General features: G+C 42.3%; 1 protein-coding gene and 1 pseudogene across 7 annotated transcripts; both read right to left on the reverse strand.

The window, feature by feature from the left end:
* Positions 1-446: 446 nt before the first annotated feature.
* On the reverse strand, positions 447-1,942 carry LOC129559044 (transcription factor BTF3 pseudogene; annotated as a pseudogene).
* Positions 1,943-3,480: 1,538 nt separating this feature from the next.
* C8H5orf63 (chromosome 8 C5orf63 homolog) lies at positions 3,481-29,479 on the reverse strand. Of its 7 annotated transcripts, none has more exons than XM_055430638.2 (6): positions 29,422-29,477; positions 27,850-27,898; positions 16,545-16,717; positions 9,113-9,233; positions 4,786-4,842; positions 3,481-4,120 (listed from the first exon to the last, which is right to left on the reverse strand). In XM_055430638.2, exons 4-6 carry the CDS (start codon positions 9,224-9,226, stop codon positions 3,944-3,946), a joined length of 348 nt encoding a protein of 115 aa, XP_055286613.1. In that variant the 5' UTR covers positions 9,227-9,233; positions 16,545-16,717; positions 27,850-27,898; positions 29,422-29,477; the 3' UTR covers positions 3,481-3,943. The 7 variants fall into 7 exon arrangements, with proteins under 7 accessions (XP_055286613.1, XP_088694940.1, XP_055286614.1 ...); XM_088838814.1 differs by lacking the exon at positions 29,422-29,477 and adding an exon at positions 29,231-29,415; XM_055430639.2 differs by lacking the exon at positions 29,422-29,477 and adding an exon at positions 29,225-29,415.
* Positions 29,480-72,089: the final 42,610 nt, after the last annotated feature.

Consider the following 72,089-nt stretch of genomic DNA (forward strand, 5'->3'; position numbering starts at 1 on the left):
ATCAGCTTTCTTCACAGTCCAACTCTCACATCCATACATGACCACTGGAAAAACCATAGCCTTGACTAGACAGACCTTTGTTGGCAAAGTAATGTCTCTGCTTTCTAATATACTATCTAGGTTGGTCATAACTTTCCTTCCAAGGATTAAGTGTCTTTTAATTTCTTGGCTGCAATCAGCATCTGCAGTGATTTTGGAGCCCAAAAAAATAAAGTCTGACACTGTTTCCACTGTTTTCCCATCTTCAGCTTAATTAGCTTCAAAGAATGAATTGTATATAAGCAAAAACTGAAAAAAGCTACAGTGTCCAGGGACTTAGGATTAAAAATATTAAAGGAGATAGATTTTATCAGATCCATAAATAAAATTTTAAAAAGCAGTCATAATAAAAATAGCAGCTCACAGTAACTTCTTCAAGATTTATTTTCTTCAGAAGTTAACTCAGTTCAGTTTGTTTCATTTTTGGAAGCCTCATCAAAATGCTCCACAAGATCTGGAACTTCATCATCATCATCCTCTCCAGTGGCAAGTGGGGCTTTTCCATCCACAGATTGTTTGGGCAGAGCTTCAGCCAGTCTTTAAACTGATCAGACTGTCCACGCCAAGTTGGTTTAAGATGCTGAGGAGAATTTCTGCCAGTTGCTTTGACTCAGCATGGCCTGAAATGGTGAAGGTGTTCGCTGCCAGAAATGCCTGAACTTTAGGGTTGTTAAAGTGGATCACTGTTTCTTGATTTGTGAACATATTCACCTCTTCAATACCAGAGATATTGTTTACCCCTAACTTCTTTAAAGATAACTGAAATTTTTTGTCATCTGCTGTGGCTGTTCTATGAACCACCTTCTTTCTGCGAGCAGTTCCTTTCCCACCAATGCATACTTGTGCCTGCAGTTTGGTGAGTTTCTCTTGGTTCATGATAGTTTCTTTCATCTTGTTGGAGTGGAAATGGGGGTGTGCGGGGGACTAGGCTTGGCGCTCAGGGGGCCTCGGGCAGACCAGCTGAGGTTAGGCACACACACGTGGGGACGCAAGATGGCAGCTAGAGAGGGAGCACATCTCTTTGATTTCATTTTCTGCAATCAGTCAGAAAGAACCAGTCTGCTTTTAATGGGCTCACCTGATTAGACCACGCCCACCTTAGATCATCTTCCTTTTGCCCTGTAATGTAACATAATCACAGTGGGGATATTTCATCATATCCGTAAGTTTCACCCATATTCAAAGAGGAGAGAATACAAGGGTAATGGTTCATTGGGGTCCTCCTAGAATTTTGCCTACCATAGGGCTCAATGAATATTTATAAAATCAAATGACATATGTTCCAAAATTTATAAATTAGAAACACTGACATTCAACTGTAAGATTTTTTTTTTCCTGTTACTTTGTAAGGTTTCTAAAGTTGTTTCTTAATTTGTATTGGTCCAGAATGGTTAAGAACGCTTTATGTGAGATAACACAAGGCCCCCACCCAGGTGGTACTAGAGATGCGGGGTACGTGGCAAGACCTAATCTAACATCTGACTGGCTGTGTGACTTAGTTAACTTCCTGAAACTCTGAATGCCAGTCCTTTACATGTATAAAATGAGGGGAGTGGATCTAAACAATGTCTAAGATTGGCTAGCTTTAAAATTCTCTAATTTCTAAGACTAACTCATACTGATAAAAACCAGCTGAAAGGCAATGCCAAAGAATGCTCCAACTACCGCACAATTGCACTCATCTCACAAGCTAGTAAAGTCATGCTCAAAATTCTCCAAGCCAGGCTTCAGCAATATGTGAACCGTGAACTCCCAGATGTTCAAGCAGGTTTTAGAAAAGGCAGAGGCACCAGAGATCAAATTGCCAACATCCGCTGGATCATGGAGAAAGCAAGAGAGTTCCAGAAAAACATCTATTTCTGCTTCATTGACTATGCCAAAGCCTTTGACTGTGTGGATCACAATAAACTGTGGAACATTCTTCAAGAGATGGGAATACCAGACCACCTGACCTGCCTCTTGAGAAACCTGTATGCAGGTCAGGAAGCAACAGTCAGAACTGTACGTGGAACAACAGACTGGTTCCAAATAAGAAAAGGTGTACGTCAAGGTTGTATATTGTCACCTTGCTTATTTAACTTATATGCAGAGTACATCATGAGGAACGCTGGGCTGGAAGAAGCACAAGCTGGAATCAAGATTGCTGGGAGAAATATCAATAACCTCAGATATGCAGATGACACTACCCTTATGGCAGAAAGTGAAGAGGAACTCAAAGGCCTCTTGATGAAAGTGAAAGAGGAGAGTGAAAAGGTTGGCTTGAAGCTCAGCATTCAGAAAATAAAGATCATGGCATCTGGTCCCATCACTTCATGGGAAATAGATGGGGAAACAGTGGAAACAGTGTCAGACTTTGCTTTTTTGGGCTCCAAAAATCACTGCAGATGCTGATTGCAGCCAGGAAATTAAAAGATGCTTACTCCTTGGAAGGAAAGTTATGACCAACCTTGATAGTATATTAAAAAGCAGAGACATTACTTTGCCAACCAAGGTCCGTCTAGTCAAGGCAATGGTTTTTCCCGTGGTCATGTATGGATGTGAGAGTTGGACCGTGAAGAAAGCTGATCACCAAAGAATTGATGCTTTTGAACTGTGGAGTTGGAGAAGACTCTTGAGAGTCCCTTGGACTGCAAGGAGATCCAACCAGTCCATTCTAAAGGAGATCAATCCTGGGTGTTCATTGGAAGGACTTATGCTAAAGCTGAAACTCCAATACTTTGGCCACCTCATGCGACGAGGTGACTCACTGGAAAAGACTCTGATGCTGGGAAAGGTTGGGGGCGGGAGGAGAAGGGGATGACAGAGAATGAGATGGCTGGATGGCATCACCGACTCTGTGGACATGAGTTTGAGTGAACTCCGGGAGTTGGTGATGGACAGGGAGGCCTGGTGTGCTGTGATTCATGGGGTTGCAAAGAGTTGGACACGACTGAGCGACTGAACTGAACTGAAGTGACTCACAATATCCAAATTCATTGAAATAGTTCACAAAAGAATTTCATTATAGATGAAATTGATTCCTCTATTGGCTGAACCTGACTATAAATTAAGAGAACACAACTACACTTTTAATACTTTACATGAGGTGGTAAAGAGTATTTTGTCTTTAGATGACATATCTGTTCAGTTATGGTCCAAAATGAATTTTCCCCAAGGTATTAAAACCTGATAAAACCACTGTCTTAAAATATGATCAATTAACTCAATAGATAATAACTGAAAAACTATGAAAGGCAGTACTAAAATATTACAAATCAGTTCACTGACTATGTATAAAATATGTTGAGATTCTTACATACATTTTGGGGTTCAAGTCTTTTGTTTTTCTCAAATGAAATGTCTTTGGCTAGGATAGTTTATTCTCTTCTGTACAAAAAAAATGAGCTCTAATTTTAAACAGGTATTATTAAATTCCTCTGAAGTAGACTTCATGCAGATATATTTGTTAAAACATCCTTTTATTGACTGTGTACAGTTCTTAGCAATTCACATTTCACTTTATCTACCAAGTGGAAGAACATTTATTCTTTCATTAAAAAGTTAAGCCCTTAGGGCAGCAGCAGGGACACAGAGCTGCCTTCTTATAAACAGCTCCTTCCAGTGAATGTGAGGTGCTTCCATATTAATACAAAAGAGTAAAATAAATAAAACAAGTGAATTTCTCCTGCCTTCCATCATCCCCTCCCTGCCAATACACTCCACTTATTTTATAAAATGCCAGCATGTAAACAGTTCCCACACTGGTACTTCCATTAATCACAAAAGGAATATCACTATTTGGCACCACCAAGTTCAGAACATCTGGAGAGCTGTGAGAAAGTGACAAAAGGAGTTTGAAACCACGGTCATTTCCTCAGGAAAACACATTCTGGGCAGAGAAGGTAGAAAATCACGAGGGTGTCTGTCAGCCTCCTGCACCTTGCTGCTCAAGTTTCTGGAGCTGTTTTTCAAGTTTTGAGAGGTTTACTCGATGCATCATCAGAAACTGGCCGTTCAAATGAAAGACGGGGATGTCAAATTTATACCTGTCGTACCAAGCAGAGTTTTCTGGAAGTGTGATGTCCACCTCCTGTAAAATAAACTGAAACAGAGACAGGCTAAAGCTCTATTTTTCAGCAACATGGAACAATGCAATGGTTGTAGTGACAAACTGATCCCCAGACCGGTTCTAACACTCAGAGATTTTTTTTACTGTTGTTGTCTGTTTGAGGTCCACAGTCATCTAATGACCTTGATTTCCCTAACCTGATTGATTTCTTTATATTCCTTAATTTTCCAGTTCACTACTTTTCTGTTATATCTGTTAGGTTCAGCGTTACTACTCAGTTGAAATGAAATAAACTATGTCCCCAACTGGGAGGCTGCCTGAGACTCAAGAAAGACATGTTTGGACTGGAAGACTGAGAAAGGTGTCACAGTTTGCAACTGGAAAACGCTTCCATGGAAATGACAAAATAACATAAAAGGAATAGGGACAAAAGCTTAAAGCATGAATACTGTACCTGCTAGTTAACTGTGACTCATTTTAACAGTCAGAGTAAGAAAACCAGTGCTGCTCAGAGAAAAACACTTAGGTGTAATGACTTTTATGGAAATCAGCACTAAAATCTCTCTGAAGAACAGAAAGACAATTTAAATGAAAAATCATTCAATGTCTTTTCCTAAAGAAAGGATCCAGGCAGATGCTTTGTCTTATACTACATATACTATCCATTCCATATACATAACTATAGTGTATCATATTACCCGGTTTCTGTAAGGCTCCAGTACTTCCTTGGCTTCATCACAAAGGGGACATGGATCCTATAGGAAGAAAAAAGCCATTAATCCCAAAGAAATGGCATTCATCCTGACAAAAGCCACAAGAAGCAGATTATACCTAATTTAAAGGACTATTTTCTCCCAGGTTAATTATACTGCTTTATTTCCAAAGCAAAACACTGCTATAGAATCTTATAAATAGCTAGTATTTCATGGTAAATGGGCTTTTGGCAATTTTTAATTGTTTTGATTTTTTTCTCTACAAGCATATTTATCTAATAAATGTTGATGCTTACATATATGTGTGTGCATATATGTACACACAATACATTTAGATGTTTATATGTTCTTATTACTGGCTTAGTATAATTGATACCTGGGAAGATCATTTTCCAAACATCTATAGTTTTAGGGCTTTGTCCTTCCAAGATGAGGAGCACCTTCTAGGCCTGGCTGACATTGCCAGAATGTCTTAAAATCTGTTTTGACTGGAGGGCACTGAGCTTTGCCAGCCTGTTTTCCCATTTATTTTATCTTTGTTTTTCTTGGGCCATGCCATGCAGCTTGAGGGATCTTAGTTCCCCGACCAGGGATTGAACCTGGACCCATAGCAGTAAAACCATGGAGTCCTAACCCCTGGGCTTCCAGGGAAGTCCCCAGCCTGTTTTTCCTAATAATCCACTGGAATGGAGTTAGTTACTGCCCTGTCTTTAGAAGGAAAAATCTCTTTACTTTGGGTGCTGATTTTACCAACTCTTTAGTGTTTTGTCAGTTTTCTCATTGTAAGTGTCAGCAGTAGGTCTCCCAAAGTAACTCCACCGTAGGAGCACACAAGTTTTAGTGGCTTGTTGTTTGCACTCTGTCTAGAGGAGAAGTCTGCCGAGAATGCTATGGATGGCCGGCAGATTTTAAAGGCTTGTGAGGCCCTGACTCAGTGAACAAGGACTGCTTTAGGTTCTCTTGTATGAGCTAAAAACAGATTCAGCATTACTGATTAAAACCTGCTTTTTAATAGGACAGAAAACGATGAGCTGTTATGGAGGCCCTTCCTCCAGTTTAACTCCATATTTTGAAATAAGGGCCCAGATCATCAAAAGACATTTTCCTTCAGAAAGGTCTTTCTGGCCCTATTTTACTGCTTCAGAGAATTGGGCTCATTATGCTATTATTAGCATTATAATAAACAGATTATGGATAATCTGTGATTTTTAAGATAACCACAATAAAATTTTCTGAAAAAGTTCAAAAAAGTCAAGAGAGGATCTTAAAAGCAAAATCAAAACAAAAACCAGTGAAATTGCAGAAGTACTTGCTTTTATAATAAAGAACTTTAGTAGATCTAGGATCACTTTTTTCTGTTTTTTTAAGCCCAGGGACCATGGAAGTCTCGGCAAATTTTCACACGTGTACGTATTTTTATGAGGAAAGGTTCATCAAATTTTAAAGAAATCTATGAACTGAAAAGTGACAAGATGGTAAAGAATGCAGGAGACCTGGGTCTGATCCCTGGGTCAGGAAGATCCCCTGGAGAAGGGAATGGCTGTGCACTCCAGTCTTCTTACCTGGAGAATTGCATGGACAGAGAAGCCTGGCAGGAGTCCATAGGGTTGCAAAAAGTTGGACACAACTGAGCAACTAACACACACACACCCTAGCTCTTCGAGTATAGATGACTCAGGGACTGGCCAGTCATAGACAATGGATAGTGTGAGGCTTTTGCTGGGGTTTCTGTAGATACCTGAAATGTGAGATCTGGGATTGGGATTGCTGCAGTTATCCATCTGAAGAGCCAGAGTGTGCAATGATTTAACTCAGAGAATGTGGAGCTGAAGAGATTGGTAATATGCTTAAGTTGCAGAATCAAGCTACTTCTGAAACCAGACTAACCCATAAAATCCCTTTTTCGTTTAAGCCACTCTGGGAAGTACTTACTATTATTTGTAACTGGAAGAGACCTGATATGTACTTTTTCTTTCAGAGAACTGGGAACTCCTGGGGGTGACAGTAATATCTTGTATGTCTAATGACACAAATGAAGGGGGTTCAGTACAAGTTTTAAGCTGAATGGAAGATTAGTGGAATTTTTTTGAGGGGGCACATGTGTTGGCTTACTTAGGCTTCCCTGGTGGCTCAGATGGTAAAGAGTCTGCCTGCAATGTGGGAGACTCGGGTTCGATCCCTGAGTCAGGAAGATATCCTAGAGGAGCAAATGGCAACCCACTCCAGTATTCTTGGCTGGAAAATCCCATGGACAGAAGAGCCTGGCAGGCTACAGTCCATGGGGTCACAAAGAGTCGAACACAATTGAGCGACTTCACTTTATTTTTTGGCTTACTTGGCTGTTGTTCAAACTGAACAATAGTGCAGAATAGTTAGGCCGAATGAGCACCATTAACCTTAAGGGATTATTTTATTTTTGTGGTTAATTTTCACATGCATTTCTCATATGTAGACACAGATTATGAAATATTTTTGTTCCATAACAGTGCAATATATTATTATGAATATGAAAAGTAGTTAAGATTATTTTCAGTAAGAAATTAATTTTGAAATTTTATTAGATAATTGTCAGATATATTCAAATTGCTAAAATACCTGAAATCTGAGTAAATCTATTAAACAAGAGACCTTTTTTGCTTGAATTGCAGTATTTTTCACTAAAGATAATTCTGTTACCCAGCACTTTCTTTTTTGACTATAAATCACACAAAGTAATGTTAATTAGCAAAAGGAAATCCATAATGTTTGTCTTAAAAAGTTTTACAGGAAAAATCTCTTAAAAAACTTACACTTGTTTTATGGCTTAAAACTAGTGTTAAGGATAAGAAAATAAGTAGTCAGTCCTCATTATTTGTGGATTCTGTATTTGCGAATTCATCTATTCACTAAAACTTATTTGTAACCCTAAAATTAACACCCAAGCTTTTGCAGTCATTCATGGATGTGCAGTTGCATAGAGCAGTGAAAAATCTGTGTTGCCCAAAGTGTACATTTCCAGCTGAGTTGCGACAAGATGATCCTTTTTCTAGCTCTCATACTGTAAACAAGTGTCCTTTTCATGATCTACTTCAGTTCAGTCTCTCAGTCATGTCTGACTCTTTGCTACTCCATGGACTGCAGCATGCCAGGCTTCCCTGTATATCACCAACTCCCAGAGCTTGCTCAAACTCATGTCCATCGAGTCCAGGATGCCATCCAACCACCTCATCCTCTGTTGTCCCCTTCTCCTCCTGCCTTCAATCTTTCCCAGCATCAGGATCTTTTCCAATGAGTTAGTTCATTGCATCAGGTGGCCAAATCATGATCTACTCAGTGCCATGCTTCTTGCATTTTTGTGTTTTTCTGCCATTTAAAATAGCCCAAGTGTAATGCTGAAGTGCTGTCCAGTGTTTCTAAGCATAAGAAGGCTGTGATGTGCCTTAGGGAGAAAGTACTGTTAGATAAGCTTTGTTCAGGCATATGTTATGGTGCTGCTGGCCCTGAGTTCAGTGTTAATGAATCAACAGTATTATATTAAATAAGATGCCTTTAAACAGAAACACACATAAACAAGCTTATGCAGTTTTTCCCCTCTTATGCTTTCTTGACCAGCTCCCTAGAGCTTTCTCCTCATCATTTCTCTGAAAATGCTCATAATGACCTTCATGTTGCCAAATCCATTGGTCAATTTTCAGACTTCATTCTTTCAAACTACCAGCAGTATTTGGCAAAGCCAACCATCCTCCTTAAAACAAAGGTTATGTATTGATCAGCTGACAAAAACATTGTGACCAGATGCTCAAAGGACTCGAACCCTATATTCACCCTAGGAGCAGTGCTTTGGTACTTGCTAATTCAGTATTTGTAGCGACTTTAAGTGGAGAAGGAAATGGCAACCCACTCCAGTGTTCTTGCCTGGAGAATCCCAGGGAAGGGGGAGCCTGGTGGGCTTCTGTCTATGGGGTCACACAGAGTCAGTCACGACTGAAGTGACTTAGCAGCAGCAGCAGCAGCGACTTTAAGACTATCACAAATAACAAGAACTGACTGTATTTCTAAATGATACACTTGTAAACGTCAGTTCTTTTCTTTCAATGTAATGATTAGATGATAAATATATTAATTTACTCTCTGAAAACAGTGAGACAATGAAGTAGCTGGGTAGGGTAGGAGCTACCCTTGTTGGAAACTGATGAGTGGGCCTGAAGAAAATTTATACCACTGCTTGCTCTACTTCCAACATTTCCCCCCTTTCTTAAATGTACAACTTTCTTCCCCCAACATTTGAATACTGTATGTTTTTAAAGTAGTAATTTTACTTTTTCCTCTGTACCTTTGTGAATAAGGTCAGCACAGGCAGAGCAGTCTTTGAGGCAGAGAGATTTCTCAAGAGCAGTTGAAAGGAGTGTTTGGCAAGTTGCATGCTATTTCCTTGAAACCAGAGCATCTTAATTCTGCCAAAAGAAAAACAGAGCAGTAAACTTATGTGCCCTAGACCTTGCTCTTTATAATAGGAACAGTAAGCTGCAAGTCTGTAATGGAATTTGAAGACTTCAGATGTGTTTCTTGGAGTCCAGGAGTGGCAGAGAGGCCAAGATGTTTGGCAAGTCTCCAGGATGCCTCAATATGCACTGTATTCCAAAGAAAACAGAACTTAGGAGGAGAAAAATCCAAATGTATGGATTAACTATGTCTCTAAGCACTTGGTTTCTATAAGCAAATTGCATGCATGTGTTAATTAGAATAAAAAATTAAATTTCACCTGTAGGTTTTGCTAGCATCCTGATGATTTTCTCAAATGTGGAAGTTTCCTGAGATGGTTTTTATTTGCAGAGGTAGCTTATCTTATTGGTAGGCATTCAACAGTGCCCAGCCACCTTCACGGTAAAGGACCAGTAAGTAAGCAGCAGAAGTCTCCAGCTGAAGGTTAAGGCTATTACTTATGAGATCTGTACTCTGCTGCAAGAGGTGGGGAAACACAGCGAGGTACTTAGAGGAACTTACAGGGAGAATTAGGCTGAGCTAACTTGTCAAATGGAGAAGGCAATGGCAAGCCACTCCAGTACTCTTGCCTAGACAATCCCATGGATGGAGGAGCCTGGTAGGTTGCAGTCCGTGGGGTCACTAAGAGTTGGACACGACTGAGCAACTTCACTTTCACACATTGGAGAAGGAAATGGCAACCCACTCCAGTGTTCTTGCCTGGAGAATCCCAGGGACGGGGGAGCCTAGTGGGCTTCCGTCTATGGGGTCACACAGAGTCGGACACGACTGAAGTGACTTAGCAGCAGCAGCAGCAACTTGTCAAAAACAAAGAGCTACTCTACTCTTTTAAGAAGTATTTTAAAAGGAGTGTGCCATCACTTTTGAAAACATCCACAAATGTACTAGTGTTTCTGCTGGAGATATTCCAATAAGAACAGCTTGGTAACAGCAGCATGTCAAACACTAGGCTTTGAAGTTCTCTCATACTGCTACTTTACACAACATAAGACACCCTACTTATTTCGTTATTCTACTGAGCCTCCAGATTTGTCCTTTAAACTACATATATGATCATTTTACTTTTAAAACATATGCAGTTGACTTTATTACTTATCAATATTCCTAGCATGAATTCATTCCTGGTGTCTTCATTTCTTAACTTCTCTTTACTCCATCTCTCCAACTTCATCTATCAGTTTTCCCCTCCCTTATCTTGGCGAGTTGCAGAGCAAAGATTTTTCTGTTCCTTGAATAACCAAAAATTATTTGTTCATCAGGATTTCTGCACTTCCTGTCTCCTTCTGTGAAAAACCCTTAAGCAGCTTCGCATTTGGCCTGGGCACATGCCACCTCTTTAGAGATGCCTTAGTGACTACCTTAACCCACTCCAGGACTCTCGCCTGGAAAATCCCATGGGCAGAGGAGCCTGATGGGCTGCAGTCCACAGGGTCGCGAAGAGTAGGACACGACTGAGTGACTTCACTTTTACTTTTCACTTTCATGCCTTGGAGAAGAAAATGGCAGCCCACACCAGTGTTCTTGCCTGGAGAATCCCAGGGACGGGGGAGCCTGGTGGGCCGCCATCTATGGGGTCACACAGAGTCAGACACGACTGAAGTGACTTAGCAGGAGCAGCAGCAGCAGTGACTACCTTATCGACATGGGCCAGTCCATCACTCTCCTTCCTTGTATCTTGCTATAGTTTTCTATTATCCTTCACTATCTAAAATTGTTTCTTTACCTATATGTTCCCTTTACTACAACATGAGTTCCACAGGAGCAGATACTTATTCACTCCAGTATCCTGAGTGTCTGCAGTTAACCTGGTATATAGCAGCTGTTTAAATAATTGTTTGAATGTTGACAGTATTAGAGTGAGCCTTTCTCCTCCTCTCCAGTTTCACCTGTAACCCTCATCAGACACTCAGTGTGCACAACTGTCACTATTTGGGCTTCCCTGGTGGATCAGATGGTAAAGAATCTGCCCACATGCAGGAGACTTGGGTGTGATCCCTGAGTCAGGAAGATCCCCTGAAGAAGGGAATGGCTACCTACCCACTCCAGTACTCTTGCCTGGAGAATTCCTTAGGCGGAGGAGCCTGGTAGGCTGCAGTCCATGGGGTTGCAAAGAGTTGGATACAACTGAACGACTAACACTTTTTATCCCTCTTTCCAGTTTCAGATCTACCCCTCATCAGACACTCAGGGTGCAGAGCAGTCACTGTTTGGGTAGATCTCATACCATAACTAAAGGTAAGCGCTCCTCTGCGTGTCCACAAGAAGCAGGGCACTGCAGCTGGTCCCAGCCCTTGCCCACCGTCTCGAGTCTCATTCTGCTCTGCTCCACAGAGCATGCCTGTATTAACTGTGCACTGGTCTCTACTGGTGACCAGGCTTCTCAGTGTAAGATTAGCTTCAAACTCATTTCAAACAGAATGATATGACTTTAAAAGAAATGAACCCATATCAAACTAGAGTAAAGACAGACAAAAGGACCAAATTCTGACCTGTGGAAACAATAATCTTTCCTTCTTTCTTAAACCCTTAGTCTTCCAGTTCTTCCTGGATCTCCCTGCTAACTAAATGATCCTGACAATGCATAAAAAAGAATGTGATAAGAATTCTGCAAGGACTCAGCACTATTTTAAGGTAGAAAGTAGATCTAAACAGCTTCACAATATGCTGTGCTACTCTCAACTAAGCGATAAGCCCTGGTGTATATATTTTCCATAAATTCAGCAGAATCAGCACTCCAATAGGTGAATGTGGTTGGAGACAGTAGCTTCAAAGCATGTCTCTGTCTACAGAGGATATAAATGAAGGGGGAAAGTAGAATGCTAGCCATGTTTACACTAGGTACAAATTTCTGCATTGTTGGTTTGGCGAAGGCATTATGCTAATAGTGACACGCCCTCCTAGGGTATGAAGGTAAAGAAGCTGTATTAAATGAAGAAAGAAAATTCTGAAGATCAGTTTTGTGAGAGTAAAAACAGAAAGGCAGCCCTGGAAATGAGAAGGAGCAGGCCATGTAAGGCAGTGACCTAAGATGACAGCCAGGATAGTGAACGGCAGATGTGTGCTTTGGGTGGAAGGATTTAAGATTTATTGATGTCTGCCTGGTAAGAAATAGAAAACTTATTGCTTTTAGCTAGCTGAGACTGAGGTGCTAAGGCTTTTGTAAAAAAAAATCACAATCACAGTGGAAATCTGCTTTAGTATTTCCAACATGACAAAACACAGCAAGCGGTCTTGGTTGCACCCAAGACAAATAAAACCTGTCATAGTAAACAGAGTTGCTATTCATTCCAGATTTGGAAGAATACTTGTTCAACTAACCCAGAAAGCTAAATAGTCTTCAGAGATGCCACTCCCATTCTGCCTAAACTAGTTCTCTTCTCCATGTTAGTCTCCATGTCTCTTTTTTTCTCCCATGTGAATTTAATCACTTAGACATGGAACATTTGTTTATTGAGAAATGCATTAGCATTATGCAGTTTTACTACCTGCATATTTTCCAAATGCCTTGAGGCACATGCATTTTACCACACTGTTAAATTAACTTATTTCTTTGTAAGCACTGTATTATAAAATTATATTGGAGTCTGATATATATATTAAAAAAAATTCCCTATACCTCTCCGAGGCAGAAATAAGATATTAAGACTAAAGTTCTGACCACTGGAGTTCACTTAGTTTTAGAAATAAAAAGTAAAAGGAAAAATGGTACACTCCAATTGGAATCCTGTAATATTCTTCTTAGAATATTTTATTAACTCTGTAAACCCCAATGCCATTGCTGTCAATGTCATATTCACCCAATCATGCCTTCTTGAAGTAAAATCTTAATATGGACTACTCTGTCAATGTGATGTTTTCATAGAACATAATTCTATTATTTTAGAACAGTATCTCAGCACAGTAAGAAATATTCCGAAAGGCGGTCTGTACCTGTTGGCTCATGACTAGGAGGACAACACCTTTTTGATTATGTCATTGAATTCTGTCATGAAATGTGTGTCTTTACTACACACACACAATTTTATTCTTTGTATTCTGTTACATGCCTCTGTAATATAAGCAAAAAGAGCTGTGTGCATAATATCAAAAAAGCACAATTGGGTCACCTTTGTCACAGCCAAAAAAAAAGTATAAGACTGGATTTAGAATGTGTCTAAAACAAATTCCACAGCCTAACAATAAAGATGGTGACTCCTGCTGTTTCAAGTACACGGCTGCTCAAAGGCATGGATCACCCCAAAAGAGAGAGGGAATGCTGGCTTTTCAACAAAACTGAGGCCGACTTCAGTGGGCTTATGGCCAAATCAAATACAGCATGGGGGAGGGCTGACTGGACCTAATTCCATCCTCCTTGAAGCAATATAAGAGAGGTAACTTTATAGCGTTTTCCCTGCGAAACATTGAAGGGCACACCATTAAAGCAACTGATCACAGGACAGAAAGAAGCCAGGGTCATTTGTGCCTTTATTAAGCATTATTCATTTCTTGCATGAGGAGCTGCCCATCCTCTGGCTGCACATCACCTTTGTGGGGCTCCTGGATTGTTCAAATGCTGTGTGTGTCTGATTAGAAGGCAAACAACATTATTCTCACTTGAGCAGAGAAACTGACCTTCACAGATCAGAATTTTTATTCATTCAAAGAATCCTTTGGCACACCGAATCTCCAAGATCACAGGATCTCTCATCAGCAAGCTGCAGTGTTGTTAGTTCATGTGAAAAATCAAAAAGTCTATATAAGCTCAGGTACCACCTTCATTCAGAGATCAAATTGCCAACATCCGCTGGATCATGGAGAAAGCAAGAGAGTTTCAGAAAAACATCTATTTCTGCTTCATTGACTATGCCAAAGCCTTTGACTGTGTGGATCACAATAAACTGTGGAACATTCTGAAAGAGATGGGACTACCAGACCACCTGACCTGCCTCTTGAGAAACCTGTATGCAGGTCAGGAAGCAACAGTCAGAACTGGACATGGAACAACAGACTGGTTCCAAATAGGAAAAGGAGTACGTCAAGGGTTGTATATTGTCACCTTGCTTATTTAACTTATATGCAGAGTACATCATGAGGAACGCTGGGCTGGAAGAAGCACAAGCTGGAATCAAGATTGCTGGGAGAAATATCAATAACCTCAGATATGCAGATGACACTACCCTTATGGCAGAAAGTGAAGAGGAACTCAAAAGCCTCTTGATGAAAGTGAAAGAGGAGAGTGAAAAGGTTGGCTTGAAGCTCAACATTCAGAAAATAAAGATCATGGCATCTGGTCCCATCACTTCATGGGAAATAGATGGAAAAACAGTGGAAACAGTGTCAGACTTTATATTTTTGGGCTCCAAAATGACTGCAGATGCTGATTGCAGCCATGAAATTAAAAGACGCTTGCTCCTTGGAAGGAAAGTTATGACCAACCTTAATAGTATATTAAAAAGCAGAGACATTACTATGCCAACCAAGGTCCGTCTAGTCAAGGCAATGGTATTTCCCGTGGTCATGTATGGATGTGAGAGTTGGACTGTGAAGAAAGCTGATCGCCGAAGAATTGATGCTTTTGAACTGTGGTGTTGGAGAAGACTCTTGAGAGTCCCTTATACTGCAAGGAGATCCAACCAGTCCATTCTAAAGGAGATTAGTCCTGGATGTTCATTGGAGGGACTGATGCTAAAGCTGAAACTGCAATACTTTGGCCACCTCATGCGACCAATTGACTCACTGGAAAAGACTCTGATGCTGGGAAAGGTTGGGGGCGGGAGGAGAAGGGGACGACGGAGAATGAGATGGCTGGATGGTATCACCGACTCTGTGGACATGAGTTTGAGTGAACTCCGGGAGTTGGTGATGGACAGGGAGGCCTGGCGTGCTGTGATTCATGGGGTCGCGGAGAGTCGGACACGACTGAGCGACTGAACTGAACTGAACTGACCACCTTCATTCAGTTCAGTTTAGTTGCTCAGTCGTGTCCGACTCTTTGCAACCTCATGAACTGCAGCACACCAAGGCTTCCCTGTCCATCACCAACTCCAAAAGCTTGCTCAAACTCATGTCCATCGAATTGGTGATGCCATCCAACCATTTCATCCTCTGTCGTCCCCTTCTCCTCCTGCATTCAATCTTTCCCAGCATCAGGGTCTTTTCAGATGAGTCAGTTCTTCACATCAGGTGGCCAAAGTATTGGAGTTTCAGCTTCAGCATCAGTCCTTCCAATGAATATTCAGGACTGATTTCACTTAGAATTGACTGGTTGGATCTCCTTGCAGTCCAAGAGACTCTCAAGAGTCTTCTCCAACACCACAGTTCAAAAGCATCAATTCTTTGGCACTCGCTTTCTTTATAGTCCAACTCTCATATCTGTACATGACTACTGGAAAAACCATAGCCTTGACTAGACGGACCTTTGTTGGCAAAGTAATGTCTCTGCTTTCTAATATGCTGTCTAGGTTGGTCATAGCTTTTCTTCTAAGCAGCAAGCGTCTTTTAATTTCATGGCTGCAGTCACCATCTGCAGTGATTTTGGAGCCTCCAAAAATAAAGTCCGTCACTGTTTCCATCGTTTCCCCATCTATTTGCCACAAAATGATGGGACTGGAGGCCATGATCTTCATTTTTTGAATGTTGAGTTTTAAGCCAGTTGTTTCACTCTCGTCTTTCACTTTCATCAAGAGGCTCTTTAGTACCTCTTTGCTTTCTGCCATAAGGGTAGTGTCATCTGCATATCTGAGGTTACTGATATTTCTCGCTGCAATCTTGATTCCAGCTTGTGCCTCACCAGCCCAGCATTTCACATGACATACTCTGCATATAAGTTAAACAAGCAGGGTGACAATACATGGCCTTGATGTACTCCTTTCTTAAACTGGAACCAGTCTGTTGTTCCATGTCTGCTTCTACTGTTGCTTCTTGACTGCCTACAGATTTCTCAGGAGGCAGGTCAAGTGGTCTGGTATTCCCTTCTCTTTCAGAATTTTCTAGTTTGTTGTGATCCACACAGTCAAACGCATTAGCGTAGTCAATGAAGCAGATGTTTTTCTGGAACTCTCTTGCTTTTTCTATGATCCAACAGATGTTGGCAATTTGATCTCTGGTTCTTCTGCCTTTTCTAAATCCAGCCTGTACATCTGGAAGTTCTCAGTTCACATATTGTTAAAGCCTAGCTTGGAGAATTTCAAACATTACTTTGCTAGTGTGAGATGAGTGCAGTTGTGCAGTAATTTGAACATTCTTTGGCATTGCCTTTCTTTGGGATTGGAATTAAAACTGACCTTTTCCAGTGCTGAGTTTTCCAAAGTTGCTGGCATATTCAGTGCAGGTCTTTCACAGCATCATCTTTTAGGATCTGAGATTGCTCAGCTGGGAATTCCATCACCTCCACTAGCTTTGTTCGCAGCGATGCTTTCTAAGGCCCACGTGACTTCACACTCCAGGATGTCTGGCTCTAGGTGAGTGATCATACTATCATCATGGTTATCTGGGTCATTAAGTGCCAACCAAGGTCCGTCTAGTCAAGGCTATGGTTTTTCCTGTGGTCATGTATGGATGTGAGAGTTGGGACTGTGAAGAAAGCTGATCACTGAAGAATTGATGCTTTTGAACTGTGGTACTGGAGAAGACTCTTGAGAGTCCCTTGGACTGCAAGGAGGTCCAACCAGTCCATTCTAAAGGAGATCAATCCTGGGTGTTCATTGGAAGGACTGATGCTGAAGCTGAAACTCCAATACTTTGGCCACCTCATGCGACAAGTTGACTCACTGGAAAAGACTCTGATGCTGGGAGGGATTGGGGGCGGGAGGAGACGGGGACGACAGAGAATGAGATGGCTGGATGGCATCACCGACTCGATGGACATGAGATTGAGTGAACTCCGGGAGTTGGTGATGGACAGGGAGGCCTGGCGTGCTGTGATTCATGGGGTCGCGGAGAGTCAGACACGACTGAGCGACTGAACTGAACTGAACTGAAGGGTCTTTTTTGGGTCTTATAGTTCTCTGTGTATTCATGCCACCTCTTCTTAATATCTTCTGCTTCTGTTAGGTCCATACCATTTCTGTCCTTTATTATGCCCATCTTTGCATGAAATGTTTGCTTGGTATCTCTAATTTTCTTGAAGAGATCTCTAGTCTTTCCCATTCTATTGTTTTCCTCTATTTCTTTGCATTGATCGCTGAAGAAGGCTTTCTTATTTCTCCGTGCTATATTTGGAACTCTGCATTCAGATGGGAATATCTTTCATTTTCTTTTTGTCTTTCACTTCTCTTTTCTCAGCTATGTGTAAGGCCTCCTCAGACAACCATTTTGCTTTTTTGCATTTCTTTCTCTTGAGGATGGTTTTGATCACCGCCTCCTATATAATGTTATGAACCTCCATCTATAGCTCTTCAAGCATTCTATCTATCAGATCTAATCCCTTCAATCTATTTGTCACTTCCATTGTATAATCGTAAGAGATTTTATTTAGGTCATACCTGAATGATCTACATTTTCCCTACTTTCTTCAATTTAAGTCTGAATTTTGCAATAAGGAGTTCATGATCTGAGCCACAGTCAGCTCCTGGTCTTATTTTTGCTGACTGTATACAGCTTCTCCATCTTCAGCTGCAAAAAATATAATCAATCTGAAAAATACCAAACTTGCTATGACCAGTGTGTTCGCTTAGCAAAATTCAGTTAGTCTTTGCCCTGCTTCATTTTGTACTCCAAGGCCAAACGTTGGAGCTTCTTCACAAGAGTATAATGTAAATTTAATACTGAGCTGTAATTAACCTAAGACTATTACTGTCGCTCTTGCTGGACCTGAGTTCCAGAAAGAGAGGCTCAGGGCTTCTGTTCAGTCATTTGTGCCACGTGAGATGTTAAGTGCTTCATTTCACATTCACTACCATCTAAGTATAACATTCCTATTGTTATCCAGTGACTAGAAACACGTGTGTGCACACACACACACACAGGCCCACATAAACACCCCTCTACTGCGAACAAGATCCACTGTTTCAGATTACTGCGAGCTCACGTGATGAGGTGAGAGTGCTCTTCGGGCGCTCATCTGGGTCACTGGGCTGTCCCTAATGCAGAGAAACAGGGATGAATGATACCTCCCCAGGGGTCTTATGTGTCTATGGTCAGTCAGCCGTGTCCAAACCTCCCTCTTCCCCAAACAGGTGGGAGCCTAGCCTGGGATCCTGGGTCCAAGGGTGGAGCCAAGAGTGACAAGGTGGGGCGGTATATAGGGACCCAGTCAGAGCTGCAGACTGAGCTGATACTTTGAGGTGTCAGTTCCAAGAGTAAGCAGGGTTAGAATGAGGCTGCTGAACAGAAACAGAAGGTAGGGGGTGGAAGGCAGCCTGGAGGGGGCCTCACTCCCTGGGTGGGACCTCAGGTGCTTTTTCAGTATCTCAGCTGCAGCAGTCAGGGTACCTGGCCAGGGGAACTGCCAAGGAGACAGCCCCAACTCAGGCATGATGTTACAACAAGGATCCCTGGCTCACCATGTGCCTGTGAGGCCACAGGCCAGCTGAGCATGGCTTCATGCTCAGCTCCATTCTTTTTTAAAATAATGTAGCACTGTATTAGTTTCAGGTATAAAATATACGGATTTGATATTTGCACATACTGTGAGATGATTATCACAGCCTCATCTGTCTGTGATCCGGACTGCTGACTTGATCCCACATAAAACATAAGATCCTGAGCAGGCATACCCACACGTCCACCCGCTCCCTGCTGCTTCTATTTCCAGGATTCAGTGGCAACAGGGTCATCACACGAGGGAAAGAGAAGCCTGTAGAGAGAAGCAGTTTCAGAAAGATATGACTGGTCACATGAGTTCCTAGAGACAAAACCCCCTTTCTAACTTTCTTTTAAATGATTACTATGACTCTGGGGTTTCCAAGTATCTGGATGTCTCTACTCCACTCTTTGGATGAAATGGGTGCTCCATTCATTTACATTCAACACACTGATCTGCACAAAGTGGGCTGACACTGGAACTGGTTTCACGAGAGAAGGATCCTAAGTCATGTAGGATTTGGATACATAGAAAAGGGGAAAGCATTCTGAAGTCAGGGTTAGACACAAAGGCATGAGGTAGGAATGCTGTGGCCTTTTGGATGGGAGCCAAAGAAGGGTTTTAAAGAAGAGAGTGATGCGATAAAATCAGTATTTTAGGAGACTGATCTGGCAGCAGCGAGCAGGATAAACTGCAAAGGAAAGAAGAATGGAGGCAGGAAAGAGCTGAGTTATGAAAATCTAGGTGTGGGATGAGAATCACTCATTCAACAATTACCTGCTGTTTTCCACGTATGAGATACTCATAGGTACTGGGTTCAGTGGTCCACCAAAAAGTTAACTCCCTGCCCTCATGGGCTCCATACTGTCACTGGGCACATTAAAGAGACTCTTAGGTCAGACAACATCAGACAGTAGTAAGCAGAGGGGAGGGAGTGAAACAGGGTGATGTGATGGTAACCAAGGCAGGCCTTTAAGTAAGGTGCTCTGAGCAGGTGTCATTTTTGCTGAGACTAAAGGCTAAGAAGGTACTAGGATCTGAAAGAAGAGCATTGTGGGAGAGAGAACAGTAAGTGCAAAGGCTCTAGGGTGAGGACAACTTTGATTTAGTGGAAGAAACAGAAAGAACAATGTGGCTAAAGCAAGTAAGCAAGGGGAAGAGTGGAGGAGACAGGTCAGTGGGGTTGGAACACCCAAGGCCTCGTGGGTTATGTTAACAAATTGGGGTTTTAAGCATAATTAGATTGAAAGGAAGGAAGTTACGTGATCACATGTACATTTTAAAAAGATGACTGGAGGGACTTCCCTGGCGGTTCAGTGGTTAGTGCTTCCACTGCTGGGGACCCAGACTGTATCTCTGGTTGGGAAACTAAGATTCCCTGCAAGCCACATACATGAGTGCTAAGTTGCTTCAGTCGTGTCTGACTCTGCAACACCACAGACTGTAAACCGCCAGCTCTTCTGTCCATGGGATTCTCCAGGCAAGAATACTGGAGTGGATTGCCATGCCCTCCTCCAGGGATCTTCCCAACCCAGGGGATGAACCCACATCTCTTATGTCAGGAGACATAAGACCTGCATTGGCAGGTGGGTTCTTTATCACTCGTGCCACCTGGGGAGCTCGGCAAGCCATATGTCACGACCAAAAAAGAGATGACTTTAGCACTGTGTGGACTTCCCTGATGACTCAGTCAAGAAATCGGCTGCAATGTAGGAGACCTTGGTTCGATCCGTGGGTTGGGAAGATCCCCTGGAGAGGCAACGGCTACCCACTCCAGTATTCTGGCCTGGAGAAGAGCAGGCAGAAGATCCTGGTAGGCTGCAGTCCATGTGGTTGCAAAGAGTTGCAGACAACTGAGCAACTTTCACTTTCACTTAGCACTGTGTGAAGAATGGGTTTGGGATGGTAAGAGTGGAACCAGGGAGTCAGTCAGGAGCTACTGTAGTAGTCCAGAGGAGAAAGGTGGGTGGCATCGACAGGCGTGAAAGGACCTGCCAATGAACTGGATTTGAGTGATTAAAAATGACAGTAAGGACCATCCTAGTTTCGGTCGTGAGCCTCTGGGTGGGCTGTGGTGCCAGTTTACTAAAATGAGGGATGCTGAGGCAGGAACAGATTGAGTGGGGTATGGGTCTGGGAGCTCAGTGAGGGACAGGCTGGAGCTCAAGTGGAAAGTGGCATGTACAGGTTTGGTAGCCAGGAGAGAAACCAGGACTGAAGATAAAATTCAAGATTCCTTCAGTTTGAAGGCTCCAATTACAGCTGAGATTGTGAGATCATCTAAATAGCTAAGAAAAGAAAAGGGCCCTGGAGAGACCGCTCAGGCAATTCAACATTCCGAAGTAGCGTAGAGAGGACCCAGTGAAGGAGGCAAAGAGAAAGGCTGATGGGGTAGGAGGAAAATAAGAAAAGTGGGCTGTCGGAAGCTAGCAGGAGAAAGTGTGTCCGGAAAGATAGGAGTGGCCGATTGTCAAAAAGAGTGATGAGGGCCTGGAATGGAAAAGGGACAGTCAAAGAATCTACCATGAATCAGATAAGATGTGTCTGATGTCCCTCCAAAGGAATGAAATCTTACAACCAATGCCAATCCCTAAAATGAATGGCCTTGTCTGATCCCTGGCTAATTTCACCTCTTAAACAAAAGGAGATATTTCTGGTGAAGATGGAGGCAGTGGGGTAGGGAGAAGAGTAAAAGCAAAAGTTGGATGAGTGACTTAAAAAGAGATAATAAATGTAAAAATCTTTGTACAAGTTAAAAAGCAGAATAGAGAAATAAAGCTTAGCTATTTGCTACTATACAATACAGAGATAAGGTATTGTTTTTAATAATACTGATGATGATGAGTCTACTGACTGAAATGTGCTTTTACTGGCCCCAGAAGGAGGATTTAAAACTCTAGGAATGATAGTCTCAGAAACAGGGAACTGAAAACTGAAAACCATTTCAAACAAAGAGCTGAAAAGTTTCAGATTGTGAACATTACTTAAATGGGAATTCCTAAGACAGGATATAACTGATTCAAGACCCAACATATTTATTTTCTGGTGTTAGTTGGTCAGTTGCATCCAACTCTTTTCGACCCCATGGACTGTAGTCCGCCAGGCTCCTCTGTCCATGGAATTCTCCAGACAAGAATACTGGAGTGGGTAGCCATTCCCTTCTCCAGGGGATCTTACTGTCCCAGGGATTGAACTGGGTTTCCTGTATCGCAGGTGGATTCTTTACTGTCTGAGCCACCAGAGAAGCCCATTTATTTTCCACTAAGACTTAATATCTTGACCAGCAAATACTCTGGCACGAGGTTCTGGCTTAGCCTACTCAGGCCTCATACAGAACAATGAAATCCATTTTGCAAGAGGTAGAGGTTTTCCCTTGATGGGCTCTGAACAAAGGTCACTTCCTTTCCTGTTATTCCTTCCTAATACTTGCCTTTATATTTTTAAAAAAGGGAAAATTCAGTACCACTGATATTTTATCAATGATATCCTCAACCCAACGTCTGTATATCAAAACAGAAGCTGCCTAGGAAGTGGTAAAGTTGGATTTATTAATAATCTTTAAAGACAAAACTTGTTCCAAAGTATTTTGAATAAATGTGTAGAGAGGTCAAAGTAAATGTAGAGGAATATAGCTTCCACTAACTCATCAGTCAGGGGAATTAAGCACAAATGGCATGATTCTTCATCTAAAGCTTTAAAGTTACTCTTTTCTTATAGAGTTTCAGTTGGAATTCAGCACGTTTGAATTCCTGGGTGCATTTCTGTGTGAGGATTTCATAAATCTAAGCCCCAGAGATAGGCAACTCCACCAATTAGTTCTCTGCTACTGCTACTGCTAAGTCACTTCAGTCGTGTCCGACTCTGTGTGACCCCATAGACGGAAGCCCACCAGGCTCCCCCTTCCCTGGGATTCTCCAGGCAAGAACACTGGAGTGGGTTGCCATTTTCTTCTCCAACGTGTGAAAGTGAAAAGTGAAAGTGAAGTCGCTCAGTGGTGTCTGACCCTTAGCGACCCTACAGACTGCAGCCTACCAGGCTCCTCCATCCATGGGATTTTCTAGGCAAGAGTACTGGAGTGGCTTGCCATTGCCTTCTCCGAATTAGTTCTCTGATGCTAGGCAATTCCTCGTCTCTTTAAGCCTCAGTTTCATCAACTATAATATTGAACTATGACCCCCTGTCCTGTTCTCTCGTTTTACAGAGGCGAGGAGAAACTATACCCATAGGCTTTGGGTATCAAATGTCCTCCAGATCAGAGAAGTGGAAATCATAAACAGAAGAGATGCTGTGGCAATAGCTCATGATGTCAAAAGGCTCCAAAGAAAGCCTTGGCAGTTCTATTTCCAGTTTTCTGAGGAATCTCCACACTGTTCTCCATAGTGGCTGTACTAGTTTGCATTCCCACCAACAGTGTAAGAGGGTTCCCTTCTCTCCACACCCTCTCCAGCACTTATTGCATGTAGACTTTTGGATAGCAGCCATTCTGACTGGTGTGAAATGGTATCTCATTGTGGTTTTGATTTGCATTTCTCTGATGATGAGGGATGTTGAGCATTTTTTCATGTGTTTATAGAACTGCCATATGATCCAGCGATCGCACTCCTGGGCATACACACCGAGGAAACCAGAATTGAAAGAGACACATGTACTCCAATGTTCATTGCAGCACTGTTTATAATAGCCAGGACATGGAAGCAACCTAGATGTCCATCTGCAGATGAATGGATAAGAAAGCTTTGGTACATATACACAATGGAGTATTTCTCAGCCATCAAAAAGAATGCATTTGAATCAGTTTTAATGAGGTGGATGAAATTGGAGCCAATTATACAGAGTGAAGTAAGCCAGAAAGAAGAACATCAATACCGCATATTAACGCATATATATGGAATTTAGAAAAATGGTAACCTGAACCCTGTATAAGAGACTGCAAAAGAGACATAGGCATTTAGAACAGTCTTTGGGACTCTGTGGGAGAGGGTGAAGGTGGAATGATTGGAGAGAATGGAATTGTAGCATGTATATTATCATAAGTGACCAGTCCAGGTTCGACGCATAAATTTTCCTCTGTTCATTTAAAAAAAAAAAAACAAAACAAAGAAAGCCTTGGGAGTAGTTAGCTGTAGGAGTCTAACATGCTAGGCCCATTTAAAGAGGACCAAAATTCATACATAGATCTGGGCAGAAGTGTACATGGGCTTGCTTATCCCGGGCTTGTTTCTCTAGCTCCCTGATCACAACTGGGAAGCCTTGGCATCCAAAAATACCCTGCAGGAAAATGGGGGAGGTGACATTGATCTTGCATTGTTTGAGCATCTGAGATGGAAAAGTACCTCCAAAAAAAATACTAAGAATGTGCCTCCAAAAATAAGAATAATGTTTCCTATTGACAGATACATTTAAAGAATGATTTTTAATGACAGACCCTCATCATCTTGGCATTCTCCTCCACTTCCAGAAGTGCGGCTGTGTTTCCCGAGGCCAATAGCAAGCTGACAAATGTGAAACGGGAGGAAGGAGGAATCTTCTGAGTAAGCAAGAGTTTGTTTTAGAATCTTTGGACCTTAGCAGTCACATTTTCCAGATCGTTGCTTCAGAAGAGCTTACTTGGTACTAGGGTTAGTTTCCAGAAAAACATTTAGCTAAGAAAAATAAAATGAAGATGATGATCAAGAACAGTAGTAGTGGGAGGACCCCTCCCTCTAGCACCCAGGGGTCCAAAAGGGATTCCAGACTAATTCTTGTTCACACAACGGGGCTTGCACACACTGTACCCGTCCCCTCATCCTCAACCCCAAAGTTACTGACTCAGCATGTGGCCTGGAGCCAGGCGTATATTCTGAATTCAGAGCGTGCAACCATGTTCAGTACAATTAAGACATAATGGCTGCAAAGCTGTTCCTGAAAGCCAAGAAAGCCTGAATAATGTGGCTGGGTTATATCATACATGAGGGCTTAACAGAGTTTAAAAACCAATTTGAAAATTCCTCCATTCCATAAAGATAACATTAAGATGAGGGCAGAATCAAGCCAGTTCAAAGGTTGGGAATAAAGAGCATAAGGAATTATGCAGACTCCTTTCCACATTATCCTTCTTAACCAAAATGACCCATTCTCTTTGAAGGTATCTCTAATGCTTACTACTGACCCAGAAAGAAGGCAATTTCATTAAAACATCTTAGTCTTATTGTACCCAGCTAGTAATGCCAGTTTCCTTGCTATTTAAAAAGCACAAGATTTCATTTCCAAAAATAACTGTTTGCAATTCAAATTCCATCCATCCAGGCAATGTCTCCCATTTGTCACTAATACTCCACCATTTCCAATTCATCTTGCAAAAGAGGTGACGTTATCCACATGACCACACAAGACCTGAAAGATGTTTCATTCATTTTTAGCCATTTTGTAGTAAATGGCTTTGGAACATTTGAGATATTAAATCCATCACTTCTTTGGACTTGTGACACTAATACCGGAACATTAGGGACTATCCACTCTTGAGGTCCTGCTTTAGTAACCTTCAGATACATGAGGTTCCTCAATTCTCTCAGTGATACTCTGGTTACTTAAGAGCTGTCACACTGATAGAAAATCTTAGCATTTTGGAGCTGGATTTCAAGGGACTTTGGAGATTCCCGTGCTTGATAAAGAAATTGTTTTACCAAAGACTTTCATAATTTTTTTCTGCAGTTTTTTCCTCTATATTTTCTCTTTGAACAATGCTTTTCATATGAGACCAACACAGAATTTTCAGAACAGAAAGGGATCTCCAAGGTCAACTCTTTTTTTCCAAAGTCTCCAAAAGCTTTATACATTAATCTTCAGAGTATACCAAGTAACGGAGACCACATTTTGTTTAAGATTTAAGGATGGAGAGAATGAGGAAACATCTCAGCTTCAGATGGCAGAATTCTTTTACTGTAAGAATGAGGTTCTGATCTCTAAATCTAAGATGATACAGATTAACTTCATTTTTGAACTTGGAGAAACAGTTGAATTTAGATCTCTCTCTCTTTTTTTTTTTTCAGTCTATGAACAAAGCTGCTTCAGCTGACTGAATTTCTATTAGTCTTTTTTTTTCTTTTCTGAATTTCTATTAAATAACAGTATCCTTTCTCTTGGCTGACTGGAAGAACTACATGTTTTAAGAAGTAAAGAATTAAAACAAAATCAAATAATTCAGTCGTATGTCCTTACCCCTGACTAAACTAGAAATCACTTCCCCATTATTTCATGATTAATATGAAAAAGTACAGGAACAATGAAAGGAAGGTCATCTGTTTCCAGCAGTAACATTCTGGTTTCTGCTGGACTCCCATTGGCAACAGAAGGAAGCAGCATATACCACATGCCTGCCCTATTACAATAAAAAAAGCTGACAAGTTTGAACTCTTTTGAAATGTCAGTGAAGTAGAAAAGATGATGTGGCTTTCGTTCAATATTATTTGGGTTCAGTTCAGTTCAGTCGCTCAGTTGTGACCGACTCTTTGCGACCCCATGAACCGCAGCACGCCAGGCCTCCCTGTCCATCACCAACTCCCGGAGTTCACTCAAACTCATGTCCATCGAGTCGGTGATGCCATCCAGCCATCTCATTCTCTGTCGTCCCCTTCTCCTCCTGCCCCCAATCCTTCCCAGCATCAGAGTCTTTTCCAGTGAGTCAACTCGTCGCATGAGGTGGCCAAAGTATTGGAGTTTCAGCTTTAGCATCAGTCCTTCCAATGAACACCCAGGATTGATCTCCTTTAGAATGGACTGGTTGGATCTCCTTGCAGTCCATTTTTTGGTCCATTATTTGGGTAACCTACCCTTAAAATACTGAACAAAGTCCTTTATCCTTAAGGCAGGACCAAACCAAGATATTAGTGGCTTAGGTAGGCTAATAATTTAGTATACCTTCAAATGGATACTTTTCAGATATTCACTCAACAGGTGTTTGAGTGAGGAGTTGGTCACTGCAGACCTTAAGAAAGAATGGAGATAGGGCTGGTGGCATCTTTTACTCTGCATATTCTGTTCAGTATAAGAAAGACCCTGCAACTCACCAGGCTAGATCACCTTGGATGGCAGTTTGGTGACCATCTGTAGATTCTCAAATACACCCTTCCCTACTCCAAGCTGTTTATAAAGGCATCAACTGTAGAATTTATAACTGCATCTGGTAGCCCCTTGAAAGATTACTGTTTTACATTCTTTTCTCTACCTTGCTGATTCCCACTGATGCTTTCACATTCCTTATAGATCCAGCCTCCCCTTTATACCATGTACTGAGTGTTTGTAATGTGCCAGGCACCGTGCCAGGTACTAGAAATATAAAAGTGATTCAGATACTTTCCCTGCCCTTATGGAACTCACACCTTGGGTAGGCGAAAAATTTACAAACAAATAATACAATATCACAGTCTACATCAATAAAATGGTTGTTACTTGATATTGCTAAAATGCTCTGAAATCCTTGGAGATGGATACTTTCTTAAAATAGAAGATATTTTGAGTTTTACTTCTATCTCTGGAAATCTTTTCTTGGGTAAGGACTGGAATAAAAAGAGAGTAATGTTTTCATGCCTCCAGTTCTCTGCTGCTGTAACTGAGATGAGGAGGTAGGGATGTGGAATAATATCTAGGTGAAACTTAGCCAAAACTTTTCACTTTGCATGTTCTTCCTCAAACAATTTTTGCCTCTCGAACTTGCCATGATACTAGGGGAAGGATGATGGAAGCTCACCTAGTCCCTGCTACCTGGGTAACTACACAGCCCTGGATCCAGATGGTTTCTCCCTTCAAAATAATTGCAAACAAGATTAAAACTGCAAGCAGGAACTATTCCAGCTGGCTTTTGGCTTCCTCTGATGTACACCCCTTGAATAAAGCAGTAGCAAAATTAGATTTAAAATAAGGAACATAAAAAACCTTACTACTTGTACCAGCTCACCTCAAGGTCCTGCTATGTGTGAAACCCTGAGCCCTGGCATTAGAGTAGCTAAATACATCAGCCAGCTGGAGTTTGCATGTTATGAAATACAAAAACCTTAATAAGAAAAAGAAAACTTATTTTGAAGGCATACCTCCACACTGCCTCTGAGTATTTAATAAGAGTCTGCTGGAAACCGGCATCTGGAATAAAATAGAAATACAATCCAATAAATTCCCAAGTTGGAAAACCCTCATTTCTATTTCCTTACCTGACATCAATCCATCTAAAGAAAACCACATAGCCACATTTTCCTCTGGTAAAGGAGACAAAAAAATATTGATCCTTCTTTGGCAGGCAGTTACTACTGACCACAGTAAGCATGAAGAAAAAAAACTCTGGGGAGTCTGCCTATCTAAAACACCAGCCCCACCAACCTTAATTTTCACACCAGGACCTGTTCTGGTTCCAGGCAGTTCCTTGGCAGAGCAGGACACAGGTTATTAGGTTAGGACATTTCACACAGAACCATGATTTAGTTCTGCCTTACCCCCATTACTATAACCACTCAGTATTTCCAGGGCACAGCTCTTCTAAGTTTCAGTTTCAATGTATATAGCTCCAAATATTGCTAGCATCATAAGCACTTTCATACAGCATTCCTGAGATAATCAGTAAATGAGAAGACTGGCCTCTAACAGCCACCTCATCTTTTGAGTCACACACTGAAACATGGCTCTAGTGCTGCTTAACCAAGGCAGTGTGTGGTTAAGAAAAGCTACTTATGTTGGGAAATGTGCCAGAGAGTGTGGGGGACATAACAGATCTTATAAACAATCTCCGTGCAATAGGAGCTGAGAATCTTGGGGTTGAGCTGGGTCATACTGTGGATATATATATATTTTTTAAGTGTTCTAAAATACAAAGTACTACATGAAATACTTTCTATTAAGAATAAAGATCAGCCAGGTTTTTTTTAAAAAAAGAAAAATAACTCCTTGTTCTTTAACAGGACCACCTTAGAAAGACACTTGCCTATTCACGTTAGTAACAATCCAGTAGGGACTTCTGTAACTCTGGACTTAATAATAATAAAAAAAAGTATGAGTGATATTTGTCAGGGGTGACTGACAAGGCTTAATATTTATTGAGAACTGTATAGGTTCTGATTTATTCTTTCATGGTTCAGCATCCAGAAGGCTGCTTTTGTCCAGTAAAGGCAGAGAGGAGGTCCAGAAAACCCCAGGACTGACACTGTTCCCCACAGAACTCACGATTAAACCTTTTGGCCCTCAATTAAAGGTCAACATGGCTGCTCAAAAAGGTTTATTTCAAAAGGCAGTCATCTCAGCCAACTGAGATTATATTGCCACTTCACAGAACTCAATTAAATCCGAAACAGAGCATCTGTTGATCAGGGACGAGGCATGAAGTTGTGATGTTTTCTGCTTCCTCTGCTTCCTCTTAAAAAGCTGCCTCTTCCCACCCCGAGTTCACTTCCCAAAGCGCCATCGCGCGCGCGCACATACACACACGCTTATAATTTGCCCCCGGAGGTTCACGGATTTATGGCTCCCGGTTTAATTAAATTTCCTGTAATGACAGCAGAAATCGGCAGCGTGCGGCACAGCGTGAAGCTCCGGTGACGTCTTTTCCCGTCCGCGTCCCGGCTCCGGGCTGGGGGCCGGGAGCGCCCACCTGCCGGCGCCCGACCGCTCGGACCCACCTGAGCCTCAGCCGCCCCTGCCGCCGCTTCCGCCCTGCGCCCGGCACTTCCGCCCGGCCGCTCCCGCGCTTCCGCCCGGCCGCTCCCGCGCTTCCGCCCCGGCCCTCGGGCCCCAGGGCCAGTGTCGGTGGAGCCCAAACCCGAGCCAGTCGCCCCTCTGAACGGTGGCCGCGCCTGGGCTGTTAGGCGTGAAAACAGACGCGAAAACCAAGGCCACACTGGTCTATTTTTTTGTTTGTTTTGTTTTTAAGACCACGGAAAATGACCTGGCATGTTTGGGAACCATTTCATAACAAGCATCAGATGTGAAAGCCAGCTTTTAGAGAATGTGCAGTGAAGGCCGTTTTAACTCCCCCTCCCCCGCAGTCGTTCATTTATTGTTTACTGCCCTCTGAGTCCCGGCTGAGCTAGGTTATGGGGGACGGGGATGATGAACAAACGAAAGGGTACCTGTAACCCACCCACACTTTAGGGCTGTGCAGCAGCAGGCAAGTCAAACATTTGGAAACTGAGCTTTACAAGTCCTGTGTTCCCTGAGCTAACTGTTGTGAAAGGGACCTCTGGAAAAATAGGAATGTACTCCAGGTAAAGAAGTAACTTTTAGACTGGAACATATAGGGTCAGGTTGGGCAGGGACTGTGCTCTCCAGGCCAAGGGACAGGTGACACTGAGGGAGCAGGAATGTGGGCAATGCGCAGAAGAGGGACTAGCAAGGCTGAAGCCTTGAGGGATGGGGGCAGGGGTCCGGGGGTTGGGGGCGGGTTGGAAACAAGCTGGAAAGGGTAGGCCTGGGTAGACCCTGTAGGGCTTTTCAGGTTTGTGCTAAGGGCAGCTGGAAGACTTTTTGCTTTACTGTTTTCGTATGTGGAAGCAGGTTGAATTGATTACTTTTCCATTATGAAAAGATCACTCACCTTTAGGGAGGGCATGTGAAGGGGATGGGGTAGAGGAGAGTGGAGCTGAAACAGGAATGGCAGGATGTGATAAATAGTCTAGGAGTGTGTGGTGGCCTGAATGTGTTACTGTAGTTGCTGTTCGGTCACTAAGTCATGTTGGACTCTGTGACCCCATGGACTGCAGCTTGCCAGACTATCCTGTCCTTCACCATCTCCCAGAGCTTACTCAAACTCATGTCCATTGAGTCGATGATGCCATCAAACCGTCTAGTCCTCTGCCACTCTCTTCTCCTCCTGCATTAATCTTTCCCATCATCAGGGTCTTTTCCAATGAGTTGGCTCTTCCCATCAGGTGGCCAAAGAATTGGAGCTTCAGCATAGTCCTTCCAATGAATATTCAGCGTTGATTTCCTTTAGGATTGACTGGTTTGATCTCCTTGCTGTTCAAGGGACTCTCAAGAGTTTTTTCCAGTACCACAATTCAAAAGCATCAATTCTTCAGTGCCAACCTTCTTTATGATCCAACTCTCACATCCATACATGACTACTGGAAAAAACATAGCTTTGACTATATGGACTTTTGTCAGCCAAGGGATATCTCTGCTTTTTAATATGCTGTCTAGATCTGTCATAGATTTTCTTCCAAGGAGCAAACGTCTTTTAATTTCATGGCTGCAGTCACCATCCACAGTGATTTTGGAACTCAAGAAAATAAAATCTGTCACTGTTTCCATTTTCCTCCCCATATATTTGCCATGAAGTGGTGGGACTGGAGGCTATGATTTTCATTTTTTGAATGTTGAATTTTAAGCCAGATTTTTCACTCTCTTCTTTCACCTTCATCAGGAGGTCCTTTAGTTTCTCTTCACTTTCTGTTATTAGGCTGATATCTGCATGCATATCTGAGGTTTTTGATATTTCCCCCGTCAGTCTTGTTTCCAGCTTGTGCATCATCCAGCCCAACATTTTGTGTCTGACTCTTTGTGTCCCCGTGGACTGTGGCCTGCAAGACTCTTCTGTCCATGGAATTCTCCAGGCAAGAATACTGAAGTGAATTTTCATTTCCTTCTCCAAGTCTGCAAATAAATAAGCAGGTTGACAATATACAGTCTTGGCATACTGCTTTTCCAGTTTTGAACCAGACAGACCATTGTTTTGTGTCTGGTTCTAACTGTTGCTTCTTGACCTGCATACAGGTTTTGCAGGAGGCAGGTAAGGTGGTCTGGTATTCCCATCTCTTTAAGAGTTTTCCACAGTTTGTTGTGATCCACATAGTCACAGGCTTTAGTGTAGTCAATGAAGCAGAAATAGATGTTTTTCTGGAATTCCTTTGTTTTTTCTGTGATCCTGCAGATGTTGGCAATTTGATCTCTGGTTCCACTGCCTTCTCTAAATCCAGCTTGTACATCTGAAAGTTTTTGGTTTACATATTTTGAAGCCTTGCTTGAAGGATTTTGAGCATTACCTTGCTAGCATGTGAAATGAGTACAGTTGTGTGGTAGTTTGAACATTCTTTGGCATTGCTATTCTTTGGGATTGGAATGAAAACTGACTTTTTTCAGTCCTGTGGCCACTGCTGAATTTTCCAAATTTGCTAGCATATTGAGTGCAGCACTTTCACAGCATCATCTTTTGGGATTTGAAATAACTTAGCTGGGATTCCATCACCTCCACTAACTTTGTCCATAGTAATACTTCCTAAGACCCACTTGACTTCACATTCCAGGATGTCTGGCTCTAGGTGAGTGATCACACCATGGTGGTTATCTGGGTCATTACAACCTATTTTGTACAGTTCTTCTGTGTATTCTTGCCACCTCTTCTTAATATCTTCTGCTAGGTCCCTACTGCTTCTGTCCTTTATTGTACCCATCTTTGCATGAAATTTTCCCTTGGTATTTCTAATTTTCTTGAAGAGATCTGTAGTATTCTTTCCCATTCTATTATTGTCTTCTATTTATTTGCATTGTTTACTTAGATAAGAAAGCCTTATCTCTCCTTGTTATTCTCTGAAATTCTGCATTCATTTGGGTATATTTTTCCTTTTCTTTTTTGCCTTTCACTTCTCTTCTTTTCTCAGCTATTTGTAAGGCCATTTTGCCTCAGACAACTGTTTTGTCTTCCTGTATTTCTTTTCCTTTGGGATGGTTTTGATCACCACCTCCTGTACAATGTTACGAACCTCTATCCATAGTTCTTCAGGCACTCTATCAGATCTAACCCCTTGAATCTATTTACCATTTCCACTGAATAATCATAAATTATTTTATTTAGGTCATACCTGAATGGCCTAGTGGTTTTCTGTACTTCAGTTTAAATCTGAATTTTGCGATAAGGAGCTCATGATCTGAGCCACAGTCAGCTGCATGTCTTGTTTTTGCTGAGTGTATCGAGCTTCTCCATCTTTGGCTGCAAAGAATATAATCAATCTGATTTTGGTATTGACCATCTGATGATGTCCATGTATAGAGTTGTCTCTTGTGTTGTTGGAAGAGGGTGTTTGTTATGACCAGTACATTCTCTTGGCAAAACCCTGCTAGCCTTTGCCCTGCTTCATTTTGTATTTCCAAGGCCAAACTTGCCTGTTACTTCAGGTGTCTCTTGACTTTCTACTTTTGCATTCCAGTCCCCTATGATGAAAAGGACATCTTTTTTTGGTGTTAGTTCTAGAAGGTGTTACTGTATATAGTGATCAAATGGTGGATAATAGTTATTTTTAAAGCTAACACTTGTTGATTTGTTCACCACAGCTTTACACTTATAACCTGATTGATCCTGAGAACAATTCATAAAGTACTATTAGTACCATTTTATAGAAAAGAAATAGAGGCTTAGTAACTTGCTCTAGTTCTCAGTATTCTGGCTCAGTGATAAAGAATCTGCCTGCTAGTTCAGAAGATGCAGGAGATGAGGGTTCGATCCCTAGGCCGAGAAGATACCCTGGAGGAGGAAATAGCAAGCCACTCTAGTATTCTTGCCTGGAGAATCCCATGGACAGAGGAGCCTGGTGGACTACAGTCCATGGGGTCGCACAGAGTCTGACATGACTGAGCAATGGACCTGGCAGTCACCATTAGTTCTCCGAGTTTGAAAATGGCAGAGTTGAGAGTCTATCCTGTGCTGTCTGATGTCAGTATCCATGAGCTTTTTATCATGGATAAACTGTGCATGCACTGTTTATCTCTGTGCATTCAGGTTATATTCAGTGATTTACAAGAAAATACAAAACAAACTAAGGTCGGGAATGAATGCCCTAAACAACCACATTGGTTATATAATAACTTTTAGAGGACACATCTAGAAAGTTGAGTTTTCAAATTCTTTATCATTTTCAGCATGTGTTGAGAACAAAAGAGGGAATTTTTGACTCTCTACAGACTACCTATGATTATTTTTGAGTTGATACACTTTGATAAGACCCAGTCTTTCTGAAGAAAATGAAAAAGAAGTCAGTATGTTATGTTATCTTTTAAAAAGTTATCCTGGGTCTAGTCACCTTGGTGGAACATGTGTAACTCACATTTTGTGGTGTGATAGGAAAACTTCCTAGAAATGCAACTCCAAATCAGCTTCCAAATCTTATTTCTTGGAGAATGGAAATATAATTGGATTCATGAAAGCTGATTTCATCTGCTGAATGAGAAGAATGTCTCCACCAAAGGCCAACAGTGAAGGATTTTAGTTTTGGTTAAAGGTGAATATCTCCATGGAGCCCAAAATTCACAGATTCTAGAAACAGAATTTAATTACTAAGAATTTCTTGGGTTGTTCAGGTGATGGTGCGAGACCTCCTCATGATATTTTTAGTTGAGAGTGGAAGTCCCATGGATGGTTGGGCATCCCTGTTGACTCTCTGCAATTGATGCCCAGTCACTCTGAGAGAGCTTGGCTGAGTGCCATGAGCTCAGAGGACCAGTTTACCTCTAGGAGTAGGACTCACAGTGCTGGGCATATGAGTTAAGCTGGAGAAAATGTCTTAAGTCTCACCAGGAAGGATTGTTTCCAAAATAAAAAACATCTGCCAAAGCAAAAGTAATAAACATTTTTTAATGGTTACAAACTGCAGTACTGTGTCATGTTCATTAATTGCTGGATTCAGTGTTCATAACAATTTCTTTATATTTGAAAACAGTTTTTAGATGAGATGCTCTTCCTGAGTGAGAGTTCTTTAATATGCATGTGTTGAGAAATCACAGCATATTTTAGTTACTTTAGCTAAATAATTTCAAAAGTAAAATTATAAAATCTTGTATAGCAAAATTATGAAGTGTAGGATGTATATAGATTTTGACATGGTTCATGTGATGTGAAAGGAAGACTCTTAAGAGATTCTGAAGGTCTTAGTGCAGCCATGGGTCTTAAGCGACTTGGTTCACTCAAAACTGGCTTGTCATGGGGATTTTTTTTTTTTTTTTTCAGTTTTGGCTGTGCTAGGTCTTTGTTGTTGTGGGCAGGCTTCATTGCCTCATGGCATGTGGGATCTTAGTTCCCCAACCAGGGATCAAACCTATGTCCTCTGCATTGGAAGGCAGATTTTTAACCACTGGACCGCCAGGGAAGTCCTGTCATAGGCGTTTGATATTGTTATCTGGGTCTGGACTCCAGTTCCAAGCTATGCTCTTGGAATCTGGATAGAAGTGGCACAAGGATCTCTGTGTTCTGGAATGTTTTCAGCACTCACTTGGGTTGAATTGTCTCTTAGATCTCAAGACCCTGACAGCTCTGTGATCAGTTCTGAGACAGAAGCCTGCTCTAAAGAAAGCCTGCTGGTATAGCCTGGTCCACAGCTCCTCAACTCCAAGGATGCTTTAGAAAACACATTGCCTATTCTTCCAGAGATGGCCTGGAACCAGGCTTCCTTTTAAGGCGCCCAGCACGCCAGGCCTCCCTGTCCATCACCAACTCCCGGAGTTCACTCAAACTCATGTCCATCGAGTCGGTGATGCCATCCAGCCATCTCATCCTCTGTCGTCCCCTTCTCCTCCCGCCCCCAATCCCTCCCAGCATCAGAGTCTTTTCCAGTGAGTCAACTCGTCGCATGAGGTGGCCAAAGTATTGGAGTTTCAGCTATAGCATCAGTCCTTCCAATGAACACCCAGGATTGATCTCCTTTAGAATGGACTGGTTGGATCTCCTTGGAACTGAACTGAAGGGCTGGATGTGTGGTGAGGAGTGAAGCATCTTCCCTCCACATGCCAGGCTTTGCCTCTGGGAGAGAAGGAGCAAAGAAATGGCTTTTGATGTCAATGCCTTCCCTTGCGAACATCTTAGAAAAATAACTTAAGTCCTGACAGTTAGTGACTATCATGCCAACTCTATTTTATAGTAACCTGGCTCTGTGCTGTCACTGAAGAACAATGTAGTCTGAACTTTGACTAGGAGGGACAGCCCTAATAACTGCCCCAACTGGGCGATGTGATCATGATGGTGGAAGTATTTAGAAACCTACCTTCCCTGGTCTTTTTCTGGCCTTTATAGTGAGCTGATTTGTTTATCTCTTGAGCGTCTCATCCCCAGTACTGTAAACTCTGCAGGAAATCATCTGTAGGGACCAGATATTGTGTTATGTTTAAGGTCATTGAAAAAACAGTGGCAACCTCCCAAAGAAAAGACAAGCTTCTGAGTCTGGATGTGTTGGGTCAGCTGGGTCACTGTTGACTCCCCCAGGCCAACCATTACAGGAAAGAGAATTATAAGTCTGTCTTACCAGGGGAGAATGGATGTCAGGAACCTGATTTCTATATTCCCCTTGACATTTAAAAAACTCTGCTCTCATGCCAGACATTCAGAGGAGAGTGAAGAAAATTTCAAAAGGAGAAAAATGTTTATTTGTTTTAAGCCTTGCTCAGTAATCCACTTATGCTATTTACATTAGTTAAAGAACCTTTCCATGTAAACACCATTAATTATGTAGTATAAGAGCCAAATAAAAATGCTAAAAAATAAAAGTAATTGTAGAATAAATTAGTATAGCTTCAGTGCACATATATTATACAGAGGCTGCAGTCTTTTACATTTTATCGAGGGAGGTGGGTTTGTGATTTTCTATTGTTTGAGCTACTAGGATGGAACCAAGAGAAATGACATTTTACAGATGGATACCAAAGCTGTTAAAGTTTAAACCTACACTGGCAATGAAATTATGGTTTTCACAGGAGCCTGAACTCATCCTGCCTCTCTATATGTGTCTTGAAAAGACTGTGGGAGGAGATGTGGATTGAGTGTCCTATGGATTTCCCCAGAAGGTTTGCTGGAGCAGGACCTGACTGTCTACCCCCAAATTGGTACACTCCTACTTCTTGAATGTAGTAACAGAAGACGGCCTATGTCTGGGCAAAAGGCAGTGGATGGTTTGCAGACTGCCAGGCACAAAGAAGGGCAGAGACTGACGCTGCTGAGCAAATCTGGTGTGGGCACCTTGTGGTCACAATGACAGGATACATGTGTTTACCTTTTGTAGTATTTTGGAAGTTTTCATGCATGCGATTTATTTTCATCCTTCACAAGAAGTCTGTAACATAGGTAGGGCGTGTATTTTTACCAAACCCATTTTCTAGGAAATTCTTGCTTGGGAAGGGAGAACACAATGAAGCACGGCTTGAAAAACATGTCCTAACTCTTATTTGTAATTTTCTTTTCCACTACCACAATTCGTATTTCTTTTTAAATGTAAATGAAAAAAACATGGTTCAGTGTATAGCAATATTTTGTGCTATGTGGCATCTTTTAAGAACATTTGAGTGCATTTACATCATTTCCTCAGGGAAAGCTTTGTTTTACCTAGAGAAGCAGGAAATGGATTTGAAATGGGAAAAGTTTTTCAGTTTTATGGGTTAAACCCATCTGTTATGTTCACTAAACCTCGATCATGGAAGAGGATAGATTTCTCAGAACATAAAGAGAGGAGAGAAGAGTAAAAAGTGCTACCTTTGTTCCCTGCTTCTGATCTACACCTATCCAGGGAGCCCTGTACAGACAGAATGGGGTAGCCAGCCCATCAGTTGAAAAGAAACATGCCTGACACACTGAGCAGTCTTGCACAAAGTTGAAGTTAACACTTACTGCTTAAAAGAATTCTGAGGGATACTTTTTCCCCACTGCTTTCAGCATCTTTTAGAAATATGTTTAAATATTTTGCTAAATTATCTACTATACTTGTATAACACAAAGTAAAGAGAAATTATCTTCCATTCACTTATTCAGAATAATGCTTACTGAGTATGTACTACATGCCAATATTGGGCACTAGAACTCTGGGGTTGAAGCCAGTAGACATGCCCCTTGGTATAATGGAATTCACAAAGTGGGGGAGATGGATGTTAATCAAATGATCTCATCAATAAATATTTACTGATCTTGACTGAAGAAGTCCTTTTATCCAGAGAGCAAGACTAGTAGCTGGTTAGGTAACTGGGGAATGCAGGCAGAAGGAGCGTGTGTGTATATGTATACACAAACATAACAGTTTTAGTTTTTACTTAAAATGTGTAAACGAACCTTTATTTGCCGAATTTGGTAGGGCCCAGGTGCTTTCTTTGAGGATCAGTCTGATAACTGAAGGTTAACATCATCTTTCTTGCATAAAGCCCACTCAAAATGTATATCATCTATAATTTCCAGTTTCAAACACATTAAAGTAGAGGGAGAACTTAAAGACACTTGTGAAGTAATTTGAATTCATTTAGAACTTATTATTTTTCCCCAATCTTTTATACTTATCTTGCCTACAATTTAAGAGCAATTTTCCCCCAGTTTTCTCAAGTCTTTTCATAGCAATAACATTGAACTTAAGTTTTCATAGAAACAGTGACTCTCTTCTTTATGCTCACATTTGATCAGTTTATGTGATATTTAATTAAACTATATAATTATAGTAATCAAGTTCAACTGCCATAAACAATTTAGGGAACAAAAACAACCCTCTCTTCCTAAGGCTAGAGCACTGCTAGGCTGGGGGGGAAGAAATGATGAGGGTATTACCGCGGCAGAAGTCACAAGCATTTATCATACTCTGGCAATCAGTCAATACGTTTTCCAGATGGATTTGAAAACATCAGTTAATTTCCCAGAGGAGCTCAATTAAAAGAGTTTCTATTATGATTAAAAACTAATAAACATCAGTAAGGAAAAGCAGTGGGTGCCATAAAAGTCTGTAACTGGGGGATGTGACTCAATTTCCGGGTGTCAGGAAAGGCCTTGCAGACAACTTGACAGTTGAGTGAGGTCAGAGAATGATTAGGTGCTTGCTCAGAAAGGGGCCGGGGCAGGGGTCCGGAGAAAAAGAGTTCCGGGCAGCAGGAGTAGCAGAGCCAATGCTGAGGGGGCGGAGGGAGCACATATTGAAAAGCAGGAAGTGAAAGAAGCCAGTTATTGTCAGAGCCAAGAGCTGAGGCTGGGGAGCCGCTCGGGGTGAGGTGCAGGGAGGCAGAGGCCAGTTCACACCAGCGTTACAAGCTCTGGAAAGCAGGAAGATCTTCCTCCCTGTTGACAACGGAAAGCTGTCAATAGTTATGAAGCAAAAGTCTGCTTCTGTGATCAAGAGCAACAGCCAATTTGTGGAGTTTTGACCTCCAAATCTAATTAGGGGATTTTGGATTATTTGCTTTTACAATCTAAATACATTACAGGTAGTGGAGGGAAAATTTTTTTCTTAATCTCTGGCACCAGACTATCCCTTAGGGATAAAACTGTCCTTGAATAGGAAAATACACTCATCGACTGCTGGTGGCTCAGATGGTAAAGACTCTGCCTGAAATGCAGGAGATCTGTGTTCAATCTCTGGGTGGGGAAGATCCCCTGGAGAAGGGAGTGGCTACCCACTTCAGTGCTCTTGCCTAGAGAATCTGGTGGACAGAGGAGCCTACAGGGCTACAGTCCGTGGGGTTACAAAGAGCTGGACACAACTGACTGACGAACACTTTCACTTTTCACAACTACCAGTGGGTCAAAGTTGAGGACATAAGGGTAGGGGTCAAGATCGTATGAGATGCTATATATCTCTGCTGAGAAAGTGGGAGGAAGGGGAAAAGAAGGAAGAATTAGGTATTGTATTAGTTTCTTAGGGCTGCCATAACAGAATGGGGCTTAAAGTATCACACATTTATCCTGTCACAGTTTGGGAGACTAGAAGTCTGATATCAAGGTGTCAGCAGGGTCACGCTTCTGCTAAGAGGCTCTTGGTTGAATCCTTCCTTGCCTCTTCTTAGCTTCTTAGGAAGCTATCGGTGGCTGGCCATCCTGGGGATTTCTTGGTCTGCAACTGTTTCACTCCAGTCCCTGGTTCTGTGGTCACATGGCATTTTCCGTGCCTCTTCTCCTCTTCTTATAAGGACATTAGTCATGTTGGATTAGGGCCCACCCTGATGACTTCTGCTTAACTTGACTACACCTGCAGAGACGCTATTTCTAAATAAGGTCACATACCCAGATACTAGGGGTTAGGACTTGAATGTGTCTTTGCAGGGACGTAATTCATCCCATAATAGATGTGACGGGAGAGGTGTGAAGGCTTAGTAAAATGGTGGGAGGTCATATGGCTAAGGAGCCACAGCTACTGAGAAACTGATGGTGCAAGGATGGTGGAAAGGACTAATTCAGGGTTTTCAAGTGCTTTTCTTACAGTTTAAGATGCAGCAGCCTGCAAAGCATCTCCCCCATTGTCTCCAAAGGCTCCCACCTTTCCGGTGAAAGTTCTGGTGCCTGTGTTTGCTGATGCTTTGGTAGTAGAGGGGAGGGAGCATATGACAAGTGGCATCATGGTGAAGGATTTGGGTCCAGGTTAGGGTCACAGGTGTAAACACAGGACATGAAATAAAGTGAAGGTGTTAGTTGCTCGGTGGTGTCCAACTCTCTGTGACCCCATGGAGTGTAGTCCACCAGGCTCCCCTGTTCATGGGTTTTTCCTGGCAAGAATACTGGAGTCGGTTGCTACTCCTTTCTCCAGGGGAGATCTTTCCAACCCAGGTATCAAACCTGGGTCTCCTGCATCGCAGGCGGATTTTTTTACTGTCTGAGCCACCACACAGGAAACCTCAGAACAATTCAATAGAGTCTGAAAAGCTGAAAAAAAGTACTTCTGTGACTATAACTCCTCTCCACTTCCACCCCCAGATACTCAGAGAACTATTAGACTTCCACCATCTCCCATATGAGGGTTTGGGTCAACTTTATCTCTTATCTGACTGAGCTAGGCCCAGGATTTCAAATACAATTATGAAAACTCTTATGTTTCACTTTGTACTGTCAGCCTTTTCAAGGTATATGCATGACTTTAGCTAAATTAGGAGTGTTTGTGAGTTACTTTTTAAAAAGAGATTAAAACCCCTGTCTTCTGTATCTCTTGCCCTAGCAATATAAAAAAAAACTCCACATGGATTGTCACTTTGATTCCAGAATGTTCTCTGAAGTTCAGTTCTCATTTCTTGTCAGTTTCCCTCCTTCCTTCCTAGAATACCTTTCTGTTGCAGTTTTCTTTTGGTGGCTGAAGTGCAGAAGCCTGTTACCCGCCTTTCACTCAAGTTGGCGGCTGGCTCTCAAAATGAGGGAAAGGATTTCCTGTAGTGAGTCCAGATGTTTGTACTAGCATTATTGCTATTAGCCATCAAGTCTGAGTGTAGCACAAAATTAAATTCGTCCTTGAGGCCTGGAAGGGAAGACAAGCTTGATAATAGTTTAATGTCCTCTGAGTGAAACAGCGGAAATGGGGGAAGAAGCACCATCTCCATGAACTATGATCCCACAAGACAGCATTGCTGTTTATTTCTGTGCTTCATTTACGCTGGTATTTAACATAAATGTGGTTTTAGAACACATAAAAGCCCCTTTAAAACCTAAGTAGCTGGCCAAAGAATAATTAATAAAGCAGGGTCCCCCCGCCCACCTCCCCCATAAGCAGCTTGAAGAAAATGGGAACTTTTGCAGTCGGCCAAGGCGTTATTTGTGGCTAATCTATCATGCCTCTGTGCAGGCTTCTATTGTAGGTATTTCATGAGTGCTGAGGCTGCTCAGGCAAAATAAAGCAAAAAGCAGAGCAATTATCCAGAGATTATGAACACCATATGAAGCTATGGTTGGATATTTAGGCAACAGATCTCTAGGGTCTTCTCTCACTTTGTGAATCCTGCATGAGTTGTTTGTTGGTTGGAGTAGCTGGATAATGCTCTTCTTTCCCTGATAGCTCAGTTGGTAAAGAATCCGCCTGCAATGCAGATTCCTGGAGAAGGAAATGGCAACCCACTCCAGTGTTCTTGCCTGGAGAATCCCGGGGACGGGGGAGCCTGGTGGGCTTCCGTCTATGGGGTCACACAGAGTTGGACACGACTGAAGTGACTTAGCAGTAACAGCAGCAATGCAGCAGACCCTGGTTTGATTCCTGGGTTGGGAAGATCCGCTATAGAAGGGATGGGCTACCCACTCCAGTATTCTTGGGCTTCCCTTGTGGCTCAGCTGGTAAAGAATCCGCCTGTATTGAGGGAGACCTGGGTTCGATCCCTGGGTTGGGAAGATCCCCTAGAGAAGGGAAAGACTACCCACTCCAGTATTCTGGCCTGGAGAATTCCATGGACTATATAGTCCATGGGGTCGCAAAGAGTTGGACACAACTGAGTGACTTTCACTTTCACTTACCCTTGAAGGAATTGGCTCACCCATCCTTTTCCTCACATTATGCCTTGGAATAGTTGTCTTCTGGACACTAAGGGAAGATGAACCCTTTTGGTGAACCTGATAGTCATCCCCTTTAGCCTTTGAGAACCAGCCTGTCTCCCCCTTGAGTCAAGCTGTGTCTGCATGACTCCTGTATGCAGAGGGAAGATGTCCCCCTCAGAGGAGGTGCCCTCCACTTTAGGGCCAGGAGTTCTGAGACCTCCCAGAGAATGCCAGAGGAACACCTCTGTGGCTGGACCCAAGGCCAAGGCCATGTGCTGGGCTCTTAGTTCTGGATAGTGTTCTTTTCTTTAATTCCTCTGTGAGGTTCTGTTTCCATATTTCCTGCTCTGCCTTTCTTAGTCCTCACAGCAACCCCTTCATGACAAATATTCAGCACTTATAAGAAATGCCAGTCTTCGGAGACATTCATGTTTTGGCCACACTGTAAGCCCCAGACCATCTTCTTGTAACTCTATACAAACTCTCAGTGGCTAATTCATGTTAAAAAGATTAAAGCAGAGAAAAAAAAAATCTTACCTTGAACAAGCTCATTGGTGCTAGTTACCTTGCTGGCATGAAGTATTCTTAAGTTTTAAACATTTCATTTTTTTTTTTTTAATAACAGCAAGTCAAGTTGACCAGGATCCAGAAATCTCTTGAAATAGTGATATGTTTTAAAAGATTCTTTCTAAAATCAGGAGTGTTAGCTACTTTCTGAGAAAAAGGAGGAAGACTGAAGAATACAATATTTGGGCAGATATGAATGTTAGAAAGTGGGGATCAGTTATTCCCATTAGTCAAAGACACAAGAGAGGTATAATTGGCAAAAGCTTGGTGGAAAAAAAGATATTTAATAGAAGAAAAAACTCATTATAAGTACAAGGAAATTTTGGCATTGCCCTCTTGTACTGATGGTGACAATTCAATTGTAGTCACATGTCTTATTTTGTAACTGTTAATTGGTTAAAGCGTAGATCATCTTTATGATATTTCTTTCTTCCTATGCACGTGTGCGCTTCAAGTGAATAAACAGAAACACAGCAGGGACCTAAGTTACTAGCTCCATTCATCTGGGGAAAGCTCATAACTCAGAGTTACTCTTTGCTTCCACTACCATGAATGAAGTAGATGGTTGCTTGTGAACACATCTACCCACAGATTTTTGCCCCCCAGCATCTAATTCTAGGGTATTCTGTGACTTCTTGGTTTAGTGCTGGTCTCCTTTATAATCATCATTGACTGTCACATAAGTGTAGGTAGACCCTTAGCAAGTAGAATGGTCAGTTCATGTTTCACTGCATTTTTCTCTGCCCATCACCTATTTGAAAAGCTTATCTGCTTGTATATTCTCTCATAGCTTGCTTGAATTTCTTTCCTCTTGGACTGGAAAGATAGGACGAGAGAGAGAGGCATTTGAAGTTTGTTGCCACCTCATATCACCTGTACTTTTGCAGGTGAGTTGCGCGCCACTGTATGCGTGCTGTAACTCAGTAACTCAGTGGTAGCCTGGCCTTCAGTGGCTCTTCCTCTCTGAGCAGGGGCAGAGGAGGCCATTATTGCAAGGAAATAACATGTGGCTATCCAAATTGTTTGAAATACGTCTATCGTAAATAGATGAGTTACATAGTCATGAAAACTTCTGAATGGAAGATCCGCCACTTGTCAGACACTCACCTTGACTGATTATGTGCTGTGCTTAGTCACTCAGTCACATCTGACTCTTTGCGACCCCACAGGTTGTAGTCCACCAGGCTCCTCTGTCCATGGAATTCTCCAGGCAGGAATACTGGAGTGGGTTGTTCTGCCCTCCTCCAGGGGATTTTCCCAACCCAGGGACTGAACCCAAGTCTTTTGCATTGCAAGTTAATTCGTTACTATCTGAGCCACCAGGGAAGCCCTTGGCTGAGTACAAGGCCCAGCAAACAGTGCAAAGCTCTGGCTCGCTCGTTTCTTTATGTGTGTGTCACAAGTAAGTGCAGGTTTCTAGGACATGCTTTGAGTCAAATGGTGAGAGCAATGGAGGCATATTAGCCTCCACCACCCCTGACTCCCAACAATGGTCAAGTAGGAGCCAACAACTGTCATCCCTGGAGACCTGCTAGTGAGTCCTATTCTTGGAGACAACGTTGCATTGGCAACCTCTTGATTTCCAAGCTTCCTGAGTGGCAGAGAGGGCACTCCCCTTAGGAGGGGTAGGGAGAGTTCTGTAGTGTTTCAGAACTCTTCTCTCCAAGCTCAGCATAGAGACGGCTCCCCCTGACTGTTCATTGATTTCGTTAGCATCCTTTTCCTTGTATTAAATTTCTTTCTACTTACACTCACTAGAGTGATTTCTGTGATCTGCGGTGGAGTCCTGACTCACCTGCTGCTCAAAGATCACCTGGGAGCCCAGTGCACGCTGAGTCAGTCCATACTGCAGCCTACCAGGCTCCTCCATCCGTGGGGTTTTCTAGGCAAGAGTTCTGCAGTGGCTTGCCATTGCCTTCTCCGATATTCTGTCACATCATGTTGCGTTTAAGTCATTCACTCTCTCCATCTCTCCCTCTCCTTCCCACTACCCCCGGGGACCTCAGGCTGTGAGGTTATTCATCTTTTAATTCTGCTCTATCTGTGAGAAAACTTGGCACATAAAATTCACTTAGGAGACGTTTGTTTGAATAAATGGATGAATGACTAAATGCACAGGACCAAATATCCCGTGACGCCAAATTCATGGGAGAATGAAAAGCTTGTTAAAAATGCAATTTCGTTTCATACATATGCCATGAGTGTATTTTATTTAATAAAAGATAGAAAGGCACACACTTTTAGCTTGATATTAATCATTACCTTTTACTTTAACAGTCAAATGGGATTTGCCGCTCAGCAGTTAAATATGTCGCTGTCCCTGGAAGACTGCTCCTGCTGCTAAGTCACTTCAGTCGTGTCCGACTCTGTGCGACCCCATAGGCGGAAGCCCACCAGGCTCTCCCGTCCCTGGGATTCTCCAGGCAAGAACACTGGAGTGGGTTGCCATTTCCTTCTCCACCTGGAAGACTAGCAATGCGCATTGATGAATGTGAGCCTTGCCTCTTGGCTCCTGCCTCCTACCATTTCATTTCTTCCTGGGTAAATTCTGAACAGGTGCTACTAGATGCCTCATTAACTGCACAGAGGTATGGAAATCATGGGTGAGATCATCTCTCACCAGAAACTAAGCCCTGCATTCTTTAAACACCACGCTGGACTTAAAGCATTGATTCTCTGTGTTGCCGGGTGACGTCACTAGCTTACAGTGCCAGGAGCTTGAATTGATGTTACATCTTATCTTCCCTGTAATCCTTCCTTCTTGTAATTATTCAGTCTGCTCTCCATCATTTATCTATCTGTTGCATTTCCACGTTCATATGTATTAAATGCCTACAAGTTGCATTATAATAATATAGTATAATTTTAAAAGCCATTTTAAAAGGCTTTTTCAGCTTGTAACTCATTTAATTCTTGCTAAAACTTTCTGAGGTCAGGAGGGTAGGCATTTCTATTCTCATTTTATTGGTGAGTGCAGAGAGATACAGAAAGTGGAAGTGTCCTGCTAAAAGTTATTCAGGAGGGACTTCCCTGGTGGTCCAGTGTGGCTAAGACTCCACATTCCCAATGCAGGAGCCGAGGTTCTGTCCCTGGTCAAGGTACTAGATCCCACATGCTGTAACTAAGAGTTCACTGGCCATAACTAAAGATCCCACATGCTGCAACGAAGATCAGAGATTCCATGTGCCACAACTGAGACCCAGCATAGCCAAATAAGCAAATAAAAATAAATATTAAAACATGTTATTCAGCAGAACTGGGCCTACCTGGTAGCAGCTGACCTTACTTGTAGGTTCAGTATTTGTCTTGATGCCATACTTCTTATGGTATAAAATAAGACTATGATAGATTAAATAGACGATATCAAATCTTTAAAGTTTTGCATGGCAAACCAGTATATCACATAGGAGAAAACATAAATGTCCAGATGAGAGTTTGAAATTCTAGATGAAAATGTCTAGAATTGAGAGTTCCTCAGTTCAATTATGAAAGGTGTTTTTACTATCAATGAATGTACATGGTGCAGCTACACGAAGGACCCAAATAAAGAGAACACGGGAAGCTTAACTGGTGGTGATGAATTTCTTTGGCATTGATGATGCTACCACAGCAGTGGTGAGGCGGTCACACACTCACAGCATCCTGACCTGGTCTGATGACACATGGGATATTGAGCAACATTCCCAAGTAGGAGAGCAGCCAGGGGAAGGGAATCAGGAGGGAAGAAATCCCAGAAACCAAGTCAAATGGGGATGGATTAAAGACTCTGGGGAGGAGAGAGGAGAAATGAGGGTGGGGAGAGATGGTGTGACGTGTTTTCTATGTGACATCAGAGAGTAAAATACACCAGTGAGAAAATTACAGTGAGGTGGAAGAAAACATGTTCTGACAATTACAGGAATACAAAAGTGATATGAGCTACACTGGGAGGTCATAGAATGAACAGCGGAAACAGTAAAAGACTTTTTAAAAAAATTTTCTTTCTTTCTTTTTTTATTTAGTTTTTTGGCCTCCAAAATCACTGCAGATAGTGACTGCAGCCATGAAATTAAAAGTCGCTTGCTCCTTGGAAGTAAAGCTATGACCAACCTAGACAACATATTAAAAAGCAGAGACACTGGGAGGTAATAGAATGGGAGGCATTCTAGACACTGGGAGGCAAAGAATACTTTGCCAACAAAGGTCCGTCTAGTCAAAGTTATGGTTTTTCCCGTGGTCAGGTACGGATGTGAGAGTTGGACTATAAAGAAAGCTGAGCGCCAAAGAATTGATGCTTTTGAACTGTGGTGCTGGAGAAGACTCTTGAGAGTCCCTTGGACTGCAAGGAGATCCAACCAGTCCATTCTAAAGGAGATCAGTCCTGAATATTCATTGGAAGGACTGATGCTGAAGCTGAAACTCCAATACTTTGGCCACCTGATGCGAAGAACTGACTCATTTGAAAAGACCATGATGCTGGGAAAGATTGAAGGCAGGACGAGAAGGGGATGACAGAGGATGAGATGGCTGGATGGCATAGCTGACTCTATGGACATAAGTTTGAGTAAACTCTGGCAGTTGGTGATGGACAGGGAAGCCTGGCATGCTGCAGTCCATGTGGTCACAAAGAGTCAGACACGACTGAGTGATTGAACTGAACTGAACTGGGAGGTAATAAACTCTTGGTCATTGGAAATGTTCAAGAAGATGACCACCTGTCAAGGCTACAGGAAGGAAGGCTCCCTCGTGAGGTTAGATATTCATCAGCTGTCAGACCATCCCTGGCTGGGAGCCGGCTAAGAAGCAGGCCGCACCCAGGGGTCTGATTCAGCAGCTCTGTGTGGAATCTCTGCTGGGAAACCACTGGACCAGATGAGTAGACTCCACAGTGGAAGAAAGAATGAAAAGGACATCTTTATATTTACTTTTATCTACAAGTTTAAAAAAGGGAGCAAGTTTACTGGTAAGATTGCAGGCAAGAGAAGAAGATGGTGGCAGAGGATGAGGTGGTTAAATAGCATCACTGATTCAATGGACAAGAATTTGAGCAAACTCCATGTGATAGCGAAGGACAGGGGAGCCTGGAGTGCTGCAGTTCATGGGGTTGCCAAGAATCGGACATGACTTGCTGACTGAACGACAAAAACAACAAGCTTCCCGGAATTTGAGATCTAGTAAATCGGATACCGTCTCTTGACTGAGATGTCACGTAGGACACTGCAGGCAGATGGGAGTACCCCAGCACTGAAAGCTCATTTTTCACTGAGCTTCATTGTTCACTCATATTAGGATGCTTCCATATGTTGTAGTTTATTGTATTCTGTTAAAGAAAATTTTGGACAATATTATATTAAATAACAGAACTGCAAATAGTAGAGGCTTTACAATATTTTGAATGAAATGGGGAATAACGATGGCAATCTTTTGTGTCACAGAGAGGTTTGTAGGTTATCTTGGGTCAAAATAATTAAGGCATAGTCAAACATAAGGTTATGCATTTTTTAAAATAAAAAGACATCTTTCCAATTATGCTGATCTTCTGTGATGACAAGTAGCTATTGGTAGTAGAACTCTTGGCAGAAATTTTTGTGAAACTAAACTAACACTTAACACATTCCATTTACATAGGGTTTAGTATGAACCAGATGTTCTATTTTAATGAATTAAGTCACTGACTCTTCATACAGTCTTAGAAGGTAGAGACTACTAAGTCCATTTTACAGATGAGGAAACTGAGGCATAGAAAGGTGAAGGGTCTTCCCCAAGATCACTCAGTTAATGAAAGAGTGGAATTTACATGAAGGTCTTTCATCACTCAACTAATTTACTAAAATGAGAAATGGGTTGTTTTTTGAGAGAAAGCATTTTGAAAATAATGACTGAAACTCTTTTCATTATTAGAGTTATTTTTATTGTCAAAGTTGTATATAAGTGTGTAAATTTAAAAACCATATCAAAAACAGAAAATTAGAAACAGCATTTCAAAACTGACTTAAAAATGAATGTATTCATATTTTTTGAACTCTTTTATTAAATATTTGGGTTTCCCTTGTGGCTTAGGTGGTAAAGAATCCACCTGCAATGTGGGAAACCTGGGTTCGACCCCTGGGTTGGGAAGATCCCCGAAGAAGGGAAAGACTACCCACTCCAGTATTCTCGCCTGGAGAATTCCATGGACTTATAGTCCATGGGGTCACAGATAGTCGGACATGACTGAGTGACTTTCACTTTCATTAAATATTTAAAACTACAGTTAAGTTCTAATTTATTGACAAGAACAAATGATAAAGCAGGAAAAATAGAAATTTACTAGCAAATTTCTACAAAAACTTTCACATAATTGGTGAATGAGATTAAATATGAGTTTCATAATTTAGCAAGCTCAGCCAACAATGCATTTTCCCCCCATTTTGATAGATATATTTTTAAGAAGTAACTTTCTTACTGGTGGCAGCCATTAAAGCTGCACCAGACTTTCAAATCCCAGTATCACATGGTAGTAAACTAAAATTTAAAACAATAATAAATCATTTTCAACTGCATTACGTTCAGTAGAGAAATATTATCAATAAAAGTGTCTTTTTAGCAAGAGCAAAAATTCTTTGTTCCTATTAATAAAATATAACAAAACAGGTGTGAGGGGGTTCAGGATGGGGGATACATGTTACACCCATGGCTGATTCATGTCAATGTATGGCAAAACCCACTACAATATTGTAAAGTAATTAGCCTCCAATTAAAATAAATAAATAAATTAAAGTAATAATAATTTTTAAACATTTTGTCTTCATGTATTTAAAGTTTATTTATTTATTTTTGGCAACAGTAGGTCTTTGCTGCTGTACACGGGCTTCCTCCACTTGCAGCACACTGGAGCCCCTTTCTAGTCGCAGTGCATAGGTTTCTTATTGAGGTGGCTTCTCTTGTTGTGGAGCATGGGCTCAGTCGTTGTGGCACATAGATTTAGTTACTCCACGGGATGTAAGTTCTTCCCAGACCAGGGACCAAACCAGTTTCTTTGGCATTGCAAGGTAGCTTTTTAACCACTGGACCGTCAGGGAAGCCCCTGTCTTCATGTTATCTTTTAAAGTTTTCTCATTTTGTACACTCTAAAGATTATAATATATTGTTTCAATAGTATATACATTGTATATATATGTTCAGTTCAGTTCAGTTCAGTCGCTCAGTCGTGTCCGACTCTCCCCGACCCCATGAATTACAGCACGCCAGGCCTCCCTGTCCATCACCAACTCCCGGAGTTCACTCAAACTCATGTCCACAGAGTTGGTGATGCCATCCAGCGATCTTATTCTCTGTCGTCCCCTTCTCCTCCCGCCCCCAACCCCTCCCATCATCAGGGTCTTTTCCAATGAGTCAACTCTTCCCATGAGGTGGCCAAAGTATTGGAGTTTCAGCTTTAGCATCAGTCCTTCCGATGAACACCCAGGATTGATCTCCCTTAGAATGGACTGGTTGGATCTCCTTGCAGTCCAAGGGACTCTCAAGAGTCTTCTCCAACACCACAGTTCAAAAGCATCAATTCTTCGGCAATCAGCTAAAATATAAGTAAATTATATATGTAAATTAAGTAAATATATAAAAATGCATAAAAAAGACATGGTGAGTGTTCAAATAGTTTACTGAGATGGGCCCTAGTCAGCCAAGTTTGAAAGGGGGTTGAAGAGTTGGAGACTGCTGGCTGTGATACCCTCCAAGGTCCATTCCCTAGTTTGGAATCTTTGATTCTCAGGTAAATGCTCAGCTCTTATTTGGTAGGTGATAAAACCTAAGTGCCAGAAAGACTGTTCCCTCTAGGGCAGGTAGCACCTCATTATCCAGCTCACTGTCCCAAATCCCATTAAAAACAAAACAAAACAGAAAACAACGCTAAAGACCCACATTTCTGTGTGAGTCAATTTGATTTATGATTTGGAGCTCTCTGAGTTTTTGTGCAGCATCTAATACACTATGGATACCCAATAAATAACAAATTGTGATATTAATAATTAAGATCTCACGTTACTGCTCCTGTGAAATGATTTTCTGAAGAATTATCCCCTATTTACTCATGAAGAAAAATGAGAGGTAGAGACAGAGCAATAGCTTTTAAGGAAATTTAGCTCCAGCTACTTTGTGTTTTTCTATAGTATTATTCCTTCCATCTTCGGTAAATCTGATGAATAACTGAGCAGGACAGAATCATCCTAAGTTGCTTCCCTGAGCACCAACCTTTTGTCTTCCAGTGTTTAGGTGGGAATGTCTAGGATGTTGAATTGTATGACTTTAAAGTGCTTGACAAACATTAATTAACTAGGGGTACTTCTTTGTTTGAAGAGAGTTATGTCTAATTGTGAATATGTCTCCAATTATCTACTCTTTTTTTCTGAGTGTATTATTATCTGAAATTTGCAGTACCTGCTTATACCTTTTTTAGTATGCTTTTTTGAATAGGTGGCAGCCATGAAAAAAGGGACATATAGTCACCTTAATGAGACATCTCAATTATACAAGATTTATGTTTATGCTCATGTATGTACATGTGTATATGTGCACAGACATCCTTCCACTTGTAATGCTTTCAAGCTCTGGATTTTGACGATTGTCATCATCCACCCTGAAATGGACTCCATTCCTTCTGAGCTGGGAGATTGCGAAGATTCGATTTTTAACAGCAGAAATCAGAAAAGCATTCCAGAAAAGTAAATTAATCCTCCTGCAGAAGCAAGTGTAATTAATCACAAGAGAAAACTGGCCATGCATGTCAAAGGAGTCTAGAAAATTGGCTGAGCCTTATTGATTCATTACCTACCATGGATCCCTCCTCCCACCCCACACAGGAAGGGAGGTGACATGCGATCGTCAGCCATACCTGACACTGGCAGCATGGGCCTGGAGACCAGATGGACTACAAACTGTGAGAGATGCTGGGCTTGTGTTTTGGCATAAGCAACAATGCACAGTGTTAATTAAGAGCATAGCTTTGAACTATGTCTTAAATAATTAGCCAGGGCAGGTATGTGCTTGTGCAGGGGTGGAACACAGATTTTTCTGTTGCTTAGAGAATTTTTTTTTAGTAACAAAGGAACACAATGTAAATTAACCCCCAACTGCAGGACTTACACTTATTATGCATTTCAAAGTAAACTTCTAAGAAAACCATCTACCAAAACCTTTAAGACAGCATATAAATACAGATGTTGAAGTCACTTGTAGTCTCGTGTCTGCTCCGCTCATCCACTTTTAGAGGCAGTGTTACATGGTAGAGATAACAGACATTCATGTTAGTCCCAAATTCAAATCTTGCCTTTACCATTTATTTACAAGCTATCTTCGACACAGCAGATTTTAAAATCCTAAGTAAGACAGGAATCATAGTACCTGTTTTGGGCTGTATTATTTCTTCCCATCAAATTCAAATGTTGCAGTCTTAACCCCCAATGCCATAGAGTGTGGCTGGATTTTGAGATAGAGTTTTTAAAGAGGGGATTAAATTAAAATGAAGGTGTTAGGGTAGACCTTAATCTAATCTGACTGGTGACCTTATAAGAAAAAGGTAACTGGACACACGAAACAGACTCTAGGGACGCAGATGCACAGAGGGAAGTCTGTGTGAAGAGGCAGCAAGAGGGTGGCCATTTCCAAGCCCAGGAGAGAGGCTGGAAGAGACTCTTCTATTATGACCCTCAGAGGAAACCAACCTGCTCTCACCTTCCTCTTGGACTTCCAGCCTCCAGACCTGTGAGATCATGTATTTCTGTTGTTGAAGCCACCTAGTCTGTGCTATTTTGTTATGGCAGCCCTAGCAAACCAATACCTATACACCTGTTATAGGGTTATTGTGCACATAAATGAGGTAATTTTTGCATAGAGTCTGCATATGTCCTTAATAAATGACCATAGTTATTATCATGTGAATATTCAGGAATTATCATCTATCTCCTCTTCCTCACTGAAGAAGTTGTCATTTCTCAGGACTCCTCACCATGTGCCTGTGCTATCTGTTTGAAATTGGACTTGGGGCAGTATGGTCCTTTCTCTTGTATCCAAGAAGATGGTGTGAACACAACCTCTTTATGGAGCAGTAAGCCACCTTTCTCCAGACACCCCTCTGTTCTGGATTTCTCTCCCCGGCTTTTTTCAGATTTAGCTCCAGGACAGGGTGCCTCCGGTGGCATAGGCTGCTTGAATAGGCAAATCTACCTTCTTCTGCCAGTTCAAAGTCTACAAAGGAAGAATTGTCTGCAAGTGGTGGAAATTACTGTAAAGAGGGAGTGAGAATATCTCATTGGATACCGGTGGTATTGTATATTTCTGCACTTTTTTCATTGACATGAAGAGCTAGATACCTAATGACTCCACAATTTGTGCAAAGTCGAAGTAGATGTCATCTCAGAAACAAACATAAATATCTGTGATGGTCCCACTCTGACATTTGGCTTTGGAGTCAGGCAAATTAGCACAACCCATGGTCACAACACTTATGTCCCAGTTGTAGACAGAAACAGCTGGTAACTTACAGCCCTGCTGTGGCTGGCCTTAAATCCAGCCCCTCGTCTGGGAAGGCGGTGTGTACCCCTGACCTCTCTCCTCCTGGGCTGACAGGGGAGAAACAGGGAAGAAACCTGGGCTGAGCATAGGCATTACTTGAAAGATGTTTAGGAGGTAAGTGATTCCCAGGCATGGGATTCAGAAGTGTTCTCTTTCTTCTGTGGACCAAGAAATTTGTTGACTGTAACCGTTTGTGTATTCATTAAATTGGCAAACATTTACCACATGCCTACTAACTGCAAACCACTGAACTGCTCTCTGAGGGGTATCAGTTCAGTTCAGTTCAGTTCAGTCACTCAGTCATGTCCGACTCTTTGCTGACCCCATGAATCACAGCACGCCAGGCCTCCCTGTCCATCACCAACTCCCGGAGTTCACTCAAACTCATGTCCATTGAGTCGGTGATGCCATCCTGCCATCTCATTCTCTGTTGTCCCCGTCTCCTCCCACCCCCAGTCCCTCCCAGCATCAGACTCTTTTCCAGTGAGTCAACTTGTAGCATGAGGTAGCCAAAGTATTGGAGTTTCAGCTTTAGCATCAGTCCTTCCAATGAACACCCAGGATCGATCTCCTTTAGAATGGACTGGTTGGATCTCCTTGCAGTCCAAGGGACTCTCAAGAGTCTTCTCCAGCACCACAGTTCAAAAGCATCAATTCTTCGGCGATCAACTTTCTTCACAGTCCAACTCTCACATCCATACATGACCACAGGAAAAACCATAGCCTTGACTAGGTGGACCTTTGTTGGCAAAGTAATGTCTCTGCTTTTTAATATGCTATCTAGGTTGGTCATAACTTTCCTTCCAAGGAGTAAGCGTCTTTTAATTTCCTGGCTGCAGTCAGCATCTGCAGTGATTCTGAGGGGGTATAGTTATAACAATAATACATATTTTCTTATGTCACATGCTTTGGACTAGGTCCTTTACGTATTATTATTGATAGCATTTGTTGAATGTCTGCTGTTTAGTAGGAACTCAGTTAGACAGCTTGAATGTACTTTATCCTTATAGTGCCTTATGAGGGAGGAGATGGGAAAGCTCAGGTTCACACTGCTAGTATGTGCTGAAGCCAGGAGTAAAATTTAGGTTGTTCTGATCCCAAAGGTTATTCTCTCGTTATTTGGTTGCCCAAAATATAATTGAGAAAGAATCATTGATAACTGAGGTTCCTCATACCCTATGCTTGGAAGTCACTCTCGAGAGAAACATCCTTCTATAAACAATGATAGCTTTATTACACCAAAACATGCATCTGGTGTGGTTTTCAGACTTATTGCCCTGGATTCTCAAATCTCCACCTTACCCCCTGTAACCAACTTTTCATGGATGTGTGAGCGCTGTTACTTTGGGTTAAGGCTGTACACGGTGGTGTGCGCATGGAGGATGTTTGCACTGTTGTGTTCTTTGCACCTTCGGGTGAGTGTGTTTGTAATGTCATATTCTCTTCGTGGTGCTGGGGAGGTCGGTGCTGGTTGATAGGGAGGAGCAGGGCCACAGGATGTGTGCAGGTGTGCGGTGCAGGCTTCTCCAGGGCAGAGTAGACAATGAGGCTCAAGTCTTCTGAAGGACTAGCTGGTGTGTGTTATTGTGAGCTGGGATTTCCTGAAGATTAAGGCTGCTCTCTTTCCAAATCCATCTAATCTCCAGACGGAGGAGGGCGCGGACAGAGATATTAGGAAAGAGGCAGGGTCAAGCTGTTTGTGAGTAAGAGAAAACTCCAAAAAATCTCTGAAATTAAACATGGTCATGTCTACCTACATGCAGCTCATTTGAATGAAAATAGGATTCTCTCTGTTTAATCCCACTGTAACCTATTATTACTAAAACTAATATTTATGTCATGCTAACCATTTACAAAGCACTTTATTACTCATTATCTCATTTGACTATTCTAGCCACTCTGGGATGGGTCATTTTCTTCCTTTTCTCTCTAAGGGAGCTGAAGCTCACATAGTTGAGTGACTTGCTGTGCCACAGAGCCAGGCTTTGGGACATGTGAAGGGAGGGATTACTCTTCTTGGGCAAAGCCAGAAGTCCTTGGCCACATTGCACTGCTTCCTTGACAACACACTCATTTCCCTCATGGAACCCGGAAAATGTTGGGCTTCTAAATCACAAACCAGTTTCAGTAAATAAAAAGACTGGCCGAAAAAGTCTTTCTGTTCCTCCTGGGTATACACAATCAGTCTGAAGGTCAAATCGTGAAAGCACTCGCTCTGACTCTGCTCTTGCTGGAGATGACTTTCAAGGCTCTGCAGCCAGTTGAGTTAACTGCCGTTGAGTGGGTGGAGCAAATACTATCGGTGCTCTGACCTGATTCTTCAGATCTCTCCTACTGTTCGTATATGCCAGTGGGTTTGGTATGATGTGCCTTCAGTGGCCAGGTCTGTGGCTTTTGTTCTCAGGTGATGGTCCTGAATGACGAATGTGGCAGTGCTTCTGGTTGGATGACTGTGAGGTGGAGCTAGCATTTCAGGGCTACCCTGTAGGATTGAGTGAAGTCACTCTAGGAGCCTCCACCTAAGATCACACTCTGATTGATTTCCTGCCCTACCCAGTCCTGCTTCCCTCACCCACTGTCAGAGGCCTTGGGGAATTCTTCCTGGATAAATCACCTGCACAGGAATCCTTGTCCCCAATTCTTCTTCTAGGGATGCTGACCTAAAATAGAGGTATCAGTAGTATGTTCTAGAATCTTTCAGGTGCCCTAGTTTAGTGTTTATTTTCATATCTTCAATTAAGCAGTTTTGATGTCAACCTGACCTTGAATTATTTAAAATCTCCGAGCCTCTTCTGGCATCTCTAACGTGGGGATAATCACACCTGCCTCTCAGGGCCATGGGAGGGATTGAATGAGATAAGGTAAGCAAACCACTTAACAATATTTATAGGTGGTGTTCAGATATTATTACCTCTTATCCAAATTTCCCTAGTGGCATTCTGGAAAACACTGTGGGTAGAATGGATCACAGTCACAGACTAATTCTACAATGATGCAGCCTTGTATGTCTGCAAATTTCATAGACTTAGTGACAAAAGCTGTTTATAGCATGCAATCCAAGCAGGATCCAGCAGCTGCTGATTGCAAATGAAGCTGCATCATATTAAACCCCAAATGTCAGTAGCAGAAAGCAAACCTCCTTTTGACTGGCTTCTTGTTGACTCAGAGAAGCCCAGTCATTTATAGAGCCCCTCCGAGGGGCACTCACATATGTCCCCAGTCATTTCCCGCCAATGTTTACCGAACTGGGATTTACAGTTTTCTGTTGCATCGTTTGCACAGAGCAGCTGATCCCAGCCTACCCCTCTGATGCTGTCGGCACTGTTGCTGGTGCTGTTAGTGAAGATGGAGAGCCCACACTTAATGTAATTTTTGCAAAACCTGCTGTCTTCCAAGGCCTATGACCCTTGTTATTGTTTTTGTGAGGATGGGGGGAACTTTTCTTTCTATTTTTTGTACTCAGCTGGGAGAGGTATGACCAGGTTGCTTGAGCCCTCTATGGTTGCTGATAAAGTTCATTCAGCTGGAGGTGATAAAACCAGGACTCGACAGCAGCCAGGCCGCCCCAGTATGCACAGACTCTGGTAAAACTGGAGACCCACTGCCCCGTAGCATGAAGAATCAGGAACCTTTCCACTGGGCCTTGAGGGCCACCATATCTGACAGCCATGAAATGAACAGAATTCTCCGTTTTCTTTGTCGTGTGTGTGTGTTGGCAGGGGTTGGGGGTGCAAGGAAACGGAAGCGGCAACAGTGGAAAGTACCCATGATGAGTTCACCTGAGCCAAAAGATCTTCAGAATATTTAATATATTCATTGGAAGGACTGATGCTGAAGCTGAAACTCCAATACTTTGGCCACCTGATGTGAAGAACTGACTTATTGGAAAAGACGCTGATGCTAGGAAAGATTGAAGGGGCGACAAAGGATAAGATGATTGGATGGCATCACCAATTTAATGGACATGGGTTTGAGCAAGCTCTGGGAGATGGTGAAGGACAGGGAAGCCTGGCATGCTGAGTTCAACACGACTGAACAACAACCAACAACATATTTTCAGTTAATACACAGAACCCTTTTCTCCTTAGGAGAAAGACATGCTGTCAGTCTCCTTGAGTAGCAATGAGTTCTGGAAGCTGCTATCACCTATAACCAAAGGCACCTGTCGGTCCAAACTCAAGCCCTGTTGCTGGTCTTAGAGCACAGATAAAGCAATTATTATTTAAAGTTACAAGTGGTTGCGGCAGCTTCAGCCTGTAAGGAAGTAGCATAATATCTCTCTGGAGTAAATAGCCTTTTATTTAGCAAAGATGAGGCCCTCGGGGCATGATTGGAAGGAGGCACTGAAACAAAGAGATAGCTAAACCAATCAGCATAACAAATAAACAAGAATTTTCTGGGGAGAAAGGGTGGAAGGTGGAGAAGTGGGAGGGAGCCGCCGGGGATTAATCCGCGGTGTGGCGGCGACAGTCTGCTCCAAGGCTGTGTCTTAAACGTCTCCAGTGGCCATAGGATGTTCAGAGGCAAGGATGTTTTGTGTTTGATTTTAAGCTGATTGCTCTGTGCTGTAAAGTAATTGCCTGAGGTGAGGCCTTGTGCCAGTGGTGTTTCCGGGAAAATCAAGGGAAAGGGTCTGTGTTATAATCTGAGAACGCGGACTAAATGGAGGAGCTCAGGGAAAGGCTGGGGAGAGTGACTGACAAGGAGAAATTGGAGGGAGAGCCTGTGGGTAGTCATGGCAATATTTAGGGGGAGCTAGCTTTCCATTCCGGAGAAGGCAATGGCAAGCCACTCCAGTACTCTTGCCTAGAAAATCCCATGGATGGAGGAGCCTGGTAGGCTGCAGTCCGTGGGGTCGCTAAGGGTCGGACACGACTGAGCGACTTCACATTCACTTTTTACTTCATGCATTGGAGAAGGAAACGGTAACCCACTCCAGTGTTCTTGCCTGGAGAACCCCAGGGATGTCGGAGCCTGGAGGGCTGCCGTCTATGTGGTTGCACAGAGTTGGACAGGACTGAAGTGACTTAGCAGCAGCAGCAGCTTTCCATTAATCATAGGGAGCGTAGAGTGTCAGCCATTTATTTTATGTAATTCTCAGAGGACAAGGTGACCTCAACTAATGTGTGGATGAGAACCTAACCGTTTTGCAATTTGACTGTCACCCACCCCAGCCTATTGAATATGGCTGTATATGTCTGATTCCCAGTATGTTTATAGGTTTTTTTTCCCCTCTAATGAAGTTCCTCAGAACCCAAGTAAATTGTTGGATACACATGGCTAACTGGGAGGAAAAGGGTATGTAATTGACAGGGCGAATGAACAAGGCTCATGGGTTATAGTCATAAAGCAACTTTGTCTCCCACAACCATTGGATAAAAATCTTCAGGTTACCAAATATAGTCTTTATTCAAAAAGTCCAGCTCATAAAATAAGAAAATCTTCAAGCTTGAAATAAAATCTTCCTGTTCCTCAAGTTAAGCCCTTCTTGTGCAGGGGCAGAGCGTACACTGGTGGAGAGTGGGAGTCCTTGCCACCTCTTTCCTTGCTAGATTCTGCTTCTGTTTCTAGTCTTCCAGGGCTGGAATACAGTAGGGGACGAGGGAGAGTTCAGTGGGTCTCAGAAAGTTTCTCATGTGACTGACACTGTCTTGCGGGATTGTGGTCTGTAGGCTGGGCAGCTGTTTTAAGTTAACCTCTGGCTCTTTGGAAAACCCTGTCACTGCAGGCCTTTCATCTGGAGCTCCCTTGACCCAGAGGGAGGCATCGCCATTATGGGCGGTTTCTTACTCCTTCAGCCCCCAGACATCTGGCAATATCTTTAACTTCTCTCCAACTAAGGCCTCATTACCTCTCTGGAAAGTCTCGTTGGAGGGAGAGAAGCTGACTCTGTATTTATTCTTTGTTATGTGACCCACTTCTGCCCATGGGAAACGTGCGTCCCTACAACCCCTGACCGGGAGCTGACTGTGGCACAGACCATGAACACCTTATTGCCAAATTCAGACTTAAATTGAAGAAAGTGGGGAAAACCACTAGACCATTCAGGTATGACCTAAATCAAATCCCTTATGAGTATTCAGTGGAAGTGAGAAATAGATTTAAGGGACTAGATCTGATAGAGTGCCTGATGAACTATGGACACAGGTTTGTGACATTGTACAGGAGACAGGGATCAAGACCATCCCCAAGAAAAAGAAATACAAAAAAGCAAAATGGCTGTCTGAGGAGGCCTTACAAATAGCTGTGAAAAGAAGAGAAGCGAAAAGCAAAGGAGAAAAGGAAAGATATACTCATTTGAATGCAGAGTTCCAAAGAATAGCAAGGAGAGATAAGAAAGCCTTCCTCAGCGATCAATGCAAAGAAATAGAGGAAAGCAATGGAATGGGAAAGACTAGAGATCTCTTCAAGAAAATCAGAGACACCAAGGGAACATTTCATGCAAAGACGGGCACAATAAAGGACAGAAATGGTGTGGACCTAACAGAAGCAGAAGATATTAAGAAGAGGTGGCAAGAATACACAGAAGAACTGTATAAAAAAGATCTTCACGACCCAGATAATCACGAAGGTGTGATCACTCACCTTGAGCCGGACATCCTGGAATGTGAAGTCAGGTGGGCCTTAGGAAGCGTCACTACGAACAAAGCTAGTGGAGGTGATGGAATTCCAGTTGAGCTATTTCAAATCCTAAAAGATGATCCTGTGAAAGTGCTGCACTCAATATGCCAGCAAATTTGGAAAATTCAGCAGTGGCCACAGGACTGGAAAAGGTCAGTTTTCATTCTAGTCCCAAAGAAAGGCAATGCCAAAGAATGTTCAAACTTCTGCACAATTGCACTCATATCACATGCTAGTAAAGTAATGCTCAAAATTCTCCAAGCAAGTCTTCAACATTACGTGAACTGTGAGCTTCCAGATGTTCAAGGTGGATTTAGAAAAGGTAGAGGAACCAGAGATCAAATTGCCAACATCTGTTGGATCATCAAAAAGGCAAGAGAGTTCCAGAAAAACATCGATTTCTGCATTATTGACTATGCCAAAGCCTTTGACTGTGTGGGCCACAACAAACTCTGGAAAACTCTTCATGATATGGGAATACCAGACCGCCTGACCTGCCTCTTGAGAAATCTGTATTCAGGTCAGGAAGCAACAGTTAGAACTGGACATGAAACAACAAACTGGTTCCGTATAGGTAAAGGAATATATCAAGGCTGTATATTGTCACCCTGCATATTTAATTTATATGCAGAGTACATCGTGAGAAACGCTGGGCTGGAAGAAGCACAAGCTGGAATCAAGGTTTCAGGGAGAAATATCAATAACTTCAGATATGCAGATGACACCACCCTTATGGCAGAAAGTGAAGAAGAACTAAAGAGCCTCTTGAAAATGAAAGAGAGTGAAAAAGTTGGCTTAAAACTCAACATTCAGAAAACTAAGATCATGGCATCTGGTTCCATCACTTCATGGCAAATAGATGGGGAAACAGTGGAAACAGTAAGAGACTTTATTTTCTTGGGGCTCCAGAATCTCTGCAGATGGTGACCGCAGCCATGAAATTAAAAGACGCTTGCTTCTTGGAAGAGAAGTTATGACCAACCTATATAGCATATTAAAAAGCAGAGGCATTACTTTGCCAATAAAGGTCTGTCTAGTCAAAGCTATGGTTTTTCCAGTAGTCATGTATGGATGTGAGAGTTGGACTATAAAGAAAGCTGAGCACCAAAGAATTGATGCTTTTGAACAGTGGTGTTGGAGAAGACTCTTGAGAGTCCCTTGGACTGCAAAGAGATCCAACCAGTCAATTCTAAAGGAAATCAGTCCTGAATATTCATTGGAAGGAGTGGTGCTGAAGCTGAAACTCCAATACTTTGGCCACCTGATGTGAAGAGCTGACTCATTTGAAAATACTCTGATGCTGGGAAAGATTGGGGGCAGGAAGAGAAGGGGACGACAGAGGATGAGATGGTTGGATGGCATCACTGACTCAATGGACATGAGTTTCATAAACTCTGGGAGTTGGTGATAGACAGGGAGGCCTGGTGTGCTGCAGTCCATGGGGTCACAACGCTTTGGACATGATTGAGTGAATGAAATGAACTGAACTGAACTGACACCCCCTGATAGTGCAGTTGGTAAAGAATCTGCCTGCAATGCAGGAGACCCCAGTTCGATTCCTGAGTTGAGAACATCCGCTGGAGAAGGGATAGTCTACCCACTCCAGTATTCTTGGGCTTCCCTTGTGGCTCAGCTGGTAAAGAATCTGCCTGCAGTGAGGGAGATCTGGGTTCAATCCCTGGGTTGGGAAGATCCCCTGGAGAAGGGAGAATTCCATGGACTATATAGTCCATTGGGTTGCAAAGAGTTAAACACGACTGAGTGACTTTCACTTTCACACCCCCTCAACAGACTGTGAGAGCATAGGCTGGCTCATGCAGCCACTTATTCTCTGACTTATTCATCAGCTCATTTTAAGTGAGAGTCAGACACCAGCCCATGTGTTTTTCAGTTGTTCTCCTCAAGCATGTGTCTGTTACCCTTCCCAACCTTCCAATGCAAAGGTTAAACACAACAGTTTTCAGGGAAAATCTCTGTCCCCACATCCTATGAGTCCAGGTGCTTTTATGTCCTCCATATAAATGAAACGTCTAAGATTTCTTACCATTTCTTGTCACTAACTCTAATATTTCTGCATGGAAATATGAAACAGGATTGTAAGATGTTGACTTTATGCTGTGGCTGAAATGTTCCCTCAGATGCCCCATGGCTCCTCTTTATGATTTGGCTTGCATCAGGGCCACCCACTCATCAGACAGGGCAGTTTATGTCTGAGTTCCAATAGGATGAATTTCAATGTTTTTTCCCCTCTGGGAACTCTTCAATCCCAATGACAATAGTGATACAAATGGTTAAGGGGAAGGAGGTTGTTTCCTCAGTATATTTCCCAGAAGCACTTGGGGCTCGGGGTCTGCCTCACCAAGCCTCCCTGTGACAATTAAGAAATGTTGGATGGTTTTCCTTTTTCACTTTTGGTAGAAGGACAGAACTTGCTGAAGTGAGGGTATATCAAGATACTTTTCACTGTTTTCACTGTATTTAGTTTTGAAAATTTGCTCATGAGTCTCATAGTGAACCTCACATGTTAGGATCTAGCAGACTGTGGAGAAATACCATTAATCTGTGTAACCATAGAGCAAGGAAGAAAGTGATTTTCGCCACTCTCTTGCTCTTCTCATTGTCTTACCAGGAAAATACTCCTTGGTTCTCATTTGGACTAATCTTTTCTTATACAACATAGTGGACTTCATTTTGAAGTTTGGAACTGAATTTCATGCTTGGCTTAAAACTTATGTTCTGAAGGGTGTGAAAGTTACATCAAATTACAGATTTATCTCGTGCAATGTGGTTGCCTGCAGCCAAAGAACCATAAAAATACAGTAAGAAATAGGACCTCTGGTTTTGACAGTGTGTTATTTGAGATATAGCTCTCCTTCTAAGCTGGCCAACTAGGTTGAGATTATGAGAAAGGGGGTGTGTGTATGTGTGCGTGTGCGTGTGCATACACATACCATTCATTCACCCAGCCAATTCCAGTGAGCTAACACAGAGAAGGCAAAAGAAGTGGAGAGAGAAGAAGTGGACAATGCGTAGAGATAACCACTTGTTCCGTTCAGTGGTATTATTTAGTAATGAGCATAATAAGCATTTTTTTTTAAAGGTTAGGCAGTGTAGTTTAGTAAAACAAATAAACACCAAACAGAAACCTCTCTGCCATTTACTTTGAATCTCAAACCTTGGTTGCTAGTTCTGCCTCCAGTTTTGGCTGAAGGACCCGAGACAGAGAACCTGTTTGAACCTCAGGTTTCTGCATCTGTGAAGTGGTGACAACCCAGGCTATTGTGCGGCCCTGTCATGTAAAGGAGACACTGTGCAGGAAGTTGTCTGTGAACTGCACAGTGGGACCTGGTGTGCTGGATCACGGCCAGGTGATGGTAGAGTTGACTTGAGAGCTGACACTGGCACCTTAGGACCTTGAGTCAAGTTTTCAATTTCACTTTGAGTACGAGCCCACTGGCTATATTGACAACAGCACAAAGCCAGGGGCAGATTTGACAACGATTTCTTTAATTTGATTGATGAGGGTTGCAAACTGGGTCATTCAGTCTGCAGAGTATCTAGGCTATAATGATCTGATAAAGACTGTCCACATTCATCAAACTAAGTGCATAATTAACAGAACACCATTTGACTTTGCGATGTATAGACAGTAATTGCAACTCTTTTTCAATTAACAATCTCATGTAAAGTCGCGACATTGGTTGTCACATCTGTAGAGATGATTTCCACCTTTGTACTTCCAGCTCTGGGTTCTTTCTTAAAAAAGCTGTTTTATTTTTCCATCAGTCACTAGACATCTTCTGTAGCCTCTCTCTGATATATTGTCCCTTCCAAATTTTCCCTTCATCTCCAATCCTCATTTCAGCCAGTCTCAAACCCTCAGTGTTAATTCTGACTCCTCCTTCCTCCACCCCTTCCATATGCCATCAGATGCCAGACTCTCTTAATTCTGTGAAATATCTTGAAATCTTCTTCCTCCTCTCTAATTCTGCAGCCCTGCTATCCTGTGATTTCATCAAGGCCCAGCCTATGATTACAAACAGAAACCCTGTAATTGACCTCCCTTTTTTCCAGTATGTTCTCATTCCAATCTATCCTGTGCATTAATGCTCTCATCTTTTCCTCTGCTGCAGAATCCCCGGAAGGATTCTCACTGAATAAGCAGTGGAGCCCGTAGCCTTCCACCTGGCATTCTCAACCTGGCAAAGCCTGGCTCCAACCCATTTTTCCAGCTTTGTCATCTCCCACTCCCCTTCCTGCCCACTCCTGGGCATTCTGTCCCTGCCCTGGTTCCCTGTCCTGACTCATGCCCTTCCAGATGCTAGTCTGTGTTCACATCGGTTCCCTTCACAAAAGAACATTCCTCCCCTCATTTGAACTGTGGTGCTGGAGAAGACTCTTGAGAGTCCCTTGGACTGCAAGGAGATCCAACCAGTCCATTCTAAAGGAGATCAATCCTGGGTGTTCATTGGAAGGACTGATGCTAAAGCTGAAACTCCAATACTTTGGCCACCTCTTCGACGAGTTGACTCACTGGAAAAGAGTCTGATGCTGGGAGGGATTGGGGGTGGGAGGAGACGGGGACGACAGAGAATGAGATGGCTGGATGGCATCACCGACTCGATGGACATGAGTTTGAGTGAACTTCGGGAGTTGGTGATGGACAGGGAGGCCTGGCATGCTGTGATTCATGGGGTCACAAAGAGTCGGACACGACTGAGCGACTGAACTGAACTGAAACCTCACTCCAAATGCTATCCCATCTTCAAGAATCATCAGATACCTCTTCCTCACTGCCTTCCTTTAGGTTCTTGTTTAGAAAGACTCTCTCCCTAATTTGTACTCCAGGCGCTTTAACAAGATTTGCCCCGCTTTCTCCTGTCTAGACTGTAAGTTCCTCCAGGACAGGATTTGTGTCAGATACATCTCTGTATCCACCAGGGGCCATGGATCTTGCATCTATGAATGTCTGTAAATGAAGCAAAATTTCCAACATATTTGTTTCTCACTTTCTTGTGTGGGAAGCAACTTTATTTGAATATTGTAAACTCACTTGCTGAAATGTTTTCCTTTCAGAATACGCAATAAGCTCCTATGGCTTCTTTTCTTTCTGATAATGTAGGTCCTTTATCAGTGTTGTGTGGCACTAATTATAGGGAGGAATAAAGGAAATTAGGAAAAGCAATTCACTGAAGAGGAAAATGAACATGAAAATTCTAACTATAAATGGAATAAATAATACGTTTCCTGAGAAGGACATCTTGAAAGGCAGTATTCTTTTAGGACAGTGCTGTTTTTAAGAGGAATAATAATAATTTAAAGAAGCAGCATCTTGGAATTTTTTAAGGAGAACTTGTAAGAACTATAGAACAATCAAATCATTGAGAAATTGGGCCAGACTTTTCCTAGAATTCTGTGGCCCATTGAAGTTGACAAGAGAAGTAAAAATGACTGTTGGGCTGGCGCAGAGGACTAATGGAGACAAATTACAGGAATGGTAATGGTTTTACCCCGAGGATAGGTGGATGGTGAACTGCTGTTGTCACTCCCATCACACTGGCGAGCACACTGAAAGAGATTATGGGCAAACCCAGGCTGTGCATTTTGATTTAAAGGGTAGGACAAAAGATGGGATGAGTTTTGAGGATGGAGGTGGCATTTCATTTTGATACATTTCATAGAAATAAAACAAAGTGTGCCTTTAATGGTTTATTTTTACACTCACCGAAAGAGCCCAAAGTCATTACAATGTCCTGCACCAAGATCTCTCTGCTGCTGCTGCTGCTGCTAAGTCACTTCAGTCGTGTCTGACTCTGTGTGACCCCATAGACGGCAGCCCACCAGGCTCCTCCGTCCATGGGATTTTCCAGGCAAGAGTACTGGAGTGGGGTGCCATTGCCTTCTCTGAAGATCTCTCTAGGAGATCTGAATTAGAGCTTTCTGATCATGCAGTGTGATCAGTGACTGAAGGAGAGCCTGATGAAATCAATGCTCAAGATATTACTTTTTGGGGCTTCTCTGGTGGCTCAGAAGGTAAAGACTCAGCCTGCAATGAAGGAAACCTGGGTTCAATCCCTGGGTGAGGAAGATCCCCTGGAGAAGAAAATGGCAACCCACTCCAGTATTCTTGGCTGGAGAATCCCATGGACAGAGGAACCTGGCAGGCTATAGTCCATGGGGTCTCAAAGAGTTGGACCTGACTGAGTGACTAACATTTTCACTTTCACTTTCAAGGTATTACTTTATACACAGTAGCTATTAGGTTAAATGCTGTTGGGTTAAAAAAAAAACCAAGGTTAACTGTTAAATATTCACAAAGGTTCAGATGTAATTCTGCCTAAAGGCAAGAGACTGAGCTTCATGTGGACAGAGCATCTATGATTTTTAAGTAACTTTGCTATTTTCAATACATGTGTAAATGTAAAAGTCAAGTTTTGTGACTAAGTTAACAACTCGAAAAATCTTTTGTGGAGCTTTTGGTATACAAAATGTGGAGACTGTAATCATGTGGCCTGTTGGGGTCCATTCTCTTTGGGGAATTGATTCTGCTGTAACCTTTTTTTTTTTTTAAATTATCCAGTGACACTTTGTAAACTAAGGTTGGGTTTGTTGGTCCTAACAGGACCAAATTTAATTTCAGGGTCTCCCTCTCTCTCTGGTGTTCTCCCCACTTATTAAATGTGTGGGCTCAGGTTATGAAGGATCAAGGGGAAGATAGTATAAGAGCAACATCCTCTCCCCATCCCTGCTTTCAGTTGCTTTCCAGTCTACTAAAGTCGTTCTTGTCTAAACCACTCAAGGTGGCTAGATCTATTGACCAGTTTTTCCTCCATATCTTACTTGATTTCTCAGTATTGTTTGACACAGTTGGCATTACCTCCTCCATAAACTGTTTTCCTCATTTGCCTTTCAGAAACTTTCCTCCTCTCTCACTGGCTGATCTTCCTTGATCTCTTTTGTTGGATCTTCCTCTTCTCCATAGATCGGGCCTTGGACCCTTCTTCAGTTATAGTCACTCTCATTTTTATTACTCAGAACCATCTATTGACTGAGGACTCTGAAATATACATTTGCAGCCCCATGATCTTACTGAACTCTTTTGACTTATATAAGCAACTTACTACTGCACATCTTCGCTTGGATCCCAACATATGTATTCATCATTTTCTCAGTGTTCTTAACATAGGTGAGTTCAACTATTTTTACTTGCCTTAAAACTTTCAAGATTTTAATTAGGCATATAAATGTTCAGAAGTACATATAATTATCATAAATACTGCAGCTTACTACCTTCAAAAGAGGTGACTTGTCTAACCTTACACATTGTAGAAATTGTAAGCCTAATTTTAAAATGATTAAGTATATATCAGAAACTTAATACCATTCTTAAAAATAGTTGCTACCTGTCTTTCACTGTCAGTATCCACATTATGAATAGTATGTGTGATTTTCAGGTGATTGCTGCATGCTTTCTTATTTATCCAGTAGAGTGATTATGTTCCAACTCAAATCTAGCTGAAACCTCAGGGAGTTTGCAGATGTAATTGACAATTTATGATTGTACTGCTTCTTAAAATTTTTTCTTATAATGTATCACTTGCGATTCACTGAGAACTAAGCACTAGTTAAGGCAGGTATCATTTTAAAAAATTTATTTATTTAATTTACTTATTTGGCTGTGTCAGAACAGTTGCAGCATGTGGCATCTTTAGCTGTGACATGTGGGATCTAGTTCCCTGACCAGGGATAGAACCCCAGCCCCTTGTGTTGGGAGCATGGAGTCTTAGCCACTGGATCACCAGAGAAGTCCCAAGACAGATATCATTATATATATATATATATATATATATATAAATTATTATATATATAATTTATATATAATTTTTAAAATTTATTTTGGCTGCGCTGGGTCTTTGTTGCTGTGGTGGCTTTTCACTAGTTGTGGCGAGTGGGAGTCACTTTCTAGTTCTCACCAGCTTCTCATTGTGGTGGCTTCTCTTGTTGCTCTAGGGTACAAGGGCTCAGTGATGTGGCTCCTGGACTCTAAAGCACAAGCTTAGTAGCTGTGGCACGCGAGGTTAATTGCTCCCTGGGATGTGGGATTTTCCCAGATCAGGGATCGAACCTGTGTCTCCTGCATTGGCAGGCAGGTTCCTTCCCACTGAGCCATCAAGGAAGCAACACCCCACCTTTTTTCTTTCTGCCAAAAGTTGAAGTTGAAAGAGGCATGGTGATTTGTTCTAATCACCTAATAGAAATGTTATTGTTGCCTTTTGAACCATGGGTCATCTGACACCCAACTCCTTTCTTCTCTCATTACCTTAAGGCACTTCCCCTTCAAGGTGACATCCATAAAGTTTCCAGGCAAAACACACAGTAAAGTCATGACAAGGTGGGTCGGTTTTTTAGTTGATAATTTTCAGTGATTATCCATACTATTAAGAAAATTGCACTATCCTCTTACCATTTTTCTAGAGTAACCTGCATTAGATGTTCCTCTCTGTTGATGTTTCCTAGCTTTAAAAATTATCTGTAATTATCCAAAAGAGACACAAATAAAATGGAGAAGTAGGGAAAGAAGCAAATAATATTAACTTTCAAATCAACCTTCCAAATGAAAAGAAGTGATTTTCCACATACATTTGGGCTTATATTCTATGACAAGCAGCAGATCAATGTTCAGCTTCATGCTGTTTTTCTGAAGCTCCTTTATTTATTTTTCATTAATCTGTTTCCCTGTGGGCCTGGTGCTCAGTAATCTGCTCATCTCTAGCGTGATCCATACTATAATCCATTGCTTCTCCTTCCATGCATTTTAATGAAGTCATTTTTGCCTCCTTTACATAACTGCCGTCCTGATTTCATATTACAGCATAACCATTCATTGTCGCGTTACTGAAAGCAAATCTTTAAAGGAATACCTCAAAACGGGATAGATACAGATTTTTTACTCCTTTTTTTTTTCTTTTTTAAGTAAAAGAAGGCTTTGTGAACTCAGTAGCATTTTCATCATTTCACCTTCAGTAGGTGCTCAGGGTTGGAAATAGACATCCCCAGACACCAATCCAAGTAAGAAAAACACAGGCAGTCAGAATCTGTGGGCCAGGGCTGCCGGGTCCCTCTGTCCCTTTCATGCCCCATCACTTGTGTGGGTGTTCTGCGCTCCTGCCCCCCTGCCCTTGGGCTGCCCTTTCAGGAGAGTTTCTGTAGTTGTGGAACCGCAGAAGAACCTTGCAGGAAGGGCTTGTTTGTCATTGCTGTTCGGCTTCCGTCTTCCTGCTAGCTTGTCTTACTCCCCTCTGTTGTTGTTTCCTGTCCATTGTTCTGGACTTGGACCTTCTGCTCCATTCTACTCACCAGTGTTCATGCTTTCCAGGCCTGTGTTTGCCTGTCTGTCTTCTGACCCTTGTTCCTTATGTGAGGCCGGATTCATGGCCTTGCTCTGACCCTGGTGTCCTGGCTAATATCCTCTCCTGGCTGTTCTCAGGGGACCAGGGTGCTCCTTGTTCTGAACTTCACCTTCCCTGTCCTGTCTCGGCTGGCCTCTCCCTCCCTTTTCAATCTTTCTCTGGATTTCTGGGTCATTCATTCATTAAAAAACCAGCTATAAAATGCCTCATGTGTGCTATTGATATAAAGATAAATAAGACAGGCTCTGTTGGTACAGAATTCACCAACTAGAATATAAACAGGCCCCAGAAGAGGTAGATCCTGATTTTGTGAAGCTTGTATTAATATAAATTTGGGGGCTTTCATTATGAAAAAGAATACAAAGTTATGAATACACACTTAGGAAGAGGCCTTGGAAGGGGATTTGTGTGAGCAAGATCCTTGAAACTTCATTATATAGTAGATTCACCTATGTGGATGGATAAAATTTTTAAAAGAAGTCAAGTTCCGGAGTAGAACTGTGCAGGGCACCAAGGAAGGGCAAGTAACCCATATCTGGGTCTGAGGGATGGCTTCCTGGGGAGGTTACTGCAAATGAATTTTACAACTGAGAAATCTGTAATCAGGTCAGGAAGCAACAGTTAGAACTGGACATGGAACAACAGACTGGTTCCAAATTGGGAAAGGAGTATGTCAAGGCTGTATATTGTCACCCTGCTTATTTAACTTATATGCAGAGTACATCATGAGGAAAGCTGGGCTGGAAGAAGCACAGGAATCAAGATTGCTGGGAGAAATATCAATAACCTCAGATATGCATATGACACCACCCTTATGGCAGAAAGTGAAGAAGAACTAAAGAGCTTCTTGATGAAAGTGAAAGAGGAGAGTAAAAAAGTTGGCTTAAAGCTCAACATTCAGTAAACTAAGATCATGGCATCTGGTCCCATCACTTCATGGGAAATAGATGGGGAAACAGTGGAAACAGTGGCTGACTTTATTTTTCTGGGCTCCAGAATCACTGCAGATGCTGATTGCAGCCATGAAATTAAAAGACGCTTACTCCTTGGAAGGAAAGTTATGACCAACCTAGACAGCATATTAAAAAGCAGAAACATTACTTTGCCAACAAAGGTCCATCTAGTTAAGGCTATGGTTTTTCCAGTGGTCATGTATGGATGTGAGAGTTGGACTATAAAGAAAGCTGAGCACCGAAGAATTGATGCTTTTGAACTGCGGGGTTGGAGAAGACTCTTGAGAGTCCCTTGGACTGTGAGGAGATGCAACCAGTCCATCCTAAAGGAGATCAGTCCTGGGTGTTCATTGGAAGGACTGATGCTAAAGCTGAAACTCCAATACTTTGGTCAACTGATGCGAAGAGTTGACTCATTTGAAAAGACCCTGATGCTGGGAAAGATTGAGGGCAGGAGGAGAAGGGGACGACAGAGGATGGGATGGTTGGATGGCATCACCGACTCAATGGACATGGGTTTGGGTAGACTCCGGCAGTTGGTGATGGACAGGAAGGTCTGGCGTGCTGCAATTCATGGGGTTGCAAAGAGTCGGACACGACTGAGCGACTAAACTGAACTGAACTGAACTATTGAAATAGATGAAGACAAGGTGGAAGGAGAAAGCAGCAGGCAGGGTCTTGCAGGCAGAGGGTCCAGCATATAGAAGACTGAATCTTGGGCAGTGCCAGAAGCTCTGTTTTACCAGAGGACCAAGGAGATAACAGGTGGAATGAAACAGTGAGGTTGGAGAAGGGACTTGGTAGTAAAACTTGGAGAATCTATGTCACAGAAAGGACCTTGGATTTTTCCTGCTGCTTAGATTTTGTCTCAAACCACTCTGGCAGGAGAATATCCAAGTGTGAATATCAATTAGGAGATATGGCTAGAGGTGACAGAGTTATGAACTAAAGTTATAGCAAGAGGAATAGAAGGAAGAGGTGAGTCAGGAACTATGTGGAAGATTAGATATAGGGCTGGTGAAGAGTAGAGAGGAGCTGCAGAAGTATGAGGATGGCAAGATCTTCAAATGAAAAAGTGGGTGGAGAAGGTTGATGGTTTAAAGGGAGATGAAGTGTTTAGTCTAAGGGCAACTCACTGGAGGCATTCTTTTCAATTCAATTCAGTTGCCCAGTCATGTCCAACTCTTTGTGACCCTGTGGACTGCAGCATGCCAGGCTTCTCTGTCCATTACCAAACCTGGAGCTTGTTCAAACTTATGTCCATTGAGTCAGTGATGCCATCCAACCATCTCATCCTCTGTTGTCCCCTTCTCCTCCCGCCTTCAATCTTTCCCAGCATCAGAGTCTTTTCCAGTGAATCAATTCTTCACATCAGGTGGCCAAAGTAATGTAGCTTTGGCTTCAGCATCAATCCTTCAAATTAATATTTAGGACTGATCTCCTTTAGGATGGATTGGTTGGATCTCCTTGCGGTCCAAGGAACTCTCAAGAGTCTTCTCCAACACCACAGTTCAAAAGCATGAGTTCTTCGGTGCTTAGCTTTCTTTATAGTCCAACTCTCACATCCATACATAACTACTGGAAAAACCATAGCTTTGACTAGATGGACCTTTGTCAGCAAAGTAATGTCTCTGCTTTTTAGTATGCTGTCTAGGTTTGTCATAGCTTTTCTTCCAAGTTTAGATTTCATGGTTGCAGTCACTATCTGCAGTGATTTTGGAGCCCAAGAAAATAAAGTCTGTCACTGTTTCCACTGTTTCCCCATCTATTTGCCACGAAGTGATGGAACCATATGCCATGATCTTCGTTTTTTGAATGTTGAGTTTTAAGCTAGCTTTTTCTCACTCCTCTTTCAGCTTCATCAAGAGGCTCTTTAGTGCTTCTTCACTTTCTGCCATAAGGGCGGTGTCATCTGCGTATCCGAGGTTATTGATATTTCTCCCGGCAATCTTGATTCCAGCTTGTGCTTCATCCATTCTAGCTTTTTGCATGACGTACTCTTCATATAAGTTAAATAAACAGAGTGACAATATACAGCTTGACGTACC

This window comes from Moschus berezovskii, chromosome 8 (assembly GCF_049115385.1).
Source record: "Moschus berezovskii isolate FMDL1 chromosome 8, NW_MosBer_1.0, whole genome shotgun sequence".
Classification (NCBI taxonomy): Eukaryota; Metazoa; Chordata; class Mammalia; order Artiodactyla; family Moschidae; genus Moschus; species Moschus berezovskii.

What these genes read in the sequence shown, in the direction of transcription:
- C8H5orf63 (XM_055430634.2), bottom strand. Translation starts at nt 9,226, where the DNA reads ATGCTCTGGTTTCAAGGAAATAGCATGCAACTTGCCAAACACTCCTTT. An exon ending in TGCTGACCTTATTCACAAAG is followed by an intron (nt 4,843 to 9,112) that starts GTACAGAGGAAA and finishes TTCTTCCTATAG; the next exon opens with GATCCATGTCCCCTTTGTGA. An exon ending in TGGAGCCTTACAGAAACCGG is followed by an intron (nt 4,121 to 4,785) that starts GTAATATGATAC and finishes TCTCTGTTTCAG; the next exon opens with TTTATTTTACAGGAGGTGGA.